Raw genomic sequence first — 62483 nt, forward strand, 5'->3', positions numbered from 1 at the left:
TCAGGATGATGACGTCAACAATGCAAAGAACCTCAAAGCCCCCACACAACAATTACTCCTCGTGATTGAAGAGGACAACACGTGCGCCACAGCCTGGAGATGACAGAGAGAACCCCTGGGGATAAAAACTGTATGTTTGGGCCAGATGAGCTTTTACAGCCTGAACCAAAAAATACTGCAGAGTGGCTTCACCTAATTCAAACCAACCGCTGACTGAATGGGAAGTTTGTTTGGGCTGGATGCTTATTAAGAGTATTAATACCCCCAATCAATGAGAGCAGTACAGTTGAGGAATGAAAAGGGCGTTCTGTGGATCATCTGCTCTAACTCGATTCAACACGACAACCAAATGAATAGCTTTAAACGATGTGCATTTCAACCAGCGTTTCCAGATGCCAAAATAATTAATGATCGCACAATGACTGCAGAAATACGATATTTTAAGGGAACTATCGAATATTCAAAATCCACTTCAGAGTGCCAAAGATGTAGATTTTAACATATACAGTATATCGGTCTGTGACGTGGTTCAGTACAGTAGATCAATAAACCAAAAGGCAATCGACCAAGGGGAAACTTAATTTCTTCACTCTGTTATTTTACACATTAAACACAACACACAAGCCCGAAATACACACACAATATGTCAGAGCAAGAGGGCTGCCCATGGACAGGTGGCGAGCAGTTGGAGGTTCAGTGCCTTGCTCAGGAGGCGAACTGGCACCTCTCTAGCTAGCAGTCCACACTGCATTTGGTCCGTATAGGGACTTGAATCGGCAACCCTTCCGTTCCCAAGCCAAGACCCCACGGACTGAGCTAATGCAGATTAACACGTTGACCGCAATGGGCTTCGACTACGTGCCACCACTCATTACGCAGACTACAGGACAAACTATGCATCCTAGTGTGTAAGCAAATAGTTCAATATTTTTGTACAATACCAAACAAAACTCAAGGATAATCATGCCAAAGATGGTCTGGCTGCAAATAACTTGTGAAATATGGGTTGACGTCTTTTTAACATAACCTCAAACTCTACAAACTGATGTAGTTACTTAATAATATGCTTACTCCCTGCCTTGGAAGTAACAGTGACTGCTGTAGGTGGTAAGCTACTGTAGTTTAATCCAGCACTTGCACATTTGCACTTCTGTTTTTGGTTTTGAAAAGACTAAAAAACAACAACAACATTGTGCAGAGCATCTCTCTGTGGTGAAGCTTGACAGGCAGCGAACGATCAACTTTAATATGGAAAAGCTCACCTGTTGTCGGGCTCCAACAAACACAGCATCCTTTGCACCTGTTTTGTATCCTTTTTTGGCTGATATTCATGTTGAATATAACTTTCACGTTTCCTCCCCACTAGGAATAAATTCCCTGGATCTTTTCTTGGTGAAAAATCACAACTCCTAACTAATTTATAATCTATCAATCACACATCAAAGGTGAAAACAGTGGACTGGATTGGACCCTAATTACAGTTATTGATTTGCAGGAGGAAGCTTAATGGCAAGATCCCAAACATACGTAAAGACCTTGCACACCTACGGTGCAACCACACAGGTGATTTCACTTAACTTGCCTGATTAGATTTGTTTCTCAGGACTGTGTTGGCGTATAGAAACTGTTTGACATCGCTCCAGTCAGCCTGAAAACACCTGTGGGCAAATTAAGTTACACATTTTTTTTGTATCCCCAGAACAAGTTATTGTGTAGGTAGGAATCACTTTAACATATAAAAGACACATGAGAGAGGAGTGCTTCAGGGCCTTCATTTTAAAGGGACTTCAATTAAATATGTGTGGGCCATGCTGTGTGCCACGCCTCTTTTATAAGTCACAGGTGCCAAAAACACTTCTGCAAACGATATTATGGGTTTATAAAATATCGTACGAAAACTCATGCACAACAATTTACGGCGACTGCCGGCCGGTCAAGTGACAGCAGTAAAGTTTGGCGGTTTTTACAGTTAAAGTTAGCCGAGAAAAGGTGACTGTGAGCCGGGTACAGAGCACCTCGAGGCTGCGGTCGTTTCAACGGACAAAAGTTGACCGTCACAGCACCAAAACGACTAGTTAAGTATAGAAAAAAGATTGGGGTTTGGGTTAAAACACTAATCCCCTTAAGTAGTACTCCCGGGACAGGAACACCTGTGTCCTGGGTGAAAGTTTTGTGTTTTCCCCTTAATTTTCTTCTCTCCTCAAGATGCATTTTAGGAAATTGAGACACAGGCAGGAGGACGGAGGAGAGAGGAGACAAGGAGGCAACAAAATAGAGACATGAGAAAAGCTTATAGTAGCACCAACTGATCCAGTTAACTGTACAAACCCAAAACAACTCCTAAAAATGAGTCTAAAGTTTATGTTATGAGTCTATAAATGGGACTCATCCACAGTTATACTTTAAACAGGCAATGAAAACTATTTATGGAGCAGTCTGTCATTTAAGATAAATACAAAGTCGAAAACATTTTAATATCACTCCCATCCAGTCCTCTGTTCTACATTCATTCAGTGGGTAGCCTGAAAGGATTGTCTCCTGCTCCTCTTTGTGTAGGGCTGCATGTCTGCGCAATAATACAGCCTTCATGTTCTCAGATCCAGGATGGATCAGAGATCATAGAGAAACGGAGGGAGATGGGTTTCCATGGCAATACTGTTTCTTTTTCCTTCTCCCCAGCTTTGACGTCACATCAGACTCCCTGGTAAACCTTTAGCACAAAGGTGTGTATGCGCAGACAAGAGCAGAATGAATACAAAGATGGGTGGCTGCAAAGATCCATATTCAGTGTGAACGTGGTGTGAATCATCTATTGACTGAGGCAGCACCTCCTGTTTTTCTCCACACCCTCCTGCTTAAAATGACTGTGTGTCTTTCATTTGTCTTATCTCCCGTGTTTTATACACAACTGCAATCACAAAATAATCACCTTCAAGTCTCGTATCTGTGATGGAATTCATTCAAACCAAACAGAAAATAAAAATCTATTTTAGGTCTCTATTTTTGTTTACAAAACGATGTGAATATCAAACCAGACAGGAATCATTCTGTCAGCTGCTTTTAACGGATGGTGTTCCTTAAGTGGTGCACTTACATCAGCCTGTAGAGGTTATGTGGTTGTTTGAACTAAACCGTCCCCCTAGTTCACTACTCTGTTTACAATCCTGCCATCTTGTGGTTTACAGTGACACTTGTACTTGTAGATTGTGAATCTAACAGACAGCTGGTTTTGATAAGAAAAACATCAAACAAACAGCAGAAAATGAACCTAACCCAAAAGCCCTGTTAATATACAGTAGTTATTGTGTTATTAAGTCAAATAAGTAAAGTCATCAACTGTACAGTTGTGTATGCTTCCCATCTGACTTTTTGGAATATTGTATTATATTACTTTCTACAAAACAATAATATATTACCAGATATATTGCAAGTAGTAACTGCAAGGAAAGAGAAATCACTTTTAAAATTGAAATGTTGTGTTGGTAACAATGATGGATGAGCTATGTAAGGTCAAATTATGGATGCAATTAATGTGAACAGGTAATTCATGTAATTATATTTTTGGATATGTGTGCTCACGCCGATTTGTATGCGTGTATAAGTATGTATGTACAGTATAAATACACTTTTCTTTCTAATAAAGGTTTCGTATTTGACTTTTCTACTACTGCTACTTTTCTGTAATGCTGCAACATCACAGTCTGCCACCCAGGTGTTTCAGCAGCACAAGAACCAGACTAAAGAGATAGATAGATCATTATTAGTAGCAGCATCATAAAGATAATATGATAACTGTCAATCCTGCAATACACTATCCTTCCATTGAGGAATGGGAATGTATAATAATAAATAATATGTAGGAAACATTAGCACAGACGGAAGCAATTCCTGTCATATCATCTCAGATCTGCTTATTTTCGGCTCCAGCATGGTGGGGTGCTTTCTCTGCATCGACCTCAGGTCCAAATTAAGGTCCCAGCAGGTCAGTATGTGTGCGAGCATCACGTCGAAAGGTGTGAACGAAGCTTGCATGTGTGTGTGTTTGAGTGGCAGGTGTGTCAAGGAGGCTGTGAGGGTGTCGTGGGCAGGGAGCCACGCAGGGACACGACCTCTCTGCGGTGGGTCCCCTCAGAGGACATGAAGGTGACAAGAGGCCGAAGGCAAATTCATCTCAGTACTATCTCTCTCTGGATGAGAGGCTTTACATCCTCTGATCTGATCTTGGTGTTTTAGCTACCTAAACGCCAACTTTTAGTGTGATTTTGTTAGTTTTTTTTGGTCATTTTCACAGAAGACATTTTGACTTGTCACCGTAGAAAAAGCCCAGGTGCAATTAATAAAATGAAAGATGGGTTTCATTTAGCTGCTTCAGTTTCAGAGTCTATTGTGCATGTTGATCATTGGCACACTGTCATGACTTACTGGGACACTAATAAAACGGAGCCATTACCTGTATTAATGCACCCAGACCTAATTCTCTGGATGCTCTGGATGTGGTAAAGGGTTACACTGTACAACAGCATCATAACAACAAGTTCTCCAAACCAAACAATGATACAGGTCGTTTATTCCTACCTTTTAGGACCCTCACAGCAGCGTTTCATGAATGTGAAACGCTGCTGTGGCAGGAAATACGACCCACAGGAGCAATTTCCATCCTCATATCTAAACCAGAGAACGAAACGGTCGCAATTTCAAACACGTCATTAACGTTGTGAAACGGTTGGAGTTTGGTTACGTTTAGGCACAAAAACTGCTTAGTCAAGTTTAGAAAAAGATCGTGGTTTGTGTTAAAATTAGACGTTATTAGACTTAACTTCTGGTGACGCAGAAAGTGACATAGCTCCGTTTGTTCCATTTGCTCCGTAAAGTAAAAGCATGCGTTTGTTGACTCATCCATTACCCAACCTTCCGTCATACTTTGTCGCTCTTATTCTTTGTCACCTTACTTTCTACTTTGCTCCCATCATAATTATCACGACCACTAATATAAACGTAAATATGAGTCATAATTGCTGCTTGAACAAACAACATATGTGGGCGTTTTTAGGGGGAGGACAGACTCCATCATAACCACAAAAAAAAACACAGGCAAAAGAAACCTAAAACGTTTAATCAAAATAACTTTTACTCAACTTCTACTCCATTAAAACTATGCTGCTGAATCCAAAGGGGTGTTGGGTCAACACCAAGAATGTGAATTATATACAAGAAGAGCATTATAACCGAGCCCCTCACAGCCTTTTTTCCACATGGTAGAAGAGTGGGCACAACCAAAACCTGATGCACACATGTTGCTTGGATCGCCATTACAGTGTAAAAATATGAGGAAGAAGCATGATAGCTCATTTCTCCACAAGGACATGATTTTAAAGTACCATTTGTGCACAATCAACAGATTTAAAGACATTATTAACACTGACTCAGCTTCAGGGGATTTGAGCCTCAGGTGAGTGACTCTGATCACATACAGTACATTAATAATAGCATGTCGCTTTTCATGCAGATGAAAGAGCTTTTACATGAAGCTGTACTGTGGCTGCTTTCATCCTGAATCAGCTTCAGGTGAAACTGTGAATCAAACAGGCCGGGGTGTCACATCGCAGCCTTTCATCAACTGCCTGCGCTGCATCAGCAATCACCACTTATTATATATTATATATATTATATAACAATCCATTAGAAGCATATTGCTGGGGGACATTTTTCAGAAAAACTGGTGTAAATCATGGCCGATATTAGGTAGTTATAAACACTACAGGACGATGTTGTGGCAGAGCTTCAGCTTCAGCTGCTTTCTCTGTGCTATTTTTTAACCCTGCAGTAGATTGTGTTTAATGTATTTGACCCTGTGTCTCCTTTCTCTCTTCCCTCTCACTCTCTCTTACTCCATCAAGTCCATCTCTCTTCTCCCATCTCCCCATTTTTGCCATACAAGGTAGCTCTTGCAGCCAGAAACAACATTCTTTTCCCTGAGATTAACATAGTTCCTCTCAGCTGTTGAGACTAATCATATGCACACAAGTTATAAATAACTGAGCTGGAGGAAACACAGAGAAACGCAGAGTGTTTTACGACTTTGTGACGTTAAAGGAGGTTTTTTCTTCATGCAAATTACAAAGAATTACAAAACATCTACGTAATACAGATGACACTGTAGATTGGAAGACTAAACACTACACAACTTCCTGCAGCCATGAATCGATAAATCTGGATTTCTGGATAGATTTCGGCACAAAAAAGGCAACAGGAGATCCCATAAAAATCAATGATTAGACAACCTTAATCCTGACCATACTGCGAAACAAAAAAATCTTGACCTGAAGGGCTGGGATAGAAGGAAATCTTCCAACCAAACAATACTGTATATTGAGGATTTTTTTTTATGCCTTTGCGCCTGAGGGCAACAGTTTGGTGTAAAGTCTGACACCATCTCACATCTAAATGTGTCATGATGTCACTGAGTTTTTAGTCACAGAATAGAAGATTTTACTACTACTACTAAGACTTAAAACGTACGATAATATCAAACACAATTGATTTTGTTGGAACGTCAAGACAGGAAAAAGACTGACAGATCTGACTGAGTTTTATGACCTCCTTACACCAAATGATTGAGACGACAGGAGCCCGCCCCAACTCTAGAGAGGAAATTTGTTTGCGACAGTGGAATAGCTTAAAAAGTCGTTTGGTGTAAGGTCGGCATAAGGGGCCGAGTACAAATCAAACAGCCTCAGACCAAAAGTACACCAAACTATCTTGACTGCAGCTCTAAACATCCTCCACAAGAGGGGGCTCACTGGCTCCCTTTGATGTGTTTCTCCGCCTGAATCCACCTCTCTTTCTCTCTCCTGTTACCCACTAAAAGCATCCGTGGGCTGCAGTAAACAAAGAGGCTTTAGAGGTGAATAACTCCAGCTGGGAGAACGTGCTGGCTGGATTCCCTTTGTGTTGTTGGGGTCACAGCGTTGTTCCAGTGAGCTGAGCGTCAGCACTAACAGCACCTGGCAAGGCTCTTACTGGCAAATCCCACTGAATCATCAGCAAGCTGCGTCTCTTTGTCCACAGGTTTAGCTGAGCTCTGTGACCTCCCTGCTGTACTCCTATCAGCTGATGAGAGTCATAAGACTCGTTCAAACACACCAGTGTGGGGGTGTGTAGAGCGTGAAGACCAGAGGAGGACCAACACACGTTTGTGAGCACAGATATACAGTGTGTGCATGCACCTCAAGAGCGATACCTCAGTTATTATTACTCAAATGCACATTTGTTTTTTTATGCGGTTGAAAAGACTTCTGAACTCTGCCCGGTCTATATTAGACTACACAAACCACCCCCCTCCACTTTGAGTTTGATACACTCCTCTGAGGCCGTAGATTCAGAGTATGTCAATGTCAATGTCAATGTCAATTTATTTATATAGCACATTTAAAAGCAACTGGGTTGACCAAAGTGCTTTACAAGGTAAAAACAACAACAATAAAACAACAATTGAATACAGATTACATCACAAAGAACGAACAAGGGTAATAATATCCTTCCTTAGCTGGAAGGAAAGGCCAGAGAAAAGAGATGTGTTTTTAACAGTGATTTGAAGTGCTCGGGAGTAGGAGCGGTTTTAATATGAAATGGTAAACTGTTCCACAAGTTAGGGGCGGCTACAGCAAAGGCTCAATCACCTCTGGTTATTAACCTGGTTACTGGCACATCTAGGAGGAGCAGGTTTGCCGATCTCAACGCTCTTGCTGGAGTATGAGCATGAAGGAGCTCGGTCAGGTAAGGCGGCGCCAATCCTTGGATAGATTTAAAAGTTAATAGTAGGATTTTCAATGTGATCCTGTAGCGAACAGGTAGCCAGTGGAGGGAGCACAACACCGGTGTAATATGGTCTCTCTTCTTTTTTCATGTCAGGAGGCGGGCAGCAGCATTTTGGACTAGCTGCAGGCATTGAATAGATGACTGGTCTAGACCCATATACAGAGAATTACAATAGTCAAGTCGCGAGGTTATGAAGGCATTGACCAGCCTCTCTAAGTCATTAGGACGTAGATAGGCCTTTACCTTGGCTATATTTCTCAACTGAAAGAAGCTAGACCTGACCACGGAGGAAATCTGCTTCTCAAATTTGAAAGAGTTGTCGAAATAGACACCCTGACTCTTCACAGTGGAGCAAATATTAGGAGCTAATGGGCCTAGGGTGCCGACATCAACCAGATTGTGATGTCCAAACACTATAACCTCGGTTCAAGCAATAGGTGTAAAAACTCCTTCGTTCCCTGTGCAATAACTCAGCTTAATTCCCTGATTTCACATTCTTTGATGAACCCACCAGGTCGGTAAACCTCAAAGTGAAGTTTAGTCTTTTCACAAAAATGTATTTTAGTCGGAAAAAGGTCTGGCGTCATCAGCAGTTCAAACAAATAACGAAGGTGTTCTTTGAAAGGGAAAAAGTTCAAAAAAGAAGAAAGGGTCCAAGGCACTCTTCTTGCAAAAAGTTGAAAAGCCTTTTTTTTTAGATGGATATTTTATATTGAAATTGTTAGTACGTTAAAAATAGAGCTGGTTAACAAACAGCCTTTTTTTTTTTTTGAGAGTGCTCCTGTAGTATTGTGTAAAATTGTGTTCTGTACCTGCATAAAATGATGGCGCAGTAGATATGACACATGCCTTTGGTGTGGGAGATCTGGGTTCAATTCCACTGCAATACATCAACCAATGTGTCCCTGAGCAAGACATTTAACCCCTAGTTGCTCCAGAGGCATGCAACCTCTGATATAAAGCAATTGTAAGTCGCTTTGGATAAAAGCATCAGCTAAATGACATGTAATCAAATACATTTGTGCTGTTTTTAGTACATTTTGTTTATTTGAACATGTGTTTTTTTAATCTTTTTTATCAAGCTTCCCATCTGGGATAATAAAGTGACTGAACTGAACTAATTACCGGCGTGCATGTTTGTGCATGTGTAGGAATCGCAGAAACCCAGACCGCAGGCTTCCTCGCTCCTTTTGGCTTTAAAACCATACCGTGAAAATACTGTTACAAGTAATAGTCCTGCATTCAAAACCCTTACTTAAGTAAAAGTATGTATCAGCAAAATGTACTTAAAGTACTTAAAGCAAAAGTAAAATGTTCCCTGTGAGGGTTTGCCTCTTATATCTGATGTTTCTGGATTAATATTCCTGCTGCAATCATGTGTATTTTGCATTTTCCTGCTCTAGATGTTTAAGGTTGTGCTTATTTTAACTCCTTCATATATACTGTTGGTTAGTTTAATCTAAAGCAATGCATCATATTCTATAAGATCATCATATGTTTGTAGCGGCGCTGTCCTGTGAGAACCACGTATCTCTAAAAAGTCAACTTTTTTAGTATGCAGAAAAACAGCCCAGTTTTCAGCTTCTTATCACTTACCGGAAGTGAAGCAATTATTTTGCTGGTCTGATTAGTTATGTGGGAGAGTATTGTTTTGTGTCTGGTGGTGAGGGCATTGTACCAGGATGAAATGTTGAAGGTGAGTATGTGAGGTCAAATGTCCTTGCTGACATTAAACGTCCTGAGCTTCCTCAGCAGGCGGAGGCGCTGCTGAGCTTACTTGTACACAGAGTCTGTGTGCTGAGAAAAGGACATGAAAGACTCTCTGTTCTACCAGCTGACCTTGGATACTGAGGGGTAACTAGTCATATATTAGGCTATGTTACAAGAATATAATATCAGGTTACAGAAACAGTTAAAGGATGTCATTTGATTGATCATATCTTACAGTTTTTTTTCCTTTGAGGAACCATTCAAACTTTTTTGTCACTAGTTGCCTTGTCTCACATTACTCCTCCACACATACATTCTGGGATAGGAGAGAAAAACGCTCTGGGTTGTTTGCATTTCTTTAAAGCAATTGCAATCAAAGCTCCAGACGCAGAGACGGTGGCTCTGCAAAATAGTCTCGGGAAGGAACCTGTTTTGGTGAAACATTTGCACCATGCAAAAGTAAACACCACATATAATGTTAACTGAAGTTAACTGTTCAAACAGTACAGGAACATGAGCTATGTAAATTAGCTGGATACATGGTTAGACCTCATTTGCTCTTACCAGTGTATCGCCATGTGTACTTCTTCCACAGCAATCCCACCAATATCTCCCAAAACATCCCAGTTAGAGAGGAAATGCCATAAACATATTCTTTGTAAATCTTTACAATCACTCACCAAAAGAACCAAACAGGCCTGCCTTGTTGCACGATCCGAATTTTCTTCAAAACTTGCCATTTTCAGCGTATAGCTAGCTCGTTTATCAGTCCTTCCAGAAAAATGCGAGGTTTATTTGCAAAAACTGCGGTTTCATCATGGCTTCATCACGGGGTTTGCAGCTTTTCGATGATGTTCACGTCGCGTAATAACGTCACTTCATAACGTCACTTCATAACGTTCCCATGGCAACAGGGGAAAATGGCTGCTCTTGTGTGAAGTAAGTTACAACTTTCTGCTAAGATATATGTGACTTTTTTTAAACAAAAATGCGGGGATCATGAAATCATGCAAGCCCCGCATATTTTGGGTGGAAATCTGCAATTTATGCGGCGAGAGTGCGGCGTATTTGAAAAAATGCGCCCCCCCCCCCCGCATAAATATGCGGACTTTGGCTGATTATGCATTGGATTACGTCTTTAGTCTAAGAAATGATCAGATTAAATGTCAAGGCAGATGGCCGCCCACCAAGAGCCATGTTATGTCCGAGGTCTCCGCCTGTTAAACGAAAGTTTTTCCTTGCTGCTGTGAGCAGTTGCTCTTGGGTAAAGTCAGTGGCTGTTCTACATGGAATTACACCTGGGCGAGACCCCCTTCGAGCACCCTCCAAAAAAACAAAAAACAGACAAAATTCTGCACAGTTATATTTTATTATAACATTTTTTGACAACAAATGACATGAAAAGACCAAAGCTGTCTCTCAATACTTTCCAACATTCCAAAGCCCATTTATTTCTACAGAAAACGTCAATCTTTAACATGTGTATAGGATATGTTGCCTGGAGGTTAAAGTCAAAATCAATTTTTAATTTTTCAAGTCAGTCTTAAAACAATTTGTAGTAAATTAATGCACCTCGACTTACGTATTTACATGCACTGTAGCTACCTGTAGTATGTACAGTATGACCTGTGTACTACTAGAAAAAATACAGACTATCACCAGCCTTAACCTTTAATCGATTAGTAGTTTTTTACAGACAGAAAATACAGATTACTTTGTTGCTGCATTATGACATCACAGTCATTATATTTGACTACAATATCCCCAAAAGCATGTTTTGGGTGTATTTATGTCAATATGGGGATAATACTCAGGTGTCCACCTGTATATAAATTATGTGAAAATGTACCCCAGCACATACAGTAATGCTATGCGATGTCCCAAACTGAACACATCTGAGAGTAACTTTTTTCATGTAAAATGTGAATATTTCAATGGATATTCCAAATATATTTAAAGGTCCTATGACATGCTGCTTTTTGGATGCTTTTATATAGTCCTTAGTGGTCCCCTAATACTGTATCTGAAGTCTCTTTTATATAGGCCTTAGTGGTCCCCTAATACTGTATCTGAAGTCTCTTTTATATAGGCCTTAGTGGTCCCCTAATACTGTATCTATTAGCTATTGAGGAGGAGAGAGGGGGGGCAAGGTGGAGGGTGGGGGTGTGGCCTTGACCAACTGCCACTTTGCTTGTTTGCAAGCAAGGGGGTAAGCTTCTCCTCACAAAGCGTAGATCCTATGGCGCCATTTCGATGCTAACAAGCACTCACCCCCCGTTAGCATCCCATTGACTGCCATTCATTTTGACGTCACTTTGACAGCGAATAACTTTGCATCTGAAGCGTGTAAAAACTCTAATAGTCCATTGTTTATTTCTAAAGAAACACAACAATGTATAAAAGGCTCCATTACCTTGTATCTCACGTTATGGCTCCGTAGCAGACATTTTTGTAAAAATAGGCTAACGATTTTGTCATAACCACGCAACTTACTGTCGCATAGTAGAGGAATTACCATATAGTACAGGAGAAGCTCACAGGCAGTTTCGACTTCCATTAGCTGTTTAAGTTTAATTACCAATGTTAACTAGCATTTTAGTTAGCAATAATTAGCCTGTGCCTATGTTATCTCCTTACATATACCTACGCACTCCGTCTCTGCAAGATTGGGAATGATTGAGATTTCTCTTGGCACAGCTACCGGAAGACTTTGCTAACTTTCAGACAGGTTGCTCACGTCACATTTACGTCGTCTCTCAGTTGGAGGCTGCGCAGTAATGCTCGGCACTCACCGGAAAAGTGCTTCTAATATCCTTCACTGGTCTCCGTCCAGAGCAACGGCATCTTTTGGTCCATTCTATATACAGTCTACGTTTGCAAGCCATAATGTCTCTCTCTTTCTCATGGGTGGGCCAAATTCTCTGGGCGGGCAAAGCAGAGAAAGGGGAGGTAACCTTGCTCCTAATGACTCATAAGGAGCAGATTCCAGATTGGCCCATCTGAGCTTTCATTTTCTCAAAGGCAGAGCAGGATACCCAGGGCTTGGTTTACAACTATCCTGTGCATACCAATTCCAGAACGTTCCTGCACTGCGCTTTGCCTCTCTGCTCTGCACACTACCTCACGGTTTTGCCGTGGATCACGTGTAGGCGGCTTAAGGCTTCTCAAATGTTTTCTAAAGGAACTCACGTTTCATACAATCCAGCAGGACCTGATGCTGTCGTTGATGCCCATCCAGCGCTGATAATAATAATAATAGCTCATAATAGCGACCTTGGAAGTTGCTGTCTTCATAAAACGTGATCTGGAAGAGGACAAAGGGTGTTCAGTGGATACGATACGATATATTGGACTTTAAATGGTGTAAATGCACAGATGACTAGACAACAAATCAATTGACTCAAGTCAAGTCGGACACTGGAGTTTTAGGGCACTTTTACAGCTATAGTTCGGTAGTCTCGGTGCGACTCTGGGGTGAAGTCGCAACATCCTTGGATTTTTCAATTGGTTCAAACGCACCAAATATTGTTTTTGGGTTCACTTCCTATATTTGGGTCAGTTTGTGTTCTCACTTAAAGTGAACCAAACTTGAATGCACTTGGAAGCGAAGCAAGAGTTCGAATGAGCTTTCACACCACCCCAAACGAACCGGACTATCCAACGAAACACTCCCGGGGTTCATTTTAACAGCTCAGGTGTAAATGCAACCTTAAACTCTTCTTACAAATCAAATATTTGTAGACAGTTGGTCACAGGCTTTATCAAATGTTTGCCTATTGTACTTTTCCCACACACTCCATATTTGATCCTAACAACAACTTTTGATGACTGTTTGTTAATCCCACCTTTCACATACACAATATTGCCTACAGGCCCGATCCAGATTTATATATGCAGTGTACGTGGACACACTGAAATGTACTGCCAGAGCCATCGTTGTTAATTTAATTGCCTCAGCATTTATATGTGCAAAAAGGCTGATGCTGCAATTGTTTTAAAAATGCTTGGCTTTATACAGTGTTTACTCACGACTGCAAAGGCTGACCTTTAGATCTGTCAATGCCTGATTCCAGAAACAAATTCTTCCGCAGATGATACTGAGTCTGATGCATAGTTCTGTGGGACAGGCTTTAACATTTGTGCCACAGGGGACAGGTGTATTTGGGCTGCCATGCTCCACCCTCTGTCGACACACACACCTCAGCAGACAAGCTGCGGAAGACCTGCTGGATGGACGGCTCATTATTCCGTATTTATATCAGCTATCAAACAGCATGATTCATTCCTAAAAATAGAGGACGTTATTCTTACTACATCTGTATTGTTAAATTATGACAGATGACTGAAAGTTGTTGTACACTTAGCTGCACAAGTACAGCTAAAACTATTAGACCAAAAGTTAATCCACAACTATTTTGATAATGTATCATGTAACATTTTATATTCCCTGCTTCTCAAACTTGAGGCTTCCTTTTCTTGTCCTACATCACAGTAGACTGGAAATCTTTGGGTTTTAGGACTGAAAAAAGAACAACCCTTAAAAAAAGAAGCAAATTACTTTAGGTAAATTGCTTCTTTTTAGAGTTGTTTTGCATTATTTTAGCTAAAACTAATAAACCTAATGAACTGGCAAATTGATAGAAAGTTCCCTTAAAGGACTCGAAAATCGGTAATCTGTATCTGTATTGCTAAAATGAATAATGAATAGCATTGTTGTATCATTAATCTTTCTCTATATTTTATTTTAATGGATAAGAGAATAATTAAACTTCACACAGACACAAACAAACATTAGGGTCAAATTTTAATGTTAAGTCAATGTATCACATTTCATTACAAGAGACTTTAACGGGTTGAATTTCACAGCTCAATGATTATTTTGATGGAGCCCACAGTTGGTTTGAGAGCTCCCCACGCTGAGTGGTGTCGGTACTCCCCTTTCTCCAGCAGGTACTGACGACCGCAGAAGTTGGGATGTTCAAAGAAGATCCAGGAGCCCTCCAGGACCTTGCAGGACTGGACTTCACGTCTGAGCCATTTCTCCTGGATAGACTTCATGTCTTCGGTCAACTCCAAAGATTGGCCGTCAAAGTTTGGCCGGTCAAACAGCATCAGTTTGTACGGCGCTTTGGCCTGAAACCAGTCAACAGTCAAAGAAATGATGTATAATAACAAAAATAATACAACATTTTTTAAAACAAAGTTACAAAGTGTTAAAAGCTATAGTGCGTAGTTTCTGTCTTCCCCATGAGGAATGGCTGATAGTCTTAATTAGCTTTGTAGCAACTCATTTGGCAATGGCTCGAACGTAACGGACGGTCATTAATATCAAAAAGTTACGCACTAAAGCTTTAAGAAGACAAAAATAAAATGGCAGACAAACAATAATCAAAACAACTTAAAAACAAATCAAAAGTTTTACAGCATTAAGAAAGGAGCAACACAAGAGAATAGGTACAATAAAACAATATAAGATTCCCAGAATCGGCAGAATCTAAAATGTAAACTCATTTCAAGCACCAAAACAATATGTTCACATATCATTTTCAGAAGAGATTTAAATTTCAAACAGAAAACGTTTTAGCTTTAGGGCCAAATTATATCTAACACATCGTTCTAGGACAAATGTGGGTCTCACTATACAGAAAGCTGAGTTTATTCTGAATATTTTAATATGACACACCTGAGGACCCCCATAACACAGGTTATATGCAAATACCCTTAAAAGGTGAATTAAAGAAGATTTTAGAACTCAGAGGGTTAAAAGAGGATAAGGATCTCCCTGATCTCCCCAGGGAGATTGTTCCAGAGAGTGCGGGCCTTAAAAAAAAAGCCCAGTCACCCTGGGTCCTCAGCCTGGATGTGGAGCGGATAGCAGAGACTTGGCTGGGAATCTCAGGTTGCTACCGGACTTTGTAACTTACGTTTTTGATGATCCTGCAGGATCTGACACAGTCGTTGAAGCCCATCCAGCGGCGGTAGTCATTGTATTCCCCTGGACCAATGACATACTGGTAGCCCATGTAGTTGTTGCACTCGTACAGAACCCACCAGCCGGCCTCCACCTTGACCGAGTTACATCGGTGGATGAAGCCCTGCAGGTCGGCTGAGTCGCCTTTGCAGTCATAGGACTTTCCCTGGAAGTCCCGGTCCTCGTAAAACACAATCTGGAAAGAATGAATGTAGACAGGATTAGGGATGTAACGATACACTCAACCCTCGGTTCGATTCACGATTTTAGGTTTACGATACGATTTTCTCAGGATATTATTTAACAGAATGAGTTGCAGACAAATGACTGAAACGTTTCCTTTGTTTATATAAACTGTACAAAAAAACAGACGTGTCCTCTTATCAAAAGTGCAACTGAACTTGTATTTTATGTAAAATAACCAAAATTGAATAGAAAAATAATAATTAGATTTTTTCCACATCGAAATAACTAAAAAACTAAATCTCTTCAGATTAATAAACTAAGAACACAAAGTGATGTCTGAAGTCAAACGTTTAAAAATTGCTTCACGTTTAATTTTTTATCTCAACAGGCTTGTAATCTTTACAAATGTATATAGATTTTAAACCGATTCACAATGTATTGTTACCTCCCTGTTTCTTGCACCAAATTATTACCTCCTGCAACTTTAACAACACATTCAGACACATACTGTACTCACCTTCTCCATCTGTAGCTCTTACAAAACATGATGCTGTAACGAACGCAGTACTCTTTATACATGGCAGAGACAATACTGCTAAATGCATGGTTAGCAGTGCATGTAACAGTTATTACAATCCAAATATTCATCTAGAGTCTGCCCATTGTTCGTACTCACTGAATTGCCTTTCTACACACAATGGTTGTTTAGCAGTGCCAAGATTCAGTCGCTGCTCAAACCAAACGGACCTGAACCACTGTAATTCATGTGTTTTGTTTGTCTGCAATTTTATGTATTTCTTTCTTAGTTTCCCTTTTTATTTTGAATTTCTCAATGAATTTATATTTTTGATACTAAAATATATCAATGAGTTTATAGTCTTTGAGTCAATTCAATAAAAATGCAACAAATTGTAACATATGTTTGCTATGAACATATGAGAAATAAGTTATTTTTGTAAGATACTTAGTAATTTAAATGATATGTTTGGATGAGGACGCCATTTAGGTTTCTCAATATGCTTTGAAATACATTTCAATCAATAAATATATAAGCTATAAACTTTGAGCTGCATTTTATTAATGAGAGGTGCTATACAAATCAAGTTTATCCTCATTATGCTTTATTTATTTTCTATATCATTTGCTGTATGAAATTACACACAATTTATACATTGTACGGAAAAATCCACAGTTTATGAATATTCTAATATTAAACTGCAGCGATGAAAAGTTCTGGTTATATTGAACTTCTTGGAACTTAAAAAAAGAATTCTAAAAGGATAGTCAATTATACAAAAGAACAATTTTATATCAGCAGTAATGATAATCTCCAGAATTGACCTCTGTGGTTTTCCTCACATTTACTTCAGTCTAAGTTCTGCTAGCGTCTGATTGGTTGGTTCAGCTACATGTATGCGAGAAACCAGGTTGTCAACAGAAGTACATTTCCAGGATAATTGCGTGCATCACTTTTCACTCTCTGTGTGTTGCGCTTTCAAACTTCCAAGTGAACTAGAGTTCAGTTCACTTCTGGTGAGAAAAACAAAAACAGAGCATTCACTAGCCTGCGATATTAACCTTGGACACAATTTACGGATATATATATATGATTTAAGGGATGATAACTTTCGGGTCCATAAGCTGTTCTGAGCACACATCGCTGGTCGTCTGTGTGACATCATCATCTGTCTCTCCTTCACTCGCTGTCTGTCAGCTGATCATTGTTCGCCTTCTGCTAAAATATTAGAAACACTGAAGCAGAACCAGAAAACCCAAGACGTTATAAATGTGCTGTTGCTCCATTATGTCTGAGTATGAAAAATGCAACAATGTTGCAACTTCCTCTCCCGAATGTCACCGAGTCCACCAAACTACAGGTGTGAAAGCGCCACTAAAGACAATACTAAAGGTTGAGGTGTTGTATAACTTAATAAGACAGAATACACACAGCCCAGTTATGGATAAGAAATACTTTTATTCATTTGAGTCCAACACTCAGGGTCCTGGGGAGAAGGACAGATGTCCAAATAAAATGGAAGAAGCAGCTGGGAGGCTGAAGTGTTCTCAAATCTTAGCCTTCTGGAACTCTGGACGTCTTGAGGGGTTCTTCCGGAACTTCAATGATGTTAGGACTCTAGGACTCTGGAACTCTGAAGGTTCCTTTAAGCCCAGTTCAGACCAAAGATTTGCAACGAGACAAATTGAAACTTGTAACTACTTGCAAGGCAACAGTCTGCAACGTTCTGAAACTTGCTAGTTCACACCAATGCGACTAGACGAGATGGTGTATTATCTCTATGGCAATGACTCTGTACTTCTACCTGTACCGTTCTTCCTTCCAACTTTCAGGCTTTATTGTAGCTGGATATCATTTGTAGCGTCTTAAAATACGAATGAGGATAGTGATAGTGAGATGCCTGCTACAGCTGAATTTCTAGTAGTGAAGAAACGTCGAAAACAATGTTTTATTTCTCTGATTTACTGCTTTGTTCTGACGCCGCTCCCTCTCTTCAGTCGTCGACCATATACTGCGCCTGTGGGCCCAAAACTCTTGTTTAAAACATAAATCAAATGGATTATTGATCATTTTATTTCTATAGTTTGTAGCTGACTTTACCAGCTGACTTCTCTATTAGCTGTTGATACAGGTGATGTCCCTTACATTTTAAAACCAGCCTCTGGAGACTTGACTAAATCCTTCATTTCGTAGAATCGGATCTTCCAGGACTTTCCATATACCTTGAAAGAGTTAGAGAATTAAAGTTGATGAAATGATGTTAGTGTGGCTGGTGTCTCCCTTAGAGATAGGGTGAGAAGCTCAGTCATCCGTGAGGAGTTCGGCGTAGAGCCTCTACTACCTGGGATGGATGGATGGAAATTATGTCAGTGTTCTGAATCGTTTGACATAGGGCTGTGCAATTAATTTTATTTTGATCGCGATTTTGATTTTGGCGATCAAAAAAACAATGTAATAGAGAAAAACAATTATTGTGCACATTACGTTTTGCAAGTAACTCTTATTTTGTCTTGTGTTCTGAATGACACTCGCACTTTCGCCCCTCCCGAAGGCTGAACTCAGTCAGCCAACATTTTAATATTATTATTATATTTTAAATTTTTAGGGGAATTCAAAAAGTATTAAAGTATAACAATTATACTAAATAAATTGCTAAATATTGCTGATTTGCTCCAGGCTTCTCAGGTGCTGCAAAGCATATCACTCCGCCCAAGTAGCAGAAGTAGCACTGCTTCGCCTTTCTGAGAATATAGTTCCCAGTATATATACGGTTAGAAGATGGCTGTGTCTCATGTAACCTTGTTATTTGTACACCCTGTGATTATACAAATCACAACATGTAAATAGGAACATGTTGGTGTTATTTTGTCACTTATTCAAAGCAGTAGGCTAGTTGGAACCGATTACCTTCAGGATCCCTGCTACGCTAAGCTACTGGTGGAACCGTCGGTTACAATGAGTTACTATGAGAAGGGTGTGTATGGACTTATCTAACTCTGGGGGTTACAGTGATTAAGCTAAAGTCCCAATAAGTCGGCATGTTCCTTTAACTGTTTTTTAAGTTCAATAAATGCAACATTTCCAAAAGTCAACGAGTAATCGTGTTAAATAATCTTGATTTCAATATTGACCAAAATAATTGTGATTGTGATTTTTTCCATAATGGAGCAGCCCTTGTTTGACCTATTTTTGTTTCCTCATTTACTTAGCTCCTATCTACAAATGGGTTTCTTGGCTGTTTTCCTAGTTTCCTTGAATAATTGATGTGCATGGACTTGGATATAAAGCACCCTGCTGCCAAATCATGAGCCTTTTATCTCTCCTTTTTCTCTGTTGGCCTTTCACTGATTACTGCTTGGTTGGTGCACTCTGTGGTATTTGACCAGGGCTGGGCCCTCTCCTGCAAAACAAAATTAATCCAGAATAGTTTTTTTAGAAAGCTTGCTGTGTGCCCAATATTATGTAAACTTGACAATTTGACTTAATATTTTGCCTAATCTACAACTTGGTGTAGTAGGTTTATCCCAGCTTAAGGAAACTGGTGCATTCAATATTATTAAGTGAATTTGACAATCATTACTAAAATAATGGATTTTGTTATGGTTAACAACAAACAAACACAAACCAACTCATCTCCAATTTAGCATCAGTTACAGACCTTCTAAGATATGGATATGGATAAATCAAATCAAAAGTTCTAAAAAGCATCCACTAGTTATTCAGCTTACATTTTTGATAAAGCGTGACTTGATAACTTGATGCTACCATTGAATCCCATCCACTGTTGCTGATCAGGGTACATCCTGAGCCCCAGAGCTCACTGGTTGCCAGTGTAGTAGGGACGCTTGTACAGCACCCAGCAGCCACTCTCCATTCTAATGGAGTTGCAACGGCCAAAGTAAGAGACAGTCAGTGCTGCACTAATGGCTTTGGCCTTGGAAATTCTTATCCTCGAAGAATGCAATCTGGATGGAAGGAAACAAACAAATCCTGGTAAACTATCATCCCAGCATTGTAAGAAACACAACAGCATATTTGTGTGCCTAGCTGCCATAACAATGACAACAAACTAGACAAAAGACAGTTTACATGCCCTATAGGGAGGCACGGGACCTTATTTCAGAAAATAAGATCCCGTTTGAATTGAGCCATAAATTACCAACACGTTCTCATTCCGAACTTGTAAAATAAGGACGTTTGGACAGCGGCTGTCAGCGTCTGATGCAACGAAAAAGGCGTCTTTCAGCATGTATTCATGTATGTATGCATCTGTGTCTGTGTATGCATGGGTATATGTGAGCTGTAGGTAGGTAGTTATACGGTGTATGTGTATGTAAAGAAGAATTGTGTTGAATTGTTTTGTATTTAACTAAAAGATAAAAATAGAGAAAGGGGGTAGGACTAAAAAAGTTTGTTTATGAACTTCCTACTCCTTTTTGAACATGGGAATTTCTTATTTGAATTACTTATAACTTTGGTAGATTGTGCTGAGAAGTACAATGTCCTTATTTATTTGTCATTTTAATTTTATATATATATTTCTATTTATTTTTTTTTACAATAAACTAAACAAACAAACAAACAAAGGGACGGCAATAGTCCCGACCAAGTGCGTTTACATAAAGCGCTAAAGGAGACTTTTAGCGTCAATAACAACGACAAAGGCACCTGACCAAGCGTCTATATTTTACGAGATGGGTGTTTGAAATTACACATATGTTCGTCAATTTAAAAGATAATTTTGCAAGCTAAGAAAGTCACAGTTTGTCATAAAACTGTTGAAGTATAAGACTGTGAAAATATGTAATTAGAAAGACTACACACTTCAAAGTCGCATAAGTTATGTCTCGCTGAAGCTACGATGCCTGTGTGTTTGGTACCGGGATGTAAAGTTAACGTTACTCACAAGATCAACTGATCTAATCTATAAGTTCTCGGCGAAAACTTATAAAGGCCCACAGCCATCTTTAATGACAATTAAGTTTATTGTTTTCATTGAGTTGCCCTATCAAATGATTATTTTCTTGTTATTTGGTGTATATTAGCAGGGATGGGACATTATTTGGTAAATTGTCTTCATTTTGCAGGATGAGATTACAGAATATCATGAGGGCAAAGCAGTATTTACTTTTTACTCTAAAAATAGTAAAATAATTCCAATATTTCATACTCATAAGCGTCTTGTATTCTACTTTATGCAGGAGACCAGTTGGTTGAACAAGTTGTTGGTTACAAATTGTCAGTTAAGCAATAGCATGCAAAATGCAATGTAAACAAGGGATGAGAAAAGATCATCCTGGATCTTAATGAATTCTTAAACCTATTGAACATAATGAAATTAAACCGAACATCACACTAACAGGGACTTTTCAAAGGACAAGTTCAATCACGATTAGAGTTGCAGTGTCATCTCCTCAGATAAACAGTCGCAGGAGAGATGTGTCATACCGGGGAAAGCACAGGTGTACATAACTTCATTAACGATGGCCTCGTTAGGCAGGGTGCAGCCATCATTGATGTTATTAGTTACACCTGTGTTAGACCAAGTCAAAACATCTGCAGTGAGAAAGGTCTATTTGAGAGAAGTCATTCATAAAAAGATAAATAAAGTTGGTGTTTTATTGTACGGAGCCCCAGAAGGATCACACATAGAAAAATATTTAAAAAATATATATATATATATATATATATATACAATGATAGATACTGTAAGTGTATAAAAGAGACTAACCCTAGAGCTAACACTTGTCCCTTGTGCTGGGTCTTTTTATATACACTTATATATCATACATGATATATATATATGTACTACAAAAGTTTGGGGTCACTTACAGATTTCCATTCCAATCCATTATAGACAGAATACCAGCTGATCTGAGTGGATGGCTGATCTTTAATGCAATATCTACATTGCCCATTATAAGCAACCATTCATCCAATGTTCCAAAGGCACATTATGTTCACTAATCTGATATTATTTTAAAAGGCTAACTGAGAAAACATTGGAGAACCCTTTTTCAATTATGTAAGCACATAATGTAATCTGAAAACTGCTGCCCTGGTTAAAGAAACAATGCAACTGATCTCAGCTGGTATTCTGTCTATAATGGAGTGGAATAGAAATTTCTAAGTGACCCCAAACTTTTGACCGGTAGTATATATATATATATAAGTGTATGTAAAAAGACCCAGCACAAGTGACCAGTGTTAACCCCCGCTGCCACCTGCTTGAGGCCCTCCTTGGTGATAGCTATGGATAAAGACTATTTAATTATGTTTTATTTCATCAAAGTCAGTCAGTCAGTCCATCTGGCACAAATACACATGCCTATGAAATACATCCTGAAATAAATAGGCTAGATAGTCTATGCATAGACTATCAACAGCAACCACTACAATATGTCTTAATCTAAGTATACCCAACTCATTCATTAACTTTAGCCATTCCCTCTATAAAAGATAGGAGGTTATTAAAACATGTCTAAATCATTTAGTGACTCGTTGTCTATGGGTTTGCTCGGATATATGTATCGATTTGGCTGGAGCAAAAGTCCATTGGAATGGCTCTTTTTATATACACTTATCTTGTTCCCATGCCTTAATAACGAGCGGCCACGACTTATTTATCTCGTTCCTATGCAATAACACGTGGCCACGCAATAATATTTATTCTATCTGGGATCCTTCCGGGGCTCCGTATTATTGTTTCTAGCAGCAGAGGAAAACAGAATAAGAGAAGATTTGAACCTGGGATATTGTGGTTTAAAGGTATGAATCATCAACCACTAGAACTTCAGGATGCACCATGAAGATTTTAACTTGTTAGAATTTTGTTCTGTTGTATTTGTATCTGTTGAGGACCTCATTAAGTCTGCCTTTTGTTGTTGCATTATACATTAATGGCACCCATTGCGGGGGAAAAACTGACCTGAAATCATGGATTCGCAGGATTAGCTGAGTATGAGGATCTGAATAAACATCTTACTGTGAATCTAACTGACCAGTTGGTAAGTTGTTTTGTCAGAGCCGTCGTGTTTTTCCTGCTTTGACAAGTCAAAATATCTGCTGTGAAAAAGTCTGTCATAACAATACTAAAAGAAGTAAAATAATCCCTACCATAAAACCACTGAGTCAAAACTAATTTACGCATACCATCCTTTGTAAGCTGTTCCAAATGTGAGCAAAATATGCTGAGTCACTCTAAATACTTTATTGGTAAATCAATACACACAAAGTGGCATTAGCTGGATGTGTTTAATGACTATGGTTTTTTGTCCTACTGGCATTAAAATAAACAAACACAGATATAACTGTGATGTGTCTTGGCATCCAGATGCTTTAGGATAAGAGTTCAAATTAAAGGGATCAGAAATTAACAGATGCTGTTTACTAAAATATCAGGCTAGAGCACAAAGCTTCATTTGTCAGCATCCCCTTCCGCTTACTGTGGTTTAGGTGCATTTCCGGGCATTGCATATATAACAATGAACATGGGGAGTAAATGTAATAAAATAGACCTTTAGCCATTTGAAATGCGTTATCCCTATTCTCAAGACATCTCAAACTCGTGCCGCATTCAAACAAAGCATGACAAATCCATTCAGACAGACTCAGTTTTTTCTTGTCACCCTATTCCTCTGAGAAATATATAAACTGCCGCTCAGTTCTTCTCGCTCCTCTCTCCTGCCTTGTGTCTTCCACCTATTTCCCCTCCCTTTTGTTCTGGATCATGAAGGCACAAATGCACAAATGAAATAAACAGCGATCGCAGAGCTGCTTATTCATCAGCTTCCAGATAATTTAAATAACAATACCCTGTTACAGCGCGTATAAAGTATAAAAGCCGCCTGGCAGCCACAGGTTGTTGGACAGATTCCCACAAACACAGATCATCAAACATGGGCAAGGTATGTAGAGAGTAGACCAGAAAACAAGCACTTTTCAGTTTAGGAGACACTCGATGTAAACAAGTGGAAGAAATATATAGCAGGACATGAAGCCATCTAAGCTTACAAAGGTACATTTTTAAATAGACAAATCGGTTTGTACTGTTTTTTCTTTTCTACAGATTATCTTCTACGAGGACAGGAACTTCCAGGGTCGTTCCTATGAGTGCATGAGCGACTGCTCCGACATGTCCTCCTACCTGAGCAGGTGCCACTCCTGCAGGGTGGAGAGCGGCTGCTTCATGGTCTACGAGCGCCCAAACTACATGGGAAACCAGTACTTCCTGAGGAGAGGAGAGTACTCCGACTACGTGTCTTTTGGCATGAGTGACTCAATCCGATCCTGCCGTTTAATTCCTCAGGTATGCAAGGATTTTGAAAGGATAAATATTAATAGAAACGAGTCATCTTTAATGGCGAGGAGGAAGAGTTATGACCAAAAACGTCATTAAAAAACGTATCCAGGCACTCAAGGTTGGTTACAAAAAATAAAAGGCCCTTAATTCATTTGGCAAGACATTTAAAAGTACATCAAAGCATGTCGGCTTGAGCCGTCCGAGGCTTCTGAGTGCCTGAATATAGTTTTATGACATTTTTTGTCATAACTCCTCTCCATCAATTTCTATTTTTTATTTATTTTCCTGCTGTGCTCCTAAAATGTGTGCTTGAAAGTAAATTGTTCCAAAAACAGCATGGCATTTTAAACACATTTTACACTGACAGCAGGAAAGTTGCAATCTAAATTCTTCCTAGGCTGATGTCCTCCTTTTTGTATTCATCAACAGCACCGAGGTCAGTTCAGGATGAAGATCTACGAGAGAGAGAACTTCCAGGGACAGAGTCACGAGCTGATGGACGACTGCGCCAACATCATGGACCGTTACCGTATGAACGACTGCCAGTCCTGCCACGTGATGGACGGCCACTGGCTGATGTACGAGCAGCCCAACTACAGAGGCAGGATGATGTACATGAGGCCCGGAGAGTACAAGAGCATGAGAGATGTGGGATTCAGCGGCATGAAGCTTAGCTCTGTCAGGCGTATAATGGATTCCTGTTGAAGCAGAGAAAAAGAAATCTGTTGAATAAAATGAGAGGAATCAAACGTCACCTTGTCATTGTGTTGTCTTGTGTTAAAGAGAAGATGGGCTTTTTTGTGTCTGCGAGTTAAATCTGCATAACTGATCTTTAAATTGAGCAAGTGCATCATACTCATCTAGCTTAATCACACAATGCATGGCCTTATTACCATTTTAATGTACAAACTTAAATTATACACCTGCTAAATAACATGGCATGGAGGTATAGATATATAAATACAGGAAAGATACAAACTGTAGTTTAGGGATGTAAGGATGCATCGTGAATCGGTTAAAAAGTCTATATAAATGTGTTAAGACTACAACTGGTTTGTTTTAAATGCAATGAGGCTAAAGGAACATTTATGCACTGTGTCTGGGAGTGTGACAAAATTAAAACATTCTGGAGGGAGGTGATCAATAAAACCATGTTGCTCTTGTCTCTGAATAGTCCACTTGAACCTAAAATGATTTTGCTGCCCCTGTATCCAACAAATTGGAATCTGAAACCCCAAGGATACTGTATAAATGTATTGATTTTGCTATACTACAGGCAAAAAGGACTATAGCTCTTATCTCGAAGAAAATGGAGGCACCTACAATTGGTGCTCGGCTCAAGAATATGGTGCAATGTATGTCCATGGAGAGATTAACATTTATATTGAGAGGCAAATTGGGGGTCACAGTTTGTAAAATAAGAAGACATGTGAGTTAGTTAGCTACTGTGATACTGTCATATAATTTGCTTTTTGATTGTTGTAATACGGCAGAGGTTGAGAGAGAAATTGTGTTGTGGGTTGGGATGGGGGACAGTGTTTTAAATTGTAAGTGCATTGAAAAATTTATAAAAACATTGTTAAAAAAAAAAAATGATTACAACTGGTTTGTCACAACTCGGTTCAGGCTTGGACCCAAATTGCAGAAAGGCAAGGAGGAGGGAGCAGCAGTTTGTATGAATAATTTAATAAACACAAAGAGAATGTACAATCCACATAAACTGAGGAATTATCCAAACACAGGAAAAGCCCTGAAGCACAGAGAAATCCAGAAATGCAGCTAGCACAGGCAACAGACACAGAAAGCAAACTAACAGACTTAGGCTATGTTTAGACAGAAACGATCTGAAGAGAAAACCTAAAAGTGGCGTTGCGTTCTCACTTTTTATTCCGCGTTTAGACAAGAGTTTTGGGGGGGAAATCTGTGTGCATATGGTGATGCAAAAGTGTGTGAAATTCGATGTAGTATGCACGCCAGGCAGCTAGGTGGCACTGCCACACGACATCACCAAGGCCGTGCGCCTATGTAGAACCTTCCTTCTACTTCTCTCTTTAGTAGCGCGAAACCGAAACATGTCGAAGCGAACAACAAAAGCTTGTCTGGAAAGACGAGGAGGTAGAGTTGCATGTTTGTGTGATGATGACCGGCACAGTCGACTGTGATAAGCCACAGCACAGCACCCACGGGAGCATTACCAATATCCTGAGCCCTTCAGCCGCTGCTTGAGAGCGAGAGGCAGCGGGCAGAGGAGGGTGAAGCAGACCCTCCTCTGCCCGATGGCCGCTGCCACTTGCTCCATACACAGTCAAAGAAAGACTCGCTCTCTCTCTCTTTCTCTTCATCCGCAACGTTGTAGCCTACTCTGGCTCAAATGAATAGCCTACATATGGTCATCAAACTATAACAACCTTATCCACATTGTCGAAATAATTTAAATATTGAGCCATTACATTGAACATCTTTTAGATAACAGGAGCCTTTAATTTCTGTAGCCTACTCCGTAACAACAGACTACCTGGATGGCTTTTTCTTGTCTTTCTCCACACCGCTGTCTTCAGACTTTTGCGTTGTCACTCTTTAGACGGTAACACGACGGTGGAGCGTTTTTAAGATTTCCACTCTGGAGGGTGGTTTCACTTTTTTGCATTTTTAAGCCCCAAAACCGCCGTCGCCGTATAAACGAAACGCACATCCGATAAAATATTTTTTCGTTTTCACCCGTAAGCGTCATCGTGTAAACAGGGCCTAAATACACAAGGTAACGAGAGTAGTAACGAGGGACAGGTGACATGAGGGCTGAGGAACAGGTGAAACACATCAGGGTGGGGCAGACAATCACAAAGGCGGGAAAACACACAAGGCAGGAAGTAAAACAAGACATGACACAGGAGAAACAGAGAGACTACAAAATAAAACAGGAAACTAAAGCATGAAACATATACAAGGAAGAAACTAGAAAACAACGACCAAGAGAACATAGAAAGAACATGGGTAAAACATAACCAAGTTCAAATAAGGGAAACATTACCCCACAAGGAATGAATGACAACATAAAACAGGAAACTAAATGACCTGATAGTGGGAACAATACAACAAGGACTGATAACACAAAGACAGGCTGACAGTGGTGAGAAAAGCAAGTAAGGACTACAGTAGTCTCGCTTTACCAGGCATTCCTCCAAAGCAAGCTGAAGGAGGATCTGGCTACTCCACATAGCATTCAGGGATGGGAGTTAAACGTGCTCTGGTTTATTGGCATTTCTTTGAATATGGAAATCAACTCTTTAAGTGGAATATTAATTAATGACATAAGTGACCACCTACCAATCTTTCCGACTCATGACTAATTTTATTGGGAAAAGGGAGTGCAATGAGACTATATTCAGGAGGAGAAGGACTGAAGAAACTATTTCTGCATTTAGAAAGGAGTTAATAAAGTATAATTGGAAGGAAGTAAAGAAGGAAGCTGACCTTTACAATGCAGATGAACTATTCTTAGACATATTTACAACTTTGTATAATAGAAACTGTCCAATAAAACAATACTGTAATAAATAGAAATATTCAGAAACACCCTGGAAAGGAATTCAAAATGCCTATAAAAAAAGAATACCCTTTATAGGAATTTCATAAAATATAGAACGAAAGAATCTGAGTTAAAATAGAAGAAATATAAAAACAAATTAACTACCATAATGAGGGTATGTAAGAAGGATTATTATAATAAATTACTAGAAAATAACAAAGATAATGTTAAAGGAACATGGAATACAATAAACACCATTATTACAAAAAGACTTAATAAATTTAATTATCCGGAAAACTTCAATGAGAATGACAAGACGTGGTCAAATATGAATGAAGTGGTTGACAGATTCAACAATTACTTTGTTAATGTGGGTCCTAATCTGGCCAAAGACATAAATTACACAGGGACGAATTACTCTGTGATGGACCACGTGGATAATAACCCATATTGATTGCTTTTGGAAACTGTAGAAGGCAGGGAAATTATAGAGACTGTAAATACATGTAATAATAAAACTTCCACGTTTTTCATGTCTCTAGTAAAAAAAGTAATAGATGGGATAGTTGACCCACTATCATATATATATATATATATATATATATATATATATATATAATCTATCATTTAAAACAGGAGCATTTCCTGATAAAATGAAAGCAGCCAAAGTCATCCCATTGTATAAATCTGGTGACTCACATATTTTCAATAACTATAGACCAATATCTCTGCTTTCTCCATTCTCAAAAATACTTGAAAAAGTATTTGTCAAAAGGCTAGATAATTTCATTGATAAAATTAATTTACTAATGGACAGTCAGTATGGATTCAGATCCGGTAGATCAACGTCTATGGCAGTTAGTTGAAAGATTAACAAATTGTATTGAAAATAAAAACTATGCAGTGGGGATTTTCATAGATCTGAAAAAAAGCTTTTGATACTGTTGATCACAAAATCCTGTTAAAAAAACTGGAAAGGTTCAGACGTCACTACGTCTTAGTTCATTTATTTGAAGAGAGTTTTTTTTCTATTTACATATTTAGTTATTTTGATGATGGGATTTGTTTGAGAAAACAAATGATCAATTCAATCAAGATGTTATTTAAGATAAAATACAATTTCATGTCAAAAAATCATGTTGTAGCAGTTTTATGCTATGCAATTTGATGTAAATATTAGAGCAAGCACATTCACATCTATTAACAGCACACATTTCCAAACATAGATGACTTTTCAGCTCATCAGCTCATTCAGAGGTTAACATGAACACACACATACTATACATGTAACTGCTTTCTAAACTGCAGTCACGCTGCTCTGATCTGCAAAGATGTTACTAAGCCATAGAAACTCTTAAAAGGGGACAACAATTTTACACATAAAGTCCAGCAGCCTGTTGCACCAGCTGTGTGTACGTTCAAAGGTAGCCTATTTATAACGTTACTAATATTTATGAATTACTAAAATATAAGCGTTTGCAGCATGGAGATAAGTTACAGCATAACTAATCTCATAAATAATTAAAAGGCACGAAGAGTAGCACATAAAGGCAAACATGCCCTTAAGCTAGGTGTAAATTATGAAATCATTAACCCACAGCTATGCATAGACCCTGAGGGGGACAGGGGGAGATAGCATGACAACAGTATATGCCACATAAGAGCAGTATACATCATCTGAATGCTGGGAACGTTAAGATTAATTTAAGATGAAAGCTCAGCACGGTGTGTCAAGTTATTTTAGTCATGAATCTGTAATAAACATGTTTTGGTTAGGCGCCTATTCACATTTTTTAAGTTTACAGTGCATCAGGGCTTAGAACATGCGTGCAATTTTGCAATTTAATGTGTCTTGTCTTGTGATTAGCTCCAAGTGTGTTTTTACCTGTGTGTTCTTCTAAGTTATTTGTCGGTTTGTTTGCCGTGATTACCTGTGTTGCTCCTAGTGTTCAGTCCTGGTTTTCCAGTTTGTTCCTCTGTTTAAAGAATAAATAGTTTGCCAGTCACTTCCTGTATCCTGCGTCTTGCTGTCCTGCCTGCTTTTGGTTCCAAACCTGCACCAACCGTGACATACATTACATTATTGGATCATTATAACTGATGTATTGATGTGTAAGTAGCATTTTACTGTTGTAGCTGGTTGAAGTGGAGGTAATTAACTATTTTATACACTTTTGGGTTGTTTTCATCTATAAAAATGTATCATACTTTATGGTAAAAGTACAATATTACATCAATCTGAAATGTAATGGAGTAGAAGTCTAAAGTAACAATAATAATAAATACTAATTCAAGTTTATTTATGTTTCACCTTTCATACAGGGCGTGTAGCTCAAAGTGCTTCACAGTAAAGTGAAGAAACAAGAGTAAATATGTGGCCGGGTTAGCTCAGTTGGTAAAGTAGGCGCACATATATAGAGGTTTGCTCTTCATTGTCATCTCTCCTCTCTTTCCCCTTTCATGTCTTCATCTGTCCTTTGAAAATAAAGGCCTTAAAAAAATATGCCCCCCCCCCTTCAAAAAAAAAAGGCAGCAAAAAGCAAGAACAGGTAAAATCAATATGTGAAAGATAGACATTTTAAATTGATTTGATGATTTTTTTTAAAAAGACACATATAACACAGCACAGCAGTAAATACATAGGCCGGATTTAAAAATCACAAGGAAAAAAAACAAGGCTCATTTCCATTGTGGCCCTCTAAGAACAATATAACATGTATAAGATAAGAATAAAACAAAGGAAGAGTGACAGTAAAAGGCAATGCTGAATAAATAAGTTTTTAATTGTCAATTAAAACGGTTCACGGAGCTTGCATCTCTTGTAGCCTTGGGTAGGGAGTTTCATAGCTATGGCGCATAGTTGAAAGTAACAGAAAAATTTAAATACTCCACGTAAGTGCCTCAAGTCTTGTCTTTAACTGCACTACGGCCATCACAGACGGCACAAAGGGACCCAGCTGATACATTTGCTGCTTTCACCCACCTGTGCCCCGTAGGAGTGCCTCTTCAGTTGGCATCGCACCAGATGCATACAGTCTAGAATAATAACTATTTACAGACCGATTTAACAAACATCATTGACCTGTATGGTACGCTGCTGAGTAAGATATTCAAAACAATGGCTCCATAGATCATTTCGCGATCATGGTGGGTATAAAAGTGACACAGTTGGGATGGGCAAAGTACCAGTGCAATCAGGGATAGGCCCGACCACCAAAATGGGCAAAGTAAGAGAGCATTCTTATGTTGTAATATAGCTTGATAAATAATTTGAACATGTCAGAGTATGTGCCACTGAAATTATTTTTTTTTAAATGTGCTGTTTTATTGCCAGATCATCTTCTACGAGGACAAGAACTTCCAGGGTCGCTCCTATGAGACCAGCAGCGACTGTGCCGAGCTGACCTCCTACCTGAGCCGCTGCAACTCCTGCAGGGTGGAGAGCGGCTGCTTCATGGTCTACGAACGTCCAAACTTCATGGGCCACCAGATGCTGGCGAGGAGGGGAGAGTACCCCGACAACCAGCGCCTGATGGGTATGACCATGAGTGACTGCATCCGTTCCAGCCGCATGATCCCCACGGTAGGAAGCGCTGTGTTGACTCATCCGGTTGAAGGCAGAAACCGAAGGCGTAAATACAAACTCTCCAACACAGCACAGAAGAAACAATTTTTTTTTATAATTAAGTGATCTCCTGTCTCTTCACGTGTCATTTTACAGCACAGAGGTCCATTTAGGATGAGGATCTACGAGAGGGAGAACTTCAGAGGTCAGATGAATGAGCTGACGGATGACTGCGACAACATCCAGGATCGTTTCCGCATGTCCGACTGCCAGTCTGCCCACGTGATGGACGGCCACTGGCTGATGTACGAGCAGCCCCAATACAGAGGCAGGATGCTGTACCTGAGGCCCGGAGAGTACAGGAGCATGAGAGACATGGGAATGGGTCCCATGGACATGAGGATCGGATCCATGCGACGTATCATGGACTCCTGTTAAAGAACAGAACAGGCTCGAGACTTGAAAATGTAATCAACAAATATTAAAAAAGAAGTTATCAATTTATCGAGTTTCAAAACGCCGGGCAGAAATTTTGGGCACAGATTAGACATCAGAGAAAGAAATTGCATTAATTATCAGCACCCAACTGTTCCAGTATGTCAAGGACAAACTGAGCTGTAGTGAATGCTGCTACTTTAATAACTGTATCTCATAGCCAAGTCAAGACTTCTTCTTCTTCTAACTATGAAATGTGTTATGTCATATTTGATGCACGTGACATTAAAATTGAATATCAAAAGGATAAAAAAAAGGTTGCTGTGAGATTTTCTACACGTTTCTTAAAAGACTGTAACTGCTTAAAATGTTGGATTGTTATCTTCACACAGAGAGCAAAAACTGTTTCAACATGCAAATGGCCATTTGTATATTGTTTTAAGACAGACTTATGAAACTGTGAACCTATCCTTTAATGGAACAGATTTATCAATAATATTATTTACTTACCTATGTTTTTCCGGTTAAGACCAGTCACCATGTCTAGTGTAAATTAGAGCTATAATCGGGCCCAACAAATCAGGTCTGTCTCTCCAAGCCCGAACCACAGCAGCAGTTTTGGGCCCGAGCCAGGGCTGGACTGGCCATCTGGCATACCGGGTATTTTCCCGGTGGGCTGACGCACTTTTGGGCTGAATTGCCAATATAATAGGCCTTTATTTATTTATTTTTATTTATTTATTTTGGCCGCGCCGGCAAATAAAGAACTGATAGTGGCCCATTGGTTAATTTTCTTTATTTGACCCAATCAAATCCAGGAAGCCCCTTCCCCACTCCCGACCCTGAGACATGAGCTGTGATAGTTATGCTTATGCTGGAAGTTCATTTTAACATCCACGTTAAAATGGACAAACGACCACCAAAGCGCAAGGGAGGTGCCGAGAAATTACAGGGAGAAAAAGATTAAGAATATACAGGCGGATGCCTCGAAATGTGCCAACATTTCTGACATGTTTGGGGCTGTAGTAGGTGCTTCAACATCAGCATTACCTGAATTAGAGGAAGGAGGAGAGGTGGCTGGCTATACAGAGAAGCAGAAACAACATCATGACAGGGAAGAAGCCGAGAGTGACCGTGACAGGGCCATGGGAGCGAGTGAGGAAAAGATGAAGAGAGAGTAGTTGATGACGTGGTAAGGAGTAGGCAAATTAACAGGGACTCTCAAGAAGGGACGGAGGATGTTTGTGTGTGTGTGTGTGTGTGTGTGTGTGTGTGTGTGTGTGTGTGTGTGTGTGTGTGTGTGTGTGTGTGTGTGTGTGTGTGCGCGCCTCACGTCATAACAACAACAAGCAGTTTGGCTGTAACATTAATGGGGCTGTCAGGTAACCTAACTGCTTAAGCTTACGTTGAAAATGCTAGCAGTTGGCCTGTTGGGTAGCTGAAAAGTCTGTGTGATCTATAAAATCAGTGTTGATACAAGAATCAGTGTTCCTTGAATTGCTTAATTAGCTAATGTTATTCAGTAGCATTGCAAAGCCAAAGTGCTCTTTTCCAGGGCATCTACTACTCTCAGCTTTATTGTAGCTTTTGGGAAGGGTTATGGTTATGGTTATTGTATTTAGCAGACACTTCTGTCCAAAGTGACAACATATGAATCTTACAATAGTTAAAATTAACAGTGAACTGTTTTTAAAAGTTGCTAAGCCAATATTAAGTCAAATAGTAATAATAACAATAACTGCAGGGACTGCAGATGTAAATTAGCCAAAGGCTAACTCTGGTGCAATGCATCAAATGGTCACATTTATGCTTTAATTGCACATTGTCCCTTATAAATAAATTGAAATTGAATTGATAATGGCAATACAATATCAAATATCAGTAATTTGAAGAAAAAAAAAACATAAATACACAAATTACTCTAAGTATTAATTAATTATGTCATTAAATATTAAGTGTAAGATCAACAGATAAGTCTTGAGACCCCTCTTGAAGTATCCAAAACTATCACATGAATGCAGAACACTAGGCAACTCATATAGAATGCACGTATATTTTAAGAGGACTGTCTGTAGTGAATGTGTCTGACCAATCACGATGGGTGTGGGCCGCCTGGGCCAAAAATGCCAGGGCTGATTTTTTGTCCCAGTCCAGCCCTGGCCCGAGCCCCGATTAAAAACGCGACTTTTGACAGTTTTTCTATGTAAAAGTGAATAGATATCCAGAAGATGGCGGTCACACACAGCGGTGCACAGCCCCATACATTATTCATGACAATACACAGACTAAAAACACTGGGAAATTTGTGCTAACCTGACCCAATTCAAGCTCGGGAGATTTTGGGAAGTTGCAGCCTGGCCAAATCGGGTTTGGGCAGAATCAAAGCTCTGCTGTGAATAAGGCCTATTGTCAGACCAACGCAATTCAGCTGGTGGCCTTTGTCGTCATACCAAACATATTCAATTAAAAATACCTTAACTGGCTTTTCTCATTGAAATGAGTTCACCATCACCCCACACGCATTTCAATATCCCTACATACAAAACCTTTCATTTGTTGATACAATGGAACACAATATGCAGAATAAACAAAAAAACAGAGGTAGACTGTATAAGTATTATATAGTAATGGTGTAGTATTATATAAATGCATACTTTAGAACAGAGTGCAATAGAAGAAATGACATAAAATAAATAGTCTATGAATACAGCACTGAGGAGGGAGTCTGTGCAGCTCTTAGTATTGGGTGTTTTATAAAGCCAATAATAGTTCACTGTCACACTTGTGTTGATACGAACTTCATTTAATATGACTAAAGGGAGTTGTTTGAATTAATGTCATTTTTTTTTTTTAAACGAGTTAAAAAAAAGTTAAGCAATCACATTTTTTCACTAAGCTTTGTTGTAACACTGAATGGGGCACATTTAGAGCAGGCACGACAATACATGGTTGCAGTTATCTATGAGGATCTGAATAAAAAATAATAAAAAAGGGGGGTGCAGACTCCCACAATATAATACAATGTGGCAACCCTTCATATCTTTCACATAGAAGTTCCTATAGCCTATGTAGCCTATACTTATACACTGCTTAATTATATTTAACGAGGTAATGAGTGACCGAAGGGTAGGTGACAGGGAAACAGAAGAGGTTTAGGAAGACTAGCAAGGAAGATAAAGGTCAGAAATCAATGTTCCTAGCCTGAGAGCCTGGGTAGCTCACCTGAGAGCAGGCGCCCATATATAGAGGTTTACTGCTCGACGCAGCGGCTGCAGGTTCAACTCCGCCCTGCGGCCCTTTGCTGCGTGTCATTCCCCCTTTCATGTCTTCAGCTGTCCTATATAAATAAAGGCCTCAAATGCCCAAATGATAATCTTAAAAAAAAGAAAAATTAAATCAATGATCCTGCACTGCTTAACAGTTTATGTTCTTATTCTCAGATTTATTTTATGTCTCTTTTATTTAGTATATACATATTCATTATTTATATCCTTTATTTAGAATTTTCTTTCCTTTCTCTTTTTAATTTGCTCATTTTTGATATTTCAATCTCAAAATACAACCGTACTATCAAACTACATATCTGCGATATCTGTGAATGTACATGAACATAATGACCAGTGACACAATATAGTGACATTTTCATTTTCTTTGGTTCAATCCTTTTACTTTTATCGATGACATGAATGAATAAAATAAATCCAACAAGAGGGCAAAGGTCAAGTTAGGTAACAATTTTTTATTTCATATAATTCTAATTTTTTTTTCTCTCTCTATTCATCTGTCCTTATGATGCTGCAACACCTGAATGTCCCCTCTAGGATTCATAAAGGCTCGTCTTATCTTATTTCCATCACTGTTTCACTGTAAAACAGCCCAACATCTGTCAATCAACCTCACCCACCAGCATCCAAAATTGGTTTAGGATCTTGAATCAGTCTGTTAATAGTGTAATGCAGTGCAGTCAAAGAAGAGTGTACTAAATGATCACAACTGTAAAAGTTCTGTCTCTATAAACTGTAACTTTGGTGTAGTTATCATATATTAAGTAAGCCACTAGAAGGTAACAGGTCAGTATCCCTACAGTAATGTTTAAGAGGCAACAAAGTACAAGATTAAACTCTAAATGTATAACACAACATATATAAATCAATATAGCCACTGCTGGAGTTATATCGTCATTGGTCAGATAATTATATAACATTTAATTTGCTGAAGTTTATTTGCAAAAACAGATCATTTAAAACTGAATGATTTCCCCTTCAGTGCACAATAAAACAAGATTACACACACATTAGACACATAAGAATAAAAACTGATTTTGCAAATGAACCCTTCTTTTGTTTTTTATATAAATTGATATTGAATTATATTTGTAAGAAAACATTTCTAATAATTTAGTAAGTGAAATATCTAGTACACTGTGAACGATAGGGATTATATTACAGTTGGAAGGTTCTCTTTATGTTAGACAATACTGCATGTATACAGTACATGCATTTCCACCAGAGTGGTATAGTGCTGGATAATAACCCTTTAGCGCCCTGACTGTTCAGTAGGCTTCTATTGCATGTTGCTGGATCAGGGATTTGCACAATAGAAGCCCTACATACTTTTTTCACATTGAGCAAGTATAAAAGTAACGGTTACCACCAACAGGAATACACAGCAGCCACAGCTCAGTCCTGACGACCAACCAAATAAAATCATGACCATGGGCAAGGTAGGTAATGGGAAGGATCCATCCATAAAAAAATCCATTTCATTCTCAAATTTAAAAAGCTCTTAATTAATTGTCATTGGACAGTGATTAAATAGCTTTTCGGATCTCACTGGAAATGTGCTTTCAGATCATCTTCTACGAGGACAGGAACTTCCAGGGTCGCCACTATGAGACCAGCAGTGACTGCCCTGAGCTGACCTCCTACCTGAGCAGGTGCCACTCCTGCAGGGTGGAGAGCGGCTGCTTCATGGTCTACGACCGCCCCAACTACATGGGAAACCAGTACTTCATGAGGAGGGGAGAGTACGCTGACTACATGAGCATGATGGGAATGTCAGACTGCATCAGGTCTTGCCGTACAATCCCCATGGTACAGTAGGATATTCATTCTCTAGATAATATTTCCTTCAGATATCTTTGAATGTTTTTCTGATCTTTTTCTTTCCTCAAATGTTTTCTCTACAGCATAGAGGATCCTACAAGATGAGGATCTATGAGAGGGAGAACTTCGGTGGTCAGATGCATGAGCTGAGCGACGACTGCGATAACATCCAGGACCGTTACCGTATGTCCGACTGCATGTCCTGCCACGTGATGGACGGCCACTGGCTGATGTACGAGCAGCCCCACTACAGAGGCAAGCAGATGTACCTGAGGCCCGGAGAGTACAGGAGCTTCAGGGACATGGGCATGAGCGGCATGAGGTTCATGAGCATGAGGCGTATCACTGATTCCTGCAACTAAATGTTTTACTAAATTCCACTAAATAAAATCTTTCCACTCTGCTATTTTGACTTTTTGTTTCACTGGTTGTTTTGGGGCCTGGGCATTACAGGAGGGGATGTCAATGAGGATGAGACGGTCATCAGTGGGTGTAAATGATCATGAGGCACATCCCTATATGTGGTTCAACTTTCATGCGTGTAAGAACTGCATAATAATAAAAATAAAATATAAAGTTAATAGGATCACATCCTTTTCTACTGTCTATATTTACATCTGCTATAACTGCTTCAAAAAAATGGTAGAGATCAGTTTTGCTAATATAATTTGACAAGAAGTTTGAAACGATTTTTCAGAAGCTGGGTGTTCGACAAAGTTCACAATGTAATGTCAGATTACTGTGGGCAGTCATACTCAGCATTTGAAAACAGTTCTATCTTCTGTGGAGTTATGTCTGTTTAAATGTAAAAAAAAATATATTTAATAAAAATATATGGATAATAGGGGACAGCTTGGTCCGAAGTGGGGAGGGGAGAGCCAAGGACACTTCTGCCTGGATGCCAGAGTCCACAGGTTCAAGATTAAGATCAAGATCAACGACATGGGGAAGATCAAGGGTGTGGAGCTCATCGCGACATTGAAGCAGGACCGGGAGTATCTCCACCAGAAGTTCCCGGGGATGCAGATCATCTTGTCCTCCATCACCGAGGGCTGCTTAGCCAGTGTATTAAACAGTATATTTGAGACACTTAAAAGCCACTATCAGAAAGGCTCTATCTCAACATTCCTAGAGACATGGAACCCTTTCCTAGAACTCGTTGACTCCCTCAGCTTATCTCCGGACTCGGAGGACTGAGCTCCTTCTGGACCGCTCCATTTGACGCCGGCTTTTTTTTTGTATGTTGCATGCCCTTTTTTGTGTGTGTTTGTCAGTGTGCATGGGTCAGTGTTGTGTGTTCCCGTCTGTTTTGGACCTGAACTGGGTTGGTTTGTGGGTGGGTATGGGACTTGTAGGGAAATTACCTGTGTCACCTGCTGTAAAATGTTTAACTTAAATAAATAAAGTTGGGGAAAAAAAGCCACTTTCAGGGGTAGTAATGCAAACAAATAAAGAGAGCGAACAGCCACTCTAATCACAAAGTTGTAACAATTTCTAAGGTTGTATTTTCCTTGAATAAAGCTCTTACTTTGTAAGCCTTTTTAAAAGTTTCTTTTAGTTCCTCTTCCCCCACAATTTCTGTTTGGTTGCTGTTCTCCAAAGTGTAACTGTTGATCTCTCTGCAAAAAACTTTTTCACACATTCACAAATATGTGCATGCATTTTCTTTCACATGCACACAAAAGGTGATGTGAAATTTCAGGCTGTGAAATTATTTTTATTTAATTAATTACAAGCTAAAAATATGAATGCCCCCTATTTGCTACCATAGATGCTGAGGTGGAGGTGAGATTGATTAAATGATGCTTTCTGTAAATAGTTAGCTGCTAAGATGAGCTCCTCAGCTTCTGAACACCCACACAGTTACTATGGCTGATTAGTCCCCTGCTTAGGTTGAAGGTGGGCCAGAGCTTTGATGAGAACGTATTGAGTCACAAATCTTCATCTGCCAATAAGAATGATAAATTGATCATTTGTCCTGCCCTAACAGGTGCAACAAAGCTAACAGGAGACTCAGGAAGATGCCAATCAATCAGTCTATACAGCCATACAATCAGGGGCGGTTCTACATTGAATTACACCCAGGGCAAGACCCTCTTCGAGCGCCCCCCCCCCTCCCCCCCCAACAACAAAAGTGAAAAAGAAAATTATATTTCTCAATTGCACAAATGCTTCATTAGAGCATTTGAAAAACACACTTAAGAGAATCCAGTTATTTAACTATTGCAATTACAACAGGAAACACACTTTTTAAGGTGAACAATCTCCACAATGAACACAATTCTGCACAAAATATGACAGTATAGGTTATCAGAATTTAAAATAAATATACACTATATCTGAGAACCAAGGAAAATAAGTTTTTTCCTAATCATATTTTTTGTGATTCCATACTTGTTTAGGGTTAAAAAAAAAAACATCTCACAATTTACACATTTTAATTTTAATTTTACAGCATGTCCACTGTAGTGGACAACATGATCTTTTGAGTACGAAAAGAGACAAAATTTGGTAGATATAAATTTTACCAGATTATAGAGTTTTATTAACCAAGAATACAGACATTTTGGGCTGTAGAGTGATCATTATCCAAGAAAACAGACATTTTGATTAGAAAATAGACAAATTTATCATTCTTGAATCCTTTTTCTTGCATTTTGCAAGGATATCTTTACTATTAAGTAGGGCTGTGAAACGATTAAAAAATGTAATCTAATTAATTACATACTCTGTGATTAATTAATCGAAATTAATCACATATATAATTGACGGTGCCTGAACTGAACTGAAAAAAAAAGGGTACTAAACTAAAAAACAGTTGGTGACATTAAAGAACGGCTTGTTTATTGCTAAGGCCATATGGTCAAAATGAAATGATTTAATAATAATGTATAACAATAACAATAACTTATTTCAGTAGTAAATTGCTGTTGAACCATCAGATGGGAAAAGGACATTTACAATAACTTCAAATGCACCACGAGGCTGTAGTTTACCAGTTTCATTGAACGCACCGTCTGTGTTGTTTCTGGCAGCTGCAGATTGTTACATCCCAGTGTTGAATCCTCTACAGTAAAACACAGTCACACTTTACACCGTTTAGCGTTAGCTGTCAGCATTTTAACCGTGTTTAATCCAGCTACTAGCTAGCGGTAGGCTAACGTTAGCTGCTGTCGAGTATTGTGTTAACTAGCATCACATGCAGCGGTGTTTGTGTTTCAGAGCATCAGAGAGAAGCACAGACATATCAGTGGCACCAGATTTCGGTAGCCAGGGTTGGCAGGAAGAAGATTTTTACAAGTAAATGTTCCAATTAATAATCTAGGCAGAACATTCTCGTCTCCCTCCTTCTTTTTACAGTCCAATGGTGGCTAGAACGGCTCCAGGTCAAACGTCAATATGGAATGGATTAATCTGTGTTATATTTTTGTTCTCAGATTAATTAATCAAAATGAACGCTTTGTTTTGATTAAGTATTCAATTGGACTCTAGTCTGCACATGTTGTAGGGTCATCTTGACACAAAGGAAGCCCAGGTAACCCAGATGCAAATCTGATATGAAGGAAAAAATTATAATAAATGATAGGTAATAACAGTTTAAATACTTAATGCAGTTGAATTTAAAATTGTTGAACTGCATCAAACATGCATGTTACTCCTGGCCCACAGAGGGCGACAGGTTTCCTGCTCATCCCTGTCTGTATCTGTGTCTGCATCTGTCCCTTCAACTGAGCCTTCTGCATCATCTTCCTCTTCTTCATCACCATCTTCTATCACTGGTTGAAACTCATCCTCATCTCTCTCATCATCTGACAACTCCAAAATCTGAATCTCTCTCAACTATTTGATAAATAATTCTTTCTGCTTCAGTTCTGTTTCCTACGACAATGTGGAGTCATTATTTACATGAAGATAGTCCTGATGTCCACTATAATTGACATTCATAAAATAGTACATTTTTCGAAAGACACATAATTTAGTTGCTATCAGAACTAAATATATGATTCCTAACACCTTAATGAACAAGAAAATATATGATTATCATAGAAACAAAACCATAGACAAAAAATATTTGACTCACCTCTCATCTTTCCATAAAATGTGCTTGTTCCTATGCAGTCCATTTTGGATTGAAAGATAGAAGCGGTTCCCAGCCTCCCAACCAATCAAATGACATATCACTGAAAAGCCCAGGATGTCCTCTGTACAGTACAGCATGAATTAAGAGACTTGCACAAAAGATTCCAAGGAGAGGGATGAAACTCCAATGTATGTGCCAACAATATATACAATAATAAAAAATGTAACAAGATTAATAAAGCGGTATACTCCTCATGAATCATAAAACAAGCTAGCTATATATATACACACACACACACATACATATATATATATATATATATTTTTTTATCATTTCAAGATGTCCTGTGCTTTAATTTGAGACTTTTTGTCTGCCTAAGCAGATAGAAAAGCTACAATTCTCGTTTAGAAAGTTTGCATGATGTGCAACGTTTATATAGGCTACTAATGCAGTCATACAGTAAAGCGTGCCTACGTCTTTTATTGTTGTAGTGTTTTGTCCACCACTCAGTTTTTGGCTCAGTTTTATCAAGGGGCAAAGTGTTTTAAGGGGAGTTGTGCTTACCGCAGGTTCTACCCTCACTCCCTCATCTCTCTCTCTCCTCCTGAGTCTCCTCACTGTGCATGCCACTGCTGCTGTCGCCGACACCACCACACTATCATCAGCCACGGGAGCTGATGAAGGTCCTGCTACTACCGAAAACATGTCTTTTTGCTTTTTTCTTTTATCTGAGCCGCTTGGGTAACTTTGTTTCATTTTCGCGTTTAGACCATTGACATAAAAGAAAGGTTTAGACTCGTCTTGCTCCGTCTCTGTGTACTTCCGAGTTCTCCTGTCACCGTGTGTTTATCTTTCGCGCCGGGCCCCGCACCTTTACGGACTAGTCCATTTCATTGTGAAAGTAGGGGGTGCAAGCAAGGCGCCTGCAGCTGCAAGGAGGGCGCCAATTTTCCAATTCCCCACATTGTGATACAGTGATTCCCCCCCCCCCCTTGTCCGACCTTTCCATTTGGGTGACCCACAGGTGAACTGTCCCCCGCGCGCCCCTCCCTTTTCCCCCTTCTCACACACAGCTTCTGTGCACAGCACAGCAAGCAGCGGTGCCTGCAGCTGCAGGGGGCGCCAATCTGCCAATTCCCCACATAGTGAAATGGTAGATAATAGAAAACTGCTTCACGGAGCAGAGGATTTTTTTTTTTCAAGTGCTCGTGGCGCCCCCCCCATGACTCATGATAAAATACCGCCCCGGGCTGCTGCCCGGGTTGCCCGTGCCAAAAACCGCCCCTGCATACAGTCCTGGAAAGAGGTCTTATCAACCAGATTAACTGAAAACGTGTGTGGGTGTTTGGAGCCATTTTCTGACGTGATTGTAGTTTCACTCACTGACATGAACAGCAATAACTTGAGTAATGGTTATGTTTAGCTTTGCAAACTTTGACTTTGAGTCCTTCAAAAGCGCTATACAAATTAAATGTATTATTATTATTATTATTATTATTATTATTATTATTATTCAAATAAATCACAGGCAGAAAAGAATAACGCTAGTGTGAGTCAGAGGTCCATTATGTGTTAAACTAAACACTACGGAAGTTGCAGTCCTGTAATAAAGTCTGTCTGTGTATAGGACTTGTGCCGATGAATGTATTTTGGGCATTGTGTGGAGGGGTAAAGAAAGTGGCACTAGTCATGTGGTTATATTACATTTTATTAATGACAGTTTCTTGCTAACAGAGTTTGTTCTCTCCTGAAAAGTGAAGTAACGTAACAAATGATTGTAACCCAAGCCGCAATTTTTTTTTAAACTCAACTAAGTAGTTTTTGTGCCTAAACGTAACCAAACTGTGACCGCTTTGCAAAGTTAATGACGTGTTTGAAACTGCGAATGTTATGTTCTGTTAGATATGAGCACGAAAAACGCTCCTGTGGGTCGTATTAGAGTGTAGGAATAAACAACCTATTTCATCGTATGGTTTGGAGGACTTGTTGTTCTATTTAATTAATTTATAATTTATACTTTTTATTGAACTGGCTTCTCTCCAACTACCAATCCACAATTCGTACTTTGGTTCCGTTTTTTTTTTTTTTTTGTCATTATGTCAATGGCCTCTTGTTGTTGTAGAAGATGATGCTACAAAAAACTAAAGCTGCAGTTATTTTCTCCAAAGATACATGTAGCTAAACGTCTCTGTGAACTTACCTAGAGAGTGGTGTTATGGGTAACCGTAGGCTCACAGAGGAGCCACTGCACACATCCCCCAAATCTCAACAATGCATTGTGCAGACGTGAACGTCAACCAAGCTGATTGGTTTGTACGACTAGTCTCGCATTGCCAGACCTTCTTCCACAACGCTGCGGAGGAGGGCCTGGCTAGTCCACACACCATTCTGGGATGGGAGAAAAACGTGCTCTGGTTAATGCCATTTCTTAACACCAATCACAATCGTCATGGGCGATACTAAGCGCCAGATGGAGCCACGGTGCTGCTGCAAAATAGTCTCAGGAAGGAACTTGTTTTGGTGGAACATGTGTATGTTCAAAAGTTGTTTAAGTCGTGCAACTGAAAAGTCAGATTGGACAGATAGTCTAGCTAGCTGTCTGGATTTACCCTGCAGAGATCTGAGGAGCAGTTAACCATAGTCCTTATAAATCCACCAGAGTTTAAAATTCCAACACAAAGAAAGCGGAAAGTAACAGACATCCGGCCAAAAAGAGGGAGATCAGGGGGAATTTTCTGCCGCACCGGAGCAATCCCGGAATTGGAACGTCGTGGATATAGACTGGCACAACTCCTGTCTGGAGGCAGGTTCAAAACGGAGATAAAAACAAACAAACATACAGGCATTGCAAACTAGCTTAGGCTATAAATTATGTGATATGTGGCTTTTTCATATGCTATATGCTTGTCCCTATACAAATAAAATAAATAAATAAAAACAGCCACGCAAACATATGACCCCCCTACATGTTTGTTTACATGCAGCCCGGAGTAGCATAATTCCAGTTTATGATTTCCAGGATTTCATCTTTAAACAGACCACCCTAATGCAAAGAGTTCATTGGACGTGCATTCAGAACAATGAGTATGTCGAGAAAGTGTAGCAGCACATTTGAAGATGTCTGCCTAAACTGGCTTTCATGTTCACTTCAAAAGGGCCATACTGGGTGCCTCAGAAATGTAATTTTCATCAACTTTACTGTAACTGTAATTTTAGGAAACAATTTCATAGTATGCTCTAGATTCCACAATAAATAAATAAATAACATTGAGAATATTTTTTCTATTTTTTTATTCAATATCATATCCTTTTAAATCTAATTGTCATAAACCCAAACCACAATCATGACACTCCATAACAATTTTCTTTCCCTTACATCAACTTAAGGGGAGTGTGTGGTTTTAGTTGATAGTTGATATTACCAGCCTTCAGGGGCAACCCACCCATACACACACACACACACACACACACACACACACCTATTTCAGATGACAATAAAATGATGCGCTTACCCACAAATTCAATTCCGTTAAATCAAATGATGGCTGTTGTGATTTGGTTTAAAAAAACCTTTTTCCCCTAAATATTTGGCTTTTGTAAAATGTAAGCTTACTGGCTCCTTTTGTTTTAGGGGAATCAAAAAGTGAGATCAAGCTATAATTTAATTAATTGTGGCTTTTGACTAGCCTATTAATATAGAATCAGTAGTTGTACTGTGCCACTTCCAGCAACAATTTTATACTGTATGCATAAGCAAAGTCCGAAGCCATTTTTTGAAAGAATTGTGCTCTGTTCTTGTTAAAGGAAAATTCTGTTTAGAGGTTGTGACCTTGTTGGTATATTGGTAAGCAAATCAAAACTATAGGCTTCTATAGTAGGTTGCTGGGTCAGGACTTTGAACAAAAGAGGGGCACACAGTCTTTGTCTCTGGCCAGGTATAAATGTAACTTGTTCAGACAGGCAGAGTGTCAGTTCAAAAACAGTTCTCTGAGAGATCTGAGGAATCACCGTAATCAACATGGGCAAGGTAGGAAAATATAATAGTATTAAAAAATAAAAAATAAAAATGAAATCACTGTTAATTTTTCTACAAATATTTAGGGGATATATGTAATTATGACTTTGTTAAAACCCTTCAATACTTTTTCAGATCATCTTCTACGAGGACAGGAACTTCCAGGGTCGTTCCTATGAGTGCATGAGCGACTGCTCTGACATGTCCTCCTACCTGAGCAGGTGCCAGTCCTGCAGGGTGGAGAGCGGCTGCTTCATGGTCTACGACCGTCCCAACTACATGGGAAACCAGTACTTCATGAGGAGGGGCGAGTACGCTGATTACATGAGCATGATGGGAATGAGCGGTGGTATCAGGTCTTGCCGTATGATCCCCATGGTAGGTACAAAACACACCCACTGTAAAAAGGTGACGTTTGAGTGATACCTTTTCAACTCTGGAAAAGCATGCATCATACTATGATTCTACTATGGATGACAACTCTCATAAAACATATTACTAAGACATTCATTTGTTTTTTGTTTTCTCCAAAAAACAGCACAGAGGTCAGTTCAGGATGAAGATCTATGAGAGGGAGAACTTCGGTGGTCAGAGTTATGAGCTGATGGACGACTGTGACAACATCATGGACCGTTACCGTATGAACGACTGCCAGTCCTGCCACGTGATGGACGGCCACTGGCTGATGTACGAGCAGCCCCACTACAGAGGCAGGATGATGTACATGAGGCCTGGAGAGTACAGGAGCTTCAGGGACATGGGCATGAGTGGCATGAGGTGGATGAGCATGAGGCGTATCATGGACATGTGCTAATTGTACATTTTGACTTCAATAAATTATGCAACTTTCTAAACTCTGGTGTGACTGTATTTAATTAAATCAGTATAACCTTTCTAGAAATGATCACTGACTACAAATATTTGACCATTAAATTGAAAGATGATTGTTAATTTGGCATTTAAATCCTCCACCATAATATCCACCATATAGTTCATGTCAAACATTTGGCCCATCCCACATGTGACTACAAGGTGCTTTATAATAAACTTAAAAAATACCGCAAGACATCTTTTGTTAAAGCTTTAGTGCATAACTTTTTTATAGTAATGAGGCTGCAAGCAACTGCGTGGAGGAGGGGTGGGGGTGGTGCATGATCATGGAAGGCTTGTCTCATTTTGATGAAACAGTGGTGTGGTCATTACTTAGAAGAGACAGAAACTATGCACTATAGCTTCAACATGTACAAAGCCAAAAGAAAGACATATAACACAGTATACTGTATACACATAATTTCAGGTAGCATTTGCTTACTGTATGTACAACATTTTAAAATAAATTGGGCACGAAATAGCAGAATAAAGAAACTAATTTACAATCATTTTTAACCATGCTAGCAGCATGGCTCTAGGGATGGCGATGTCGGCCTGTCTGTCGGGCAGTTGGTTCACCACTGTGATCCAGACTAAAATAACAATAAATAATCTCAATAATTTTTCTATTTGGTCAATACTTGTTTTAAGACCAAATAATTGCTAAACTAATTACATTCCCATCAGCCTCATCTGTAGTTTGAGTTTTGTGGTAATTAGCAAATGTGAGTATGCTAACAGGCTAAACTAGGTTTGTGAACATGGCAAACATTATACCTGCAAAACATTAACTTGTTAGTGTTGCCATTGTGAATATATTATGATGCCAACCTTAGTTTTTAGCTCAAAGCACTGTTGTGCTAAAGTACAGCCTCACAGAGCTATTAGCATGGCTGTAGACTCTTAGTCCTGCTATCCCAATAAAGACATTTTCTTTTTCCTCATCTCTCAGGCTAATTTAAGTGTTTCGTATGAGAATAGCCATCTTAGTCTTTGACCTGCATGTTTAAAAAAAAAATATATTTCTGCTTTTATCTTACTAAACATATTTCATGGTTCCGTTACATACAGTAAAAAATAATGGACAAAGCTTCCGGGTTTGAAAAGTAAAGCCAATGCGGAAGTTGCCTTAAACCTACATTTTATCTCATTTCCAGTAGGAGGCGACTCCATTGGTACCAAAAAGAAGTCTATGGGGAAATGACTGTTGCATCGCGTGACACAACTGACCCAAACACAGGACTAAGGTTCAACAAAAAAGTTTATTTGAAAAAATAAAGGAAAGGGTAAAGGAGAGGGGACTCAGGGAGGGCGGGGAGACCCAGGGCGAGGAAGCTGAGGAAGGGGCACTGGAAGTGGGGGTGCCGAGGAGCAGCAGAGGGGAAGGCTGGAAGCAGGCGTGGAGGCAAGGTGGCACAGGGAGCCGCGAGGAGGGGAGCGGGGAGACCGAGGGTGAGGAAGCCGAGTGTAGAAAGTTGATATGGGTTGATATGAGTCAATGATCACACCGAGTGTAAGCGACTGCATTTAATCCAAGTCTTCGATAACTGAGAGACAATACAGACCAGAGAGGAAGTGAACTACGCCACTGGGCATTCTGATTGGATAAGCCAACACAGTACGGTGGCTCATAATGAACAAACTGCATAAACATTTAACCAAATGATCTACACTGAGGAAGGAGCACTGGAAGCAGGGGAGCCGAGGAGCAGACGAGGGGAAGGCTGGAAGCAGGCGTGGAGGCAGAGTGGAGCAGGACGCCGCGAGAAGGGGACCGGTTGGTGAGGCCAGCTGACTGGAGACAGAATGATGGATGTAATAACTGCAGAGAATGGAAAAAACACAGAGAGTTAGGCAGGGGAACAGACACAGGGAAATATACAGGATTTCTGAAGAGCTTGGAGTTTGTATCACCGAGGTGGCAGAAACAACAATCAAGCGAAAACAGTGAGTGGATCCGGGGTTTAAATACTGTGCTTGATTGTAGCTGATGACTGGCAGGTGTGTACGGCTGGAGAGGTGATGGTGGGATGACGAACAGGTGTGTGTAATCAGCTGGCCGGCGCGGGCAGGAGGGGATGAGGGAAAAACAAAGGGCGGCTGCTAGCCAGCCGGGGTTCAGGGAGGCTGCTAGCCAGCCGGGGTTCAGGGGAGCTGCTAGCCATCCGGGACTCTGGGGAGCTGCTAGTCAGCCGGGACTCTGGGGGGCTGCTAGTCAGCCGGGACTCTGGGGGGCTGCACGCCAGCCGGGACTCTGGGGGGTCAGATGCATGGGTCAGCTCTGGGACACTAGATAGCTCGAGGACTCCGGACAGCCTGGGGACACTGGACAGCTCTGGGGCACTGGAAAGCTCGGGAACACTGGAAAGCTCAGGGACACTGGAAAGCTCGGGGACACCGGGGAGCTCAGCGACACTGGGGAGCTCAGGGACACTGGACAGTGCTGGGACACCAAACAGTGCTGGGACACCGGACAGTTCTGGGACACCGGAGAGCTCGGGGACACTGGAAAGCTCGGGGACACTGGAAAACACTCACTGGGGAGCTCAGGAGCTGGAAAGCTGCAAGTCAGTGGAGGTTCTGGAGAAGCAGGCTGGGATTATTTTAACACACTGACATTTGCTCTACTAAACGTCAGGTCTTTGGCAGGAAAATCATTTTTAATCAATGATTTTACTATTAAGCACAATCTTGATTTTATGTTTTTAACTGAAACCTGGTTGGAAAATAATAACAGTGAATAAGAAAGGAGGTGGAGTTGCCATTTTCTTTAATGTACGCAAATATCTTATGGAAATTTTGCTACTTTTGAATATGTGGCTCTTCAGCTAAGGTCCTCCCCTCGAGCTATATTTCTAAATATCTACAGGCCACCTAAATACTGTGCAACCATCTTCGATGACTTCACTGAACTGCTTTCTATAATCTGTATTAACTTTGACTGTGTAATTATTGCTGGTGATTTCAACATTCATGTTGACAACCCCCAGGATAGAGGGACAAAAGAACTGTGCTGTTTTTGAGAACTATGGACTGACTCAGCATGTGACGGAGCCCACGCACAATAAAGGGCACACTCTGGACTTGATTATCTCCAAGGGTCTGAACATTTCCAAAATTGTGGTGACTGATGTTGCTCTCTCTGATCATTCCTTTGTTTTCTTTAACGGCACTATCTCGGTGCACAAAAGTGTTCAAACAAAGGTAATCAGAAAACGCTACATCACTGAAAATCCCAGTGATTCATTCATTCAGCTTTTATCCTCCACACCCACTTTCTCTGGGGTCTCAGTCACTGAGCTTGTAGAAAATTTCAATTGTAAGATTACAAATGTTATTGATACCATGGCTCCCACTAGAGTTAAAGCTGTCTCTGGTAAGAAAAAATCTCCATGGAGAATTGCCACACTGGTAAGAACAGAAAAAAAGAGTGTCAAAAAGCTGAAAGTAGGTGGCGAAAAACTAATCTCCAGGTCCATTATGAAATCTATAGAGAGACTTCACATTTATAATTTGGAACTGAGGAATGCAAGGCGGTCCTTCTTCTCTGACATTATTGCTAGAAACAATAATAATTCACGTGCTTTGTTTGCTACCGCCGATAGGTTAACAAACCCTCTAGTACCAGTAGCATTTGAACTTTCAACAATCCACTTAGGCCTGCAATGACTTTGCCATCTTCTTCAGAGGCAAAATTCAGAAAATTTGACAAACAATCAGATTAAATCAATTTGACAAAGTCAATGCCTCCATATCAAATACAGGATATGTGTTGTCACAGTGTCCAGCTAAAACAAATTCCAATATGACACAATTTCATACGATCAACCACAAAAACCTGGAGGACATTATACAACATCTGAAAACCTCCTCCTGTTGCCTTGATATTCTACCAACGGGCGTTTTCAAAAATGTTTTAAGTTGTTTGGCTTCAGATCTTCTACAGATTGTAAACACGTCTCTTCTCTCAGGTATCTTCCCATAGGCCCTGCAGTCATTAAGCCACTCTTAAAAAATAACAATTTAGACACGTCACTAATGAGCAACTATAGGCTGATATCAAACCTTCCATTTATATTAAAATCATTGAAAAAGCGTTTTTTCAACAACTCATCCTTTTCTTGTCACTAAACAACAGTTTTGATGCCTTCCAGTCGGGTTTCCAACCACACCACAACACTGAGACGGCTCTTGTTAAAGTCTTTAATGACATCCACTTAAACACAGATAGTGGCAAAACATCAGTCTTAGTATTACTTGATCTCAGTGCTGCATTTGACACGGTTGACCATGACATATTGCTAGACCGATTGGAAAACTGGGTTGGCCTTTCTGACACAGTACTAAACTGGTTTGAATCCTATTTAAAGAATAGGGACTACTTTGTGTCTATAGGTAATTATGCATCTGAGCATACAACTATGACGTGTGGAGTTCCCCAAGGCTCCATTCTGGGGCCTCTTCTGTTAAACCAGACAGAGATGCAGCTGGTCAGTCTGCTCCCTAGTGCCTCTGTAGAAAATGGTGAGGATGGGAGGGAGAAGATGTGTTCTTCTCATCCGAGAGGCTGTGTTGAGGGACCCTGACAGACTGTCAGCTCCAACAATCGCTCCATTCACTTGGATGACATGTAGTAAGATAAGAAAGAGAGTCAGGATGGAAAGAATGATTGTCTCAAGGTTGGTTCACACAGATAGGAAAACAATGTTACAATTTACGATACAAATAAAACAGATGAGAGAGGCTTTCTTCAGAGTTCTCACAAAATGGAACGTAACATATTTACAACAGCAACTTTCCCTCTTAAGCATTTAGGTTGGTGACTTGAGGAATGGCTTGGGTGAGGACCGTACTAGCCTGCTGCATTCAAAGACGCTAGCAGCGTTGTTGTTTCTCCCCTCCGGCTTCCTTATACTCAGGCCTGGGTTTCTCTTTAAAAAATCCTTGGAACCAGTAATGACCTGGACTTTTATTCCATTGGCTTCTGCAAATTGGGCGGCAAGAATTTGTATCTCTGGTTTTCTCATAGCAAACCCTGTCTTGCTCAGATCCTTGATTAGGTCTGCTAGCTGGGCCTCATATTTTTGAGGAATGCAGGACTTGCTCCCAGCAATGTGCTTATAGCCCTCTACAACTCTCTGCACTCGCATCTGTAGTTGATTTTGGCATGTTCTAGGCCCTAGCCAAGAGCCTTAACTTTGGTGTAGCCCCTGCCTCCACTATCTCCCTGTACTCTTCAATGGCTCCCTTCATCCTGTTCTCACTCCACTTGTATTTTTTGCTTGCCGTTTGTTCTTTCCCTGTAATGTCCTATTTGCTGTCTTCCTGCATCTTTCTTCCTGTCTCACTGGTGCCATTCTACTGTGCAATAGATTAATCAGGATTAGTTAGGGATAGGTTAAGAGGTCAGGGCTAAACTTAGTGTTGGGTTATTGTATTAGGGTAAACCTGGTGTTTTTTGCTAGCTAACACAAAATTCTTCATGGACTAGCTGGATTTTGCTAGTCGTTTTTGACTGCACAGGTGGTTATAGGGTGAGCTAACCTGAGAAAGCAACATTAACACTGTGTTTCTGAAAACACCATTACAATTCGATAGGTAAGTTACTGCTGACATTATTATTTATACATATGTGTGCACCCAAAACAATATACTCAGTTGGTAGAGCAGGCGCACATATATAGAGGTGTATGCCTTGACGCAGAAGGTCCAGGGTTCGAGTCCACCCTGTGACGATTTCCTGCATGTCTTCCCCCTCTCTCTCCCCTTTCATATCTAGCTGTCCTAGCCATTAAAAGCGGAATGCCCCAAAAAATAAAAAAAAGTAATTCACTGCAGAACTATTTTACCTATTGTTCTACAATTTAGGAGTGCCTAGGCCCTCATGACCTAATCAGGCAAACATGCATACACTTTCTTTAATTGAGCTGGTGAGCAGTTGATCTACTCTCCACATCACAGGCAGAACCATAGCAAAATACTATGAACCCATAAACTAAACAGGCATATGTCAAATAATACATTTATCAAATAAAACATTACACTGAAATTAAAGATTAAGCAGACATAAACATTGTTAATTTTGGGAACATAGACTAGTGAAAAGGGAGAAAGGCAACCTTTTCACATTTCCTCCTCCCTTGGAAGCTTGCCATCAGGATGGCGAGACAGGAAGTCTGCCACAACATTAGAGCTCTCAAGCCGATGGTTCTTGTCATGACGGAAGATTTCCGGTTCCGTCTGCGCAGACAGGAAGGCCTCCAGCAGTTGAGCAACTTTCTGGCCATTCTCAGGGTCGTGTTCTTTCACCCACACTATTACTTCAGGAGACAGGGTGCGGAGGAACTGCTCCAGGATCAGAACTTCTTCTTCCACTGTCTCCCGAGCAGGCTTTACCCATTTCCTGTAGAGATCTTTCAGTCGATGATAAAGCTCTTGAGGAGTCTTCATAGAAAGGATGTCTGGCTCCTGAAACCGCTAACGATACATTTCTTCATTTATCTCATACTTTGCGAAAATGGCCTCTTTAACCTTGTCATACAGTAGTCCGTTGACCCAGTCACATCCATAGCAAGATAGGCACTTCTGGCCTTACCAGTCAGATAGGGAACCAGCTGCACAGCCCACTCTGCTCCAGGCCATCTGTAGGCTGTGGCTAACCGCTCAAATTTTGTTAGATATTGTTCAATGTCATCTCGGTCTTCCAATCTTGAAATGGCCGCTCTGCTCCAGGTTGCTGGCCGGGAGCTAAGGATTGTGGACTGTATAGGACAATGAACCAGCAGCTGGAAGCCCTGATGATCCACCCCTTTCGTCTAAACCATTGGGCTCCGAACTCGCTCTGACTGCGTGCCGCCTCTCTGCCTCCATCTCATCCCCGCACCTGGTTCAGCTGTACCTGGACACTTCTCCATCACTGTTCCTGCTTGTAGGCCTCTCTCTCCTGCGCTTGCATCTGCCTCCGAATCAAGGTGTACAGTTGGTTGAAGCCTTCTTGGTCAGGACCCCTGTGACCACCATCGTCTCCACCCAGGGTCTGGTCCTCCATGGCCCCCCTGGTCGCTAGGAAGCACCCCTGGGTCATACTGCAAGGCTTTCCCCTGGTCACTCTGCATGGCCTTCTTCATGCTCCTGGTGTTGAGGGCAACTTGGCTTCTTCAGGTTCTCCAACTTCAGAGACAAAAAAATAATCCTACCACTGCCACCAAATGTCAGTCCACCCTCCTCATGCCAAGGCTGATGAGGTGGTGGGGCGTTTTTGAGGAACCTGGACAGGAAACTTTTGAAGTGCAAAAAACTGGGGTTTATTAACAAAACAACAAAAACATAGTCAAACACAGGGCACAAATTGAACCCCGAGAAATACAAAAAACTAATTTAAACTGAGAAAAATAACGTCAAATAAACAAAACGGCAATCTCACAGCAAGCTGCCAAGTCCTTTCTTCCTTTACCTTCTTCTGAAGGCACTTTTAACGTCCCAGCCTTACCTAATTGGAACCTATCACCTGCACAGGTGGTTATAGGGTGAGCTGTCCTGAGAAAGCAACATTAACACTTTGTTTCTGAAAATACCATTACAATTAGATAGGTAAGTTACTGCTGACATTACTATTTATACATATATGTGCAACCACAACAATATGCACCCCCAAATATTATAAATATGTAATTCACTGCAGAACTATCTTACCTATTGTTCTACACCTTAGGAGTTCCTAGCCCCTCATGACCTAATGAGGCAAACCTGCATACACTCTCCTTAATTGATCTGCTGAACAGCTGATCTATGCCCCACATCACAGGCAGAACCATAGCAAAATACTATGAACCCATAAACCAAATAGGCCTAGGCTGGGCTAAAGACATAAAGGTTCTCTGATGAAAGTACATTTTGCATTTCCTTTGGAAATCAAGGTCCCAGAGTCTGGAAGAAGAGAGAAGAGGCACAGAATCCACGTTGCTTGAAGTCCAGTGTAAAGTTTCCACAGTCAGTGATGGTTTGGGGTGCCATGTCATCTGCTGGTGTTGGTCCACTGTGTTTTCTGAGGTCCAGGGTCAACGCAGTCGTCTACCAGGAAGTTTTAGAGCACTTCATGCTTCCTGCTGCTGACCAACTTTATGGAGATGCAGATTTCATTTTCCAACAGGACTTGGCACCTGCACACAGTGCCAAAGCTACCAGTACCTGGTTTAAGGACCATGGTATCCCTGTTCTTAATTGGCCAGCAAACTCGCCTGACCTTAACCCTATAGAAAATCTATGGGGTGTTGTGAAGAGGAAGATGCGATGCGCCAGACCCAACAATGCAGAAGAGCTGAAGGCCACTATCAGAGCAACCTGGGCTCTCATATCACCTGAACAGTGCCACAGACTGATCGACTCCATGCCACGCCACATTGCTGCAGTAATTCTGGCAAAAGGAGCACCAACTAAGTATTGAGTGCTGTACATGCTCATACTTTTCATGTTCATACTTTTCAGTTGGCCAACATTTCTAAAAATCCTTTTTTTTGTATTGGTCTTAAGTAATATTCTAATTTTCTAATTTGGGGTTTTCATTAGTTGTCAGTTATAATCATCAAAATTAAAAGAAATGAACATTTGAAATATATCAGTCTGTGTGGAATGAATGTATACATTATACAAGTTTCACTTTTTGAATGGAATTACTGAAATAAATCAACTTTTTCATGATATTCTAATTATATGACCAGCACCTGTATTGTTTGTTTTCTGTATTGTAACTACAAAATTTGCTCATTGTATTGAATTCCGTATGGAAAAATCCATTCTACAGTCTTCTGGGGGGTACAGTCACATGGAAATGTGATAAATGCCCCTGAGCAGTCTATAGGCCTCTATACCATGTTGCTTGGTCAGGGGTTTACACAATGGGAGCCATAGATCCTGTGGGTTTGGTCAGGTATAAAAGTAACAGTTAAAATAGGACCAACATCACTGTGCCAACATAGTTCTCTGAACTACTGACACCACAATCATGACCATGGGCAAGGTAAGCACACTCCCCTCACTAATTATTTTTAAGTGATTATCAATTATATCATTATTTTTAGCTTTAATCCCTATTCCTTATATTTTGTCTTTTTTTTTCAGATCATCTTCTATGAGGACAGGAACTTCCAGGGTCGTTCCTATGAGTGCATGAGCGACTGCTCTGACATGTCCTCCTACCTGAGCAGGTGCCACTCCTGCAGGGTGGAGAGCGGCTGCTTCATGGTCTACGACCGTCCCAACTACATGGGAAACCAGTACTTCATGAAGAGGGGCGAGTACGCTGACTACATGAGCATGATGGGAATGAGAGACTGCATCAGGTCTTGCCGCATGATCCCCATGGTAGGTATATCACGGCATCCGTGATACTATTATACTACTATGGGTGACAACCCCCACAAAACTTGATATGAAGACATTCATTGGTTTTGTCTTTCTCCAAAAAACAGCACAGAGGTCAGTTCAGGATGAAGATCTATGAGAGGGAGAACTTCGGTGGTCAGAGTTACGAGCTGATGGACGACTGTGACAACATCATGGACCGTTACCGTATGAACGACTGCCAGTCCTGTCACGTGATGGACGGCCACTGGCTGATGTACGAGCAGCCCCACTACAGAGGCAGGATGATGTACATGAGGCCCGGAGAGTACAGGAGCTTCAGGGACATGGGCATGAGTGGCATGAGGTGGATGAGCATGAGGCGTATCATGGACATGTAAAAACAGTTGTGTAGAATATGTCTAAATAAGCCAAAATAATAAAACTTCTTTTGACAAAATATTTCTAACTGTTACCTTTCATTTAATATGAATTTAGTACATGATTGGGCAGCAATTCCTGTATTATGTGACTAGGACATTCTGGTGATTTTTAGCGCACACCACTGACATACTTGGCATGTTTTTATATCTTTTTACATCAGAAAAAATCCTTTAAATATGTGAAACATAACAGATGGTGTTGTGATACAGTACTTGGTCCACACAGTACATACACAGAATGACAGGTTGTACATTTGATGGTTACTAATGCTTTGTAAATTACAAATATACAAGGATAAAAATAGTAACCATCTTTTTGGCTTTTTTTGGGCACAAACTTGTTTGTGGTTTAAAGTCACCCCTACTTTTGATTTTCACATTATTTATATGAAGTATGATGAAGATAAAAGATGTGTTTTAATGTGATCATTTGTGTTTAATTGCTGTAGGGTAGAGTTACACCACAGCAGATTTGCAAGTGCTGCACAGCACATTTTTCAGTTAATTTGGACTTCCCATGCCGTAAACACAAGGCCACTGCTTGGTCATGCAGCAAGCTGCCATGCAATGTCTACATAAAGCTGTGGCGGACGCTCCGCACGGGGGATGGTTGATACTGCAGCAAAGTGCAGCCAAACTAAAAGTTGGAGATAGTTTAACAACATTGATAACAGAGAATAGCCGCAGCCAATCAGTAACAGAGTCCTTGGATTCCTGTGACATGTAGACCTATGTTTACAAAGAATTTCTTCCTGCTTGAAACACAACAACACAACACAAAAATATAATTATTGCAGTGAGCAGCACTTTGCCCCTGTTTTCAGCGTTAAGAAGAAAACTGACCCAACACACTATAATAAACGACAGAGGGTATATTATTGTAAACTTAACCAGGGTTATAACCACCTATTCTGAACTTAATAAAAACATTTTATCACTTGTGTAAGTGTTATTGTTATTGTAACATAAGTCATGTTAACGCCCACAATGCAAAATACTGACATATCACTGCAGAATATACAGATCCATGCTTTTAAAGCTCTTACTGTTTTGGGGATGATTAAAAATAGGAAAGTAGGAATATAAACTGTCTACAATATATTCATGATCCCCAAAGGATTGAGTCCAATTATTTTGATGACCTCTTGACCTTTACTCTAGTCCCATTGTGAGTTAAAAACTGCACCTCACCAACACTTTATTTATATTGTTCAGGATATGAATCCAAAGGCTTTTGTTGACCCTGGCCTTTGCTGACCTTTTCTCTGGCACCACTATCAGTGCCCCCAAAATATTAAAATTAGGGCTGTCAGCATTAATGCGTTAATCGCGATGCGATTAAGGGCCGAGCATAACGTGTACATAACGCCACCATTTATTAATTTATTTTCACTTCACTCGGCTTTGTGTCGTGCCTAACAGGCTACTATTTTGACCCATTGCCGCACTTTGTCATACTTCCTCGTACATATCCTGCTGCTGCAGGCTGCAGGCATGATGGAGAAAGACAGCAGCAACACAATTCTGAATGGCGCTTTTTAATTTCCAAAACTCCCAAACGGGTCAAAAGCCATATGCATGTTGTGTAAAGCCGGATTAAAATATCACCGAAGCACGTCAAGCTTGAGCTACCACCTACGAGCTAAGCATAGTACAGTTAACGTGACTCAGGTTGATGGTAGCGGGCTCAGGCAAAGCACTATTTTGGAGAGTGCTGCTGAAACCAAATCCAAAGAAATTGCTACAGCTCTTGCAAAATGGTTGGCAACTAACTGTAGACCTGTTAGCATCGTAGAAGTCTCGGGTTTTAAAGACGTTCTACGGTTGGCATGTAGGAGGACTTACTTTTAAAGCATATCCTGCTTTAATCTGAGCTGCCTGTTTTTTTTTTTAGTTGGTTATTAATTTCTTGTAGGCTTTTATGTCATTTTGTTCTTTTTGATTAGGAATGCTTTCTGTAATGAGAGAAATGGCCTTTCTAAAGACTACATGGGACCTAGTCCCTGAACAAAAATATACTGTACATAACCTCTGCATTCTGTTGGCTCCAGTAGTGAGTTGCTGAGTAAGGGGGCTCTCTGACGGGGAGGGGCATTCATTCATTTGGTCACGTATAAAAGGAAAGGGTTAAACAGGTAGGAAGGCAGTTCAGGAGCAACAACAAATCTACAGCCAACATGACCAACACCAACATGAACATGAGGGGCAAGGTACTTAGAAAAATCTTTTCTGTAATTAGCATAAATTACTGTTTACAAAATAGGATCACCATATTCACCTTGCTGCTTTTTTTCTAACCATTGAAATTTTTCCAGATCATCTTCTACGAGGACAGGAACTTCCAGGGTCGCCACTATGAGTGCATGAGCGACTGCTCTGACATGTCCTCCTACATGAGCAGGTGCCACTCCTGCAGGGTGGAGAGCGGCTGCTTCATGGTCTACGACCGCCCCAACTACATGGGAAACCAGTACTTCATGAAGAGGGGCGAGTACGCTGATTACATGAGCATGATGGGAATGAGGGACAGCATCAGGTCTTGCCGTATGATTCCCATGGTAGGTATAACACGGCATCATTCATATGGATTCTACTACAGGTGACAACCAGCACAAAACTTGATATTAAGACATAAATGTGTTTATCTTTTCTCCAAAAATCAGCACAGAGGTCAGTTCAGGATGAAGATCTATGAGAGGGAGAACTTCGGTGGTCAGAGTTACGAGCTGATGGACGACTGCGACAACATCATGGACCGTTACCGTATGAACGACTGCCAGTCCTGCCACGTGATGGACGGCCACTGGCTGATGTACGAGCAGCCCCACTACAGAGGCAGGATGATGTACATGAGACCCGGAGAGTACAGGAGCTTCAGGGACATGGGCATGAGTGGCATGAGGTGGATGAGCATGAGGCGTATCATGGACTCCTGCTACTAAATGTTCACTGAATGTGTTAAATACCATTAAATAAATAATGTCTGCACTCTTTTAACTTTTGTCAAGCTTTTTGTCTTACTGTCACAATGAAATAATATGCAGTATTATATATTAATGTACAAACAAATGAGTCATGAACATATAGCAAGTACATTTTCATTCTAAAATGTTTTAAATCTAATGGGAAAATTGGCTCTACAGTACATATTACTGTTAAACTCAACGAACAAAGGCTTTGACGGACCATTGATTTTGGAAGAAGGATTAATATTCTGTGTATATAACAATAAGTAAACATTACAGGCTAATAGTATACAGAATCATAATTAATAATTGGACAATGAACTCAAAATAGTACTTATATTTTCAAAGCAACCTTAACATTTAATTTAATATTACATAATGAACTGTGTACACATTAGCACATTTATTAATTAGCTAAATAATCTGCTCGCAGGTGTTGCTGATAAATGCAGGTCACGCCTTTATTACAAAAGTGGTGGCTAAAGTATTTACAGCAGTGATCTTCAACGGGCGGCCCGTGCTCGTTATAACACGGAATGATATAGAGAGGGTTTTCAATGGCCACTGGCACAACTGATGCTACGCTCGTTACTGTAAGTATAATAAAACCTTTGTGAGTAAAAAGTCAATACTTATCAATACCCACTTACCTGTCTACAGGCATAAACATTTAGAAAGCGATATTTCAATCCTGCTCTGTCTGCGCAGTTCGCTCTCGTCCATCTCGCGGTTTTACACAAACACAGCATGCTACTCTGCAAATAGTTTTTGCAGAGTAGTAATAGTAATAGATATACCAATAAAATTTAATAGTAATAATAGTTTTTGCAGAGTAGTAATAGTAATAGACATACCAATAAAAAGTAATAGTAATAATAGTTTTTGCAGAGTACTAATAGTAATAGACATACCAACAAAAAGTAATAGTAATAATAGTTTTTGAGAGTTAATGTTTTACAAACAAGCAAAAAACAAAAGCTGTAGGTTTGTTATCGTAGTTTGCTATAGAATCTTGAAATCTTGAAATTTTAAAAAACTTAGCTGCCTCTCCACTGGAGTGGTAAATCCATGGAACTATGACCAATACAAATCCATGTGGCTACTTAATATGGACGTAAATTACGTCATTGTCATTTTTATACAGACTTTAACCATCTCTCTTCAGTGAACTGCCTCCTAATGAGACTATTTTCTAGTTAAGTAGCCTAGTTATTATTATGGATTTTCCATGTTTTTTAGGAGTCTGTGCACACTAATACATGTAAAAACTATGGCATTAATTTAGTAAGAAAGTGAAAATATCAAACAAGGATAGGCATATTAGGTATAAACACATTTTATTTTCTTTATTTGAAAGTCTGGCCCCTGGAGGGTCTGCTTAGAAAATTCTGGCCCTTGGAAAAATGTAGTTGATGACCCCTGATTTACAGGTTTCAAGCCACGAGTGAGCACCTATATTCGTATATCGTACGAAACATGGAAGGCACTTCAAGATTTAAAAAGAAAACAGCCGATTAGAGGTTAAATTGCAGTTAACACAAGATGTAGCTAACGGTAGCCACTTAAGTGAACTAATATTAATGCCACTTAGCAACATTTAAGACATTATTACTCGTTATGCCTTGTCTCGCTAGCCAGTTCACTTAAATTCTGGTTAAATGTTAGATGAATTCAGCAATTATAGTTCTGTGTTTTGTTCCGCCTAAAAAGATAAAGCATTGTGAATTTGCTAAACGTTAGCTGTGATTCCTCTGACTGGCTCCTTCTCTGTACGAACGTTGGCTGAGGCTCATGTGTTTATGAAAGTATTAAGAGCTATTTGCCATACTAAACTGATGGAAAGAAGAAGGCTTCAAGTTTTGAATAATTCAAATTCCTGGGCATTACATGAACTTATTATTAAATTATCCAGGAGTGTCTGTTTCTATGTTAAAGCAACATTGAGGATATTATTTGTTTTTAAACGTCCAAAACCACCAGGTCTTCTTTCTTTATCTTGGAAACTCTATATAGTAGAGGTACTGTATAGAGCTCAACAGCGTGGTTCCGGAAGTAAAACTTCCATTAACTTTCTCCATAAAGATTTTGATTATTGGCCATTATGTCTAAACCATACAAGGTAGACTGACCTACGAGGTTGCTGACTGAAATTATGGCCCTGTAGAAGCCACGTCTGTATGATATTAACATTGTTAAAAGAAAAACATTTTTCAACGTTATAATCGCGATCTCATGGAGAATTACTACACTACCCACAATCCTAAGCGTCAAAGCGTAACAGCGACATCTCTGATTAGTGGGGCTCGCTGTTACCATGGAAATGTTTACTGCACCCGCGAACCAGGAACGGCTATAGCGAGCTGTTTCGCCGAATCAAATGTTCATGGTCACGATTCATCTCGTAGCTGGATGGCTTGGTTCCAGGCTTAAAAATCTTAATATAATCATTTAATGAAACGTCAGTGGAGATGTTGAATGGTGAAAATCACTTCCGGAACGAGAGCTGTTACAAAAGTAGGCAGTTACTTTTGAGCTCTATAACACAAGATTTCAATTCAACATTGTCATTTACTGCAGTCTGGGGTCACGGTACATTATGTTTTCGTTAACAGGTAAAACAAGATCATTAAGGAACTATTCGTTATTTAATTAAGGGGCCACCGGAGGAGTTTTGTGGCCTCTAACCTAAAAAGACTTGACCCTCCCCTCATCAGTAATAATTGTCCTATGACCGTCCACAATTATTTGAAAAATAGGAATGACCCTCCCCTTGCGTGCAAGTTTGCACTTAGCAAAGAAATACAGATGCCATTTGATTTTTACAGCCATGAAGTACAGGAGTTAACCTCTGCATTCTCATCTTACACATCCCACTCCTCTGTTATGGTGTGGTGGCCATTTCAGTAGATTTACTCACTAACATTGTTGTAGAAACACAATAAGCATGGAAACTAAATGCACACTTCATGCATTACTGCATTACTTCAAATACTAAGTTACTCCTCTAGTAAACTAGTATTCACATGAAATAAAACAAAACATTGAGACTATTCAACAAAGGACAATGGGAAATAACAATTCAACACTGGTTGCTATGGACTTGTCACTAGGCAGTTGTCAAAGGCAAAACATCATTGTCTATTTTAGCACATAGGTAAAGGTGCCGATGCTGAACATTATATTCCAAAACACATATGTTTATTTTTAAAGCAGATTTTAAATTACATTGTAACAATTTAACAATTCGCCCTTATGAAATCCAATCGCGGCACGGCTGTCTTGGAACGCAATAGACAGACGCTTAAATTCAAATAAAATGTAATGGTGAACAATCAGTGTTCGACCTACAGTCTGTTGAGATGAAAAAAAGGAATGAAAAAAGATCCGTATTTTGCTGTAATCCAATGACACGGAAGAAAAGTAATCCACAGCGATCAGTAGATCCACAAACAGAGTCACGGTGTATCCAGCAAGGCCGATACAAGCGTCACATTCACCAGCCAGCTCCAAGCAGGTGAACGAGGCCTCTCCACTTCGCGGTTTAAACAAAATGGAATAAACGTATACAAGTCCAAATCTACACAAAATCCGCAATCAATTAGTAAGGTGACATCACATTTATATACATGGCATT

At 39.9% G+C, this 62483-nt stretch overlaps 7 protein-coding genes across 9 annotated transcripts; 6 read left to right on the top strand and 1 right to left on the bottom strand.

Moving 5' to 3' along the window:
* Nucleotides 1-14388: 14388 nt before the first annotated feature.
* On the bottom strand, nt 14389-16211 carry LOC144525608 (gamma-crystallin S-1-like). The gene is made up of 3 exons (XM_078262586.1): nt 16203-16211; nt 15453-15695; nt 14389-14661 (listed from the first exon to the last, which is right to left on the bottom strand). Exons 1-3 carry the CDS (start codon nt 16209-16211, stop codon nt 14389-14391), a joined length of 525 nt encoding a protein of 174 aa, XP_078118712.1.
* Nucleotides 16212-24100: 7889 nt separating this feature from the next.
* LOC144525607 (gamma-crystallin M3-like) lies at nt 24101-25209 on the top strand. The gene is made up of 3 exons (XM_078262584.1): nt 24101-24109; nt 24271-24510; nt 24934-25209. The coding sequence occupies exons 1-3, from the start codon at nt 24101-24103 to the stop codon at nt 25207-25209; spliced, it is 525 nt and encodes a 174-aa protein (XP_078118710.1).
* A 6039-nt stretch (nt 25210-31248) lies between these two features.
* Nucleotides 31249-32033, top strand: LOC144525605 (gamma-crystallin M3-like). Its single transcript, XM_078262582.1, has 3 exons — nt 31249-31257; nt 31365-31613; nt 31752-32033. The coding sequence occupies exons 1-3, from the start codon at nt 31249-31251 to the stop codon at nt 32031-32033; spliced, it is 540 nt and encodes a 179-aa protein (XP_078118708.1).
* A 4705-nt stretch (nt 32034-36738) lies between these two features.
* On the top strand, nt 36739-37497 carry LOC144525606 (gamma-crystallin M3-like). Its single transcript, XM_078262583.1, has 3 exons — nt 36739-36753; nt 36881-37123; nt 37219-37497. Exons 1-3 carry the CDS (start codon nt 36739-36741, stop codon nt 37495-37497), a joined length of 537 nt encoding a protein of 178 aa, XP_078118709.1.
* Nucleotides 37498-42603: 5106 nt separating this feature from the next.
* On the top strand, nt 42604-46045 carry LOC144525603 (gamma-crystallin M3-like). 2 transcript variants are annotated; one of them, XM_078262580.1, is made up of 3 exons: nt 42604-42633; nt 45367-45609; nt 45770-46045. In XM_078262580.1, the coding sequence occupies exons 1-3, from the start codon at nt 42604-42606 to the stop codon at nt 46043-46045; spliced, it is 549 nt and encodes a 182-aa protein (XP_078118706.1). The 2 variants fall into 2 exon arrangements, with proteins under 2 accessions (XP_078118706.1, XP_078118707.1); XM_078262581.1 differs by lacking the exon at nt 42604-42633 and adding an exon at nt 45235-45243.
* A 6479-nt stretch (nt 46046-52524) lies between these two features.
* On the top strand, nt 52525-55841 carry LOC144525601 (gamma-crystallin M3-like). 2 transcript variants are annotated; one of them, XM_078262578.1, is made up of 3 exons: nt 52525-52556; nt 55212-55461; nt 55569-55841. In XM_078262578.1, exons 1-3 carry the CDS (start codon nt 52525-52527, stop codon nt 55839-55841), a joined length of 555 nt encoding a protein of 184 aa, XP_078118704.1. The 2 variants fall into 2 exon arrangements, with proteins under 2 accessions (XP_078118704.1, XP_078118705.1); XM_078262579.1 differs by lacking the exon at nt 52525-52556 and adding an exon at nt 55103-55117 and having other exon boundaries at nt 55219-55461.
* A 2219-nt stretch (nt 55842-58060) lies between these two features.
* LOC144525600 (gamma-crystallin M3-like) lies at nt 58061-58825 on the top strand. The gene is made up of 3 exons (XM_078262577.1): nt 58061-58093; nt 58199-58441; nt 58547-58825. The coding sequence occupies exons 1-3, from the start codon at nt 58061-58063 to the stop codon at nt 58823-58825; spliced, it is 555 nt and encodes a 184-aa protein (XP_078118703.1).
* The last annotated feature ends 3658 nt before the right edge of the window (nt 58826-62483 follow it).

This window comes from Sander vitreus, chromosome 11 (genome assembly GCF_031162955.1).
Source record: "Sander vitreus isolate 19-12246 chromosome 11, sanVit1, whole genome shotgun sequence".
NCBI lineage: Eukaryota > Metazoa > Chordata > Actinopteri > Perciformes > Percidae > Sander > Sander vitreus.

Bases quoted from the DNA above. Each gene is read 5' to 3' on its own strand.
- LOC144525608 (XM_078262586.1), bottom strand. The intron at 14,662-15,452 runs GTAAGTTACAAA...GACTGGTTTCAG, and splicing joins CCTGCAGGATCATCAAAAAC to GCCAAAGCGCCGTACAAACT.
- LOC144525607 (XM_078262584.1), top strand. The intron at 24,511-24,933 runs GTATGCAAGGAT...ATTCATCAACAG, and splicing joins CCTGCCGTTTAATTCCTCAG to CACCGAGGTCAGTTCAGGAT.
- LOC144525605 (XM_078262582.1), top strand. The intron at 31,614-31,751 runs GTAGGAAGCGCT...GTCATTTTACAG, and splicing joins CCAGCCGCATGATCCCCACG to CACAGAGGTCCATTTAGGAT.
- LOC144525606 (XM_078262583.1), top strand. The intron at 37,124-37,218 runs GTACAGTAGGAT...TTTTCTCTACAG, and splicing joins CTTGCCGTACAATCCCCATG to CATAGAGGATCCTACAAGAT.
- LOC144525603 (XM_078262580.1), top strand. From the start codon at position 42,604: ATGAACAGCAATAACTTGAGTAATGGTTAT. The intron at 42,634-45,366 runs GTTTAGCTTTGC...ATACTTTTTCAG, and splicing joins ATAACTTGAGTAATGGTTAT to ATCATCTTCTACGAGGACAG. The intron at 45,610-45,769 runs GTAGGTACAAAA...TCCAAAAAACAG, and splicing joins CTTGCCGTATGATCCCCATG to CACAGAGGTCAGTTCAGGAT.
- LOC144525601 (XM_078262578.1), top strand. From the start codon at position 52,525: ATGATAAAGCTCTTGAGGAGTCTTCATAGAAA. The intron at 52,557-55,211 runs GGATGTCTGGCT...TTTTGTCTTTTT, and splicing joins TTGAGGAGTCTTCATAGAAA to TTTTCAGATCATCTTCTATG. The intron at 55,462-55,568 runs GTAGGTATATCA...TCCAAAAAACAG, and splicing joins CTTGCCGCATGATCCCCATG to CACAGAGGTCAGTTCAGGAT.
- LOC144525600 (XM_078262577.1), top strand. From the start codon at position 58,061: ATGACCAACACCAACATGAACATGAGGGGCAAG. The intron at 58,094-58,198 runs GTACTTAGAAAA...AAATTTTTCCAG, and splicing joins ACATGAACATGAGGGGCAAG to ATCATCTTCTACGAGGACAG. The intron at 58,442-58,546 runs GTAGGTATAACA...TCCAAAAATCAG, and splicing joins CTTGCCGTATGATTCCCATG to CACAGAGGTCAGTTCAGGAT.